Genomic DNA, 72,089 nt, shown 5'->3' on the forward strand with positions numbered 1-72,089 from the left:
ACAGATGTTGCACGAAACGATATAAAACGACAATGAATAATATTTATTCAAACACAACTTGAAACATTTTGACAGTTTGTGTGGCTAGTCTTCAAAGCAACTTGCTAAATGCCTAATTTTGTGTGTGGATGGTCTAGACATAGAATCCATCAAGTACTTGAGTGAAGCACAAATATAGGACTATACGACAGTCGCTAGTAAATGGTGCCAATGGTTCAAACTGAAAATAACTCAAGAAATCCATAGAGCTGAGCTAACAGTTTGTAAAAGGGAAGTAACTGATAATTTGTTTGTTTACTTGGATGATCTGTACCATTTTCATTGTTAAATATCTTACTCTCCAATAGTTTCTACAAATTGTAAAGACATTTATATCAACAAATTCAATGTTTAAGACACACTTAAAGTAAGCCTAAGGTAAAGGGGTGAGAGAATGTTTGAGACGTGTTCTAACAGATAAAATATTTAAAAAATAATGTATTTAGGTGCATGTGCAGTTTCTATGTAAATTCGTCAAAAATAATTTACTGTTGTTGCTTTATCTGCCTGTTGTTCTGTGTTATTCGTATTAAATACCACTTTTTGTTTTCCAGTGCAAGTGAAAACTAGAAAGTTGAACAAAATTTTTTATAATAAAACTTTCATCTATTCTCTTGGTAGTCAGACGATGTTTTGATATTATGAATTTCCTTATGTTTCAAAATGAATTACCACTCAGATAGGTATTGCAACTCACTCTGAGTAGGTTTAAGGTTATGTATTTAACTAAGTAACGTGTTGCTTATTCACTCTTGAACAAAATTTTCAAAGAAGCTAGTTTTGAATCTAGCTCACCAGAAAAAGGCATGTCACATAAATACACACAAAGTGCTTCTTTCAAAAAATGGTCTAGGTCTTCTTCTGCTGTAGCCTTTAATATGGGAGATATAATTTTACCAGAATAACAAAAGTGTACGTATACTGTAACACTTTAACTTATGTATGAGCACTTGGTCGCTGGACCACGATAACAGAAGTGTACGTATACTGTGACATTTTAACTTATGTATGAGCACTTGGTCGTTGGACCAGGATAACAGAAGTGTACGTATACTGTGACACTTTAACTTGTGTATGAGCACTTGGTCGCTGGACCAATAACAGAATGACACTGCATCTTAGTCTTATGTCATTATCATCATGGAAAATGTTATGTTCTTAAGAAAAATAAATAAATTGAATTTAAGAGAGTTGTAGCAAAGGTCAATGGATATCAGCATAAATAGAATACTCTGTAATAAGATATCCTGTTACGGTAGAAAACATTTGACCTTTCTATCTAACCTGTGACGTTCGCAGTTGAAACTGATTTCTACATAAAAAGTTAGGTTTGTAAAGAAAGTGAAAATTAAATCAAGATATTCCTAATTCACAAATTAATAAAATTTGAAAAAAATAAGTTGTCTCAACTGCACAAAGTATAATGAACGCGTTTGATTCAAAGACAATACAAAAATAACATGGGTTTCCATTTCACACATTTAACATAGAATTGTACTGGAGAGAAGTACCAGTAGTATGGATTGCATATTGGTTTTCCATTTATAGTCACCTTACCTGTTTTTTTTTGTTTATTTCAGCTTTTTAATACAACGAGTATGGTACATGATGTCACAATGTCGTTATGACGAGGTGAAAAACTAGATTCGATTTTTAGCTTTAGTTTTCTTACTTACAAAGCATTTCGTACAAACAACGCTTAAACTGCCAGTTATTTCCTTAAGAAAACTAACATTACATTAAATACAATTGGAGTTTTCTACTTTTGTAAGGTTCCTGGTTTCTAACTTTTCTTGTTATTCTTTGTTTTCAAATAAATCAGAATCGTCTTTCACACAAGGAATTTTGTAAATATTGTTTTACTCGTCACTTTTGAATAGTTCATGTGTATTAACTGCGATAAATGGTTTTGTGTTACGTTTTCTGAATATAATTCTCACTTTGTGTTGTTACCTCCGTCACCAAAGGTAGAGAAGCTACGTTTCCATCCATTAATGTGTGTTTGTTTGTTTTTTGTCAGCAAGGTTTCTCGAAAACGGCTGAACAAACTTGTACAAAAGTTGATATTTTTTTGGACTACGGCCCAACTTAAGGCCATGAAAATCCAAAACATTGCAATCTGTTAACGTAGGAACCAGCATTTCACATTATTTTCGCTTTATAACTCAATTTGAAACGATCGTATTTTGATGAAACTTAATTGACATGTGTAGAACATTTTTCTTCTTTGTTCTGCCAAAAATGGTTCGTGTTTATTGATGACAACATATGTATTTCAGTATGTTTTTGAGAGCCAAATATTATCAGTAGTTAGTACGGAGGTGTGCATGTTTTCAAAGAAATTTTTGATGTTGAGGAATGTGACTGGGTATCTGTATTTGTGTTCTTGTTTATTCTCATTGTATATATTAGTTTATTATTTATCAAGTGCTACAGGTATACTTGTTGACCAAGGTTTTACTGTACAATTTTCTTACACCTTCCGTTTTGTAATTTCTATTTTTTCTGGAAACTAGACAGTCCCCATGGCGTATATTTACACTATTTGGAAGAATGCATTTATATTCAAAGTTTCTGTGGGTTTCGTATAAATTCCCGTAGCAAAGGAGTTTTACGTCAAAGATTGGAAGTATTTAATTGTCTCTATTCTGCATTTTATCACGAAAAGTTTTCTGTTCAAGTGGTTAATAAAATTTGTATGCAGTTTATATACATATTAAAGGTATCGTCAAACTTTGGGAGAGGCACAGGGGAGCAGGTTACAGGAAGTTAACCTTGAAATATTCCAAGTAGAGATCACTGAGTACTGATTGTATGTGTGAATCAATGGCTAAATATTATGGTCAGGAGTAGAATATACTATTTTTTATCGAAGATTGTCAGTTGGGGTGTTCCATAAGAGTTTTATCACTGTCAGGCTGTTTACAGTGTACACACAGAATGTCAGAAATAGGTTAGTGAAAAATTTTTGTGATTGTGTTGTCTTTTTTCAAGTTTCTGAGGGTATTTTTTTCTGATAGATTCTTATTTTGGTAGAACACATATTTTATGACTTTCTTGACTGTTGACTTTATATTGAAACCTTCATTTTTCTCTTTTATTTTCCTCTTGGGCTACACGTGTGTATTCTCTGATTTTAGCTATAAGTTGTCGGTTATGAATTTTGTAAAATATAAGGACAAAATCGTTCTAACTTATTACACATTTTCCGCGGTTATTTACTTAACTATTATGCCATTTCTATATTGCTAAAATTCTAAATGCTTTGATAATCTGAGAATTAATTTTATATACTTATTTTATGTGGCTTGGTATAATATTTGAGTATGTGTGTGTATCTTGACGGAGCCTGTTGTTTTATGTATCTTCTGATATATGTTTTTTTTGTTTTAGTACGATAACGTAACACTAAAATGACGTGTTTTCTTTCAGTATTTAGTAACTATTTGATTAAAATTTACATTTTAATATGTACATTTATTCCAAGAGAAAACGAAACATTTTCGAAGTTGGACATTAATGTAATAACGTATATAAACAAATATATTAATTTTTATTATATATAGGATTATCAAGATATTGGGTAACATATCTTGACTCGTCTTACATTAATAAAGTCACACAAACAGAAACAACTTATAAAGCATCGTTTTATTTGATAACATCTAATTCTTATGGCAAAAAATTGTCTTAATTTTTAGGTAAATTATATCACAACAAATTGTACTTATCACAACGATTCCTTTGATGAAGTCACCCGGCATGACCAAGCGTGTTAAGGCGTGCGACTCGTAATCTGAGATTTTGCATCCCTTTCGCGCCAAACATGCTCGCTTTTTCAGCCGTGGGGGCGTTATATGTTACGGTCAATCCCACTATTCGTTGGTAAAAGAGTAGCCCAAGAGTTGGCGGTGGGTGGTGATGACTAGCTGCCTTCCCTCTAGTCTTACACTGCTAAATTAGGGACGGCTAGCACAGATAGCCCTCGAGTAGTTTTGTGCAAAATTCAAAACCAAACCAAACCTTTGATGAAATTCGTTAGTTGATAACACTGTTTATAACACTGTTTGTTTCTTTCAGTATAGAGCAACTATTTGATTAAAACTTACATTTCAATGGATTGTCACTTTAAACTCGTTTGCTTTCTTTGGCACTTCCTTTAAACAGCAAATTGGAACTGAATGTAAGGATTTTCTCTTTATAAGTTAATAATAGCGTTACTCGGTGTTACCCGGGTTTTCGAAAAAAACCTACTCACTCTGTTTCTCTGTTCTGTTAAGTAGTTTGGGAATTTATAATAAAAAATAAAAATATTTTCGAAAATAAACCATGAACATGCTTTAAATGGAAGTTTTCTTATATATCAATTCATACCTACGTTAGAGACCACAGTTAACAGCTGCTAGTCAGAGATGGGAACGAGAGTAGCGAGTGTTGCTGTCTCTCGAACGCACACAAAACTAAAGTGCAAAACGTGTCCACCGGCTCGGTCCTTGGACCTTTCGATAAACAGCTAGACACACTGATTACTAGGTCACTCCCAAGCGAGAATGAATAGAATCTAGACACAATGTTCATATGTAAGTTCTTTTTGTTACTTCGAGTCAGTGAAAAAGGGGAAAAAATATAAATCTTAAAAAAACTCACCTGACAAGAAGTACATGCATGACAATCATAGCTGAAATATTCACATAAACATATTCAGTAGATCCAATCAATATTTTGCTATCACCATAGAGAAAATAAAATGATAAAATGTTTCCTCATCATAAGGAGGCTATGAAAGTAATTGAGGACCTTCCGTGAAATAAGTTTTAGTAGAACTAAAATAATGCGCGAAAGCCAAGTTTTCTGTTAAAAGAAAAAAACAAAACAAAAATTAATTTCGATGCCCGATATGGCGTTGAGTCATATTTCAAACTTCGGCGCATCTCATATATCTTTTCAAAAAGACTGATGACGAAACTCGAACCAAAACAATTGCATTTTCAGTCATGCACGCCATACCATCTCATGCATCATCAAAATACGAATGTGATTTTGAAAAATACGTTTACCATATAGTCACGTATGTACACTTTTACAATATAGTCAAGTATGTACAAATGATGAGGTCTACAAACTTGGCAAAGAGGTGAACATCCAGTGACGTAACAGCGTCCGAAATCACAGCAAGCACATAAAAAAAAACAAGTAATGCACAAAAAGAAAACGACAAGATATTTATTATTTAAAAGCATGAACACTCCAACATAAAAACTATATATGAACATAATAGTTATGTCCCAACTGTCTAAATTCTTGTCTATGTATTGAAAAAAAAATAGTTATGTAACTATTCCTCAGGTGTCCATAACCCTCAAAAAGTTATTAAGACGTTAACCCATATTACTTAAGCAAATCTGCCAAACTTGGGCCGTTATCTTCGGAATAGGAGCAACACAGTTTCAATAATAGCTTCTTTGAATGCCAAGGGGACTTGAAGAACAATATTCAATGTCACCTTTAGGTTGAATAATCTTAGAAATCTACTCAGAGACTCTATAATGTCTGGGTAACTCTTTTGGCGTGTTTTAGATCCTCTTTGTAATAAGACCATCCCGTTGGACCACCTGGAGTTTCTTCTTACTAGCTAGAAAAACAAACTTTGTTAAGATTTTAATGAGAAACAAGCATGTTCACAGAACACAACTTTATTTTTGCTTTAAAATGTTTCAATTTTTGAACGAATAATTTTAAAAAAGAAAATTTTCGTTTAAACGTGGTCTTTCTCTATTTATGTAGAAATGTACACATCCAAAAAAAAAGGTTGGGTTTGATTTTCGCTCAAAGCTACACGAGGGCTATTTGGGCTAGCCTTACTTAATTTAGCAGTGTAAGACTAGAGGGAAGTCATCACCATCCACCGCCAACTCTTGATCTACTCATTTACCAACGGATACTGGTACTGACCGTCACATTATAATGCTCTTATGGCGTAAAGGACAAGCATATTTGTTGCGACGGGGATACGAACCCTCGACCCTCAGAATACGAGTCGACCGCCCTAACTACCTGGTCATGCCGGACCTCAAACCTATGAAAAGAAATATTTTATTTAATGGCAGATATGTAAAACCGGAAAGTGAATAAAATTCACGAACAATGTCACATATTCTGTTACACTATGATGTTACACATATTTTGTTACACTATGATGTTACACATATTTTGTTACACTGTGATGTTACACATATTTTGTTACACTGTGATGTTACACATATTTTGTTACACTATGATGTTTCATAGTATTGACTAAAACTTCTCTAATATTACTTCACAATTATTGTTATAGATAGTTGGTTACGACCCTCATACATGTTATGCACAAGTCTCATACAACCCACACGTTACACTAGAAAATAGTTCCAGCTCATCTTTGAAAAATTATGATTGATTAATGTTCAGGTGTGTCCACTAGCCTTTAGGTTATTCATCTATTTCTGTCGTTTCAATAGAACTGATGGCAGATATGACGGTCAAACTAACATATCTCAGTTATGTGATTATAAAAAAAAACAATTTTGATTTTATATTGTAATTGAGATTCTGATTTAGTGTTGTTATTGCTTTGTCTTAGTGTTAGTTCCAGATTTCATATTTAACCAAAGTTATACTAGTGGTTTTTATTGTTCTGATATTAAAGATACCCGTAAGTACGACATAAAACACGCTGTCATCATAATGCTTTCATACTTTCATGACATGTTAGGTTTGATTAAATAATTATTTGTTCCAAATTCTTTCCTCACCAGCATCTGTTAAGTTATTTAGATCGTCATGGTTGTATGACCAAACATTTGTGAGTCATATCTGCTGTAAGTGTGTGTTTCTGGTCTCTGATGTTAATGAACTTCGAGATCTGGATGATACCAAGCTAGGGTACAGGATAATCATAGGTTATTAAAGAGAACATACCTCAGTTCTGATGTCGTTGCTTACAATAGACCCTACTCTAGCAAGATCTGGTCATCTATACAAAAGTAAAAAACCTGATGTGTTTCACCTGCAAGTGATTTGTTAACAACATTACTTTCATTTTATTTCCCATATCTTATGAAGCTTGCTTGTCAAAGTTAGATTTGTTTGTTTGTTCCTAGCACAAAGATACACAATGAGCTATATTTTTTAGCGTAATAAGTCCGAGGACTCCCATACAAGTATATATTACAATTTCTATTACTACTGCTTGCAATGAAGCCACCAGATATTACATCATTATGTAATTATTGGAATTTTGAAACATAGCAGTAACTTTTGTTTTTTAATATACTTCCTTGATTATTTTAATACAGGTAATGTACTGTGCGCTTTATGATATATATATTTTGTTTCTTATCTGATCATAAAGCTAAACAATGCGGCGTCTGAGCTGAGCAACTAAGGTGAAAACAACCCTATTTTAGTGTTATAATCCCTCAGACTTTTGGACATTTTTAAAACAAATGTCATTTTTAAATAAGTATCTTTATAATTATATTAATGTATTCTTTTTTTTCTTTCACTCATAGATTTTTATTATTACTAACAGCGAATAAAATATTGATTTTTTAAATGTTTTCAAACAGTGGAATTAAAAAACGAAAACCTATTTGTTTTATTTAACTCTGCATTTTTCTGCAGACGACGAAGAAATTTTTTCACTCTTCCAAACTACCAGTAAAGTATTATATTAGAAACACTGGGCTGAGAAAAATGAATTCCTTTTCATGACTTAAACTAGTATAGCTTGTTACCGACTTGTATTAATTCATCATGACTCTGTATGGAGACAAAGGTAAAATACAGCACGCAGACAAACAAAGTAACAAATTTAAACAGACGAATACATTTCTTACTACTGTATACACGTAACAATTGATAAAACCATCTTATACAAGAAATAAATAATTAGGTGTACCAAGCTATAAAAGTTTCAAGAAATGGCAATTTTCTTATTCGCTCACTCTCGAAAAGACTATTTCCAAAATAAATAATTGATAATATAGTTAAATAACTATAAAGGTAAGGAAAAAATAACAATTATCATTTAGTGTTTTCCCAGGTGAAACGTTATGTACTTCATTAATGAATAGGAAGATGTGAAACACAAGTTCCTAGTTACAGGAAAAATACCACATGTTCCTAGTTACAGGTGAAATACCACACGTTCCTAGTTACAGGTGAAATACCACATGCTCCTAGTTACAAGTGAAATACCACATACTTCTAGTTACAAGTGAAACACCACAATTTCCTAATTACAGGTGAAATACCACATGTTCCTAATTACAGGTGAAATACCACATGTTCCTAGTTACAGGTGAAATACCACATGCTCCTAGTTACAAGTGAAACACCACAAGTTACTAATTACAGGTGAAATACCACATGCTTCTAGTTACAGGTGAAATACCACACGTTCCTAGTTACAGGTGAAATACCACATGCTCCTAGTTACAAGTGAAATACCACATACTTCTAGTTACAAGTGAAACACCACATGTTCCTAGTTACAGGTGAAATACCACATGCTCCTAGTTACAGGTGAAACACCTCATGTTCCCAGTTATTGATGAAGTACCACATGTTCCTAGTTACAGGTGAAATACCACATGTTCCTAGATATCGGTGAAATACCACATGCTCCTAGTTACAGGTAAAATACCACATGTTCCTAGTTACACGTGAAATACCACATGCTCCTAGTTACAGGTGAAATACCACATGTTCCTAGTTACAGGTGAAATACCACATGCTCCTAGTTACAGGTAAAATACATGTTCCTAGTTACAGGTGAAATACCACATGTTCCTAGTTACAGGTGAAATACCACATGTTCCTAGATATCGGTGAAATACCACATGCTCCTAGTTACAAATGAAATACCACATGTTCCTTGTTACACGTGATGTTCCTAGTTACATGAATACCACATGTACCATATGCTCCTAGTTACAGGTAAAATACCACATGTTCCTAGTTACAGGTGAAATAGTCAATTTTCTTCTCATCATTTGGTGTTTAATTAAAAATTGGATATCTGTGTGTAATAATTCATTAGATTATTAAATAAAGTTGTTTCAGAAAAAAATAATCTGGAAGATTCATATACATTTATGTTACTGAAATACAAATATATGTATGTCTTACATTAAGATTAAATATAAAAGGAAAAGGAAAAATGGAAGCATTAATTCTATAATAATACAATTTCTTGTAATAAATTCTGTCGTAGTGTACCTACTCCTCTATGTTGTCAAAACAAGATTAGTTCTCTTGTTCAGCCAACAACAAGCTTGTAGTCATTAACTGAAAAACCTACAGAAGTTTGTATTTTCTAAGTTTCAACCTGGAAACAAAAGAAAACAAGACATCCGAATGTAGATATAGTTTGTACTAAGTAGGGAGGAAGAGGTCAAGCCTGACCTTTACCCTTCTTTGTTCAAAGCATGGATTGTATCCAGAAGAAGAGCAGATAACGATTTCAGATTAGTGTGGAACCTAAAACCAAACCAACAAGGACAAAAGGTGCCATTTATATATATCATGGGTTTTTGATAAAACAAAAAAACTATTATCAAATATCGTTATTGATTTCTTCCAAATGTAAAACACGTGTTTAGAATTTCGAAGCAGCATTTGAATATGAAAATGTTCATAACCATCATGAATACCCTGAATAATGATCATGTTAATGATCAGATTGTTATGTAAAAAAATAATGAAAATGGAATTATATTAAATAGTTCCAACTTAATTTAAACTGTAATGTAAAACTAAAAGTGTGTTTAAAGTTTACTATTTGTATGACAAGGTCTGTTATTAAACAGCGTATGTTTTATAAATTTATTACATCTGTTATACAAGGTATTGTCAAGTTTAAATTCCTTGTAACTTTGTTGATCTTTTAGTTCTTCTCATATATCTAATGAAAACCGATATTATTTGATAGTTGTGCTTATAGCTGTTACTAATCTTAATAAAGCAGTTTTTTTAAATTTAAGGAATAGCAGTTGCTATACATTTGAGAATCACAAATCAGAAAATTTAAATTTAAAACATTATTTTATGTTGTTCGTATTTTGTTGAAATAGTCACGACAGTGGTACATTCACAAAATATTAGAGATAAAATTTTCACATGAAAAAATGTTCAGTTGAACATTAATTTTTTTTTTTTTTTTTCAAAATAAGACTAACTTCAGCACATCCAAAAAAAGTTCCTGGGATATTTACTGTGACAAGTTGATTAGTGACATCTTATAGTAGATATATCTATTTAATGTATAAAAAACATATGAGGGATACTTCTCACTATTAATATAGAGAAAACAAAATGTTGAATGGCCCCATATGGAAAGTGTATTTTAGAAGTGTACTAAAATACGCAGTTCTCTTGTTTAATATTGAATTGCTAGTACTATTATTTTTTAAAGTATTGTTTGCCATACTATACTTACCATATTTTTATGTATTTATTTCATATTTATCGGTGTAAGTTAACAATTCTAATGGTGATAATTGTTTACCAAAGTGCATGGTTTGGTCTCTCTTTGGTAACTGATATTTTCATTCTATCGATTGTTTGATAGTTATATCAAACATTTAGAATGTGTGCATGTTCCTATATTAAATCTGATTCAAGAATCTTGATGAATGATAAGATTTTCGTATCATTGTTTAGAAGCTTTAACTTCAAAGTTAATGTACATTTTATATCACAACAAGCGATACATCATTTAAACCACATTTTGTAGCTTGTTCGTACACTTTGGTCTGAATTCTAATATGAATTTGATATACAGTTTACCACAGCAAGCGAAGTAATATGTAAACCTGTTTTTGGTGCTTGTTTACATTACTTCATTGTTTCACATATGAATGATCCGTTTGTTTTCTTCTCGAGCGTCAGTTTCATCTGCCACTTCACATGACATCGTGCTGTTAAACACAGGGCTGGCATCGGAACTCGTGTGACATGGTGATGACTAAATAGCCGTCCTGCTAATGACTTGAGTAACAAAGCTACGTCTCGTCTGAAAAGTCAACAAGGCGGCATATAGGAAGGAAAATGACCGAGCTATTGATAAATAAAGAAAATTTCTACTGCTGAGCCAGAAAACTAAAACAGACAAGGTGGAACTACAAAGTTAACACATTTTCTAGATTGTATTCTTACGCAAAGACCATTTTCTGGCATACTAACTTATTAATATTTTTGTTTAGAGCCATAAAATAAAAAAATACTTGATATTAACGAGCAACGTAAAGAAATATTCATTTCGATATACGTCTGTCATCGTTGGATTATGCAAAAAATTGAATCACGTGGGTTTTCTTTACGATGGCAAACAAATTATAATGTTTCAAACTTGATATAACTTCTAAATGAGACTATGAACATTCATTCTACGACAGAAAAACAAATTAGAAGATGAAAATTAAGGTAATAACATATATATAGAAATATATTAATATTTTTATTCACATTACATGATTAAGCGTGGCTAAAAAATAGAACGTTGTTTTTTTAGGATTATCAAGATATTGGGTAACATATCTTGACTCGTCTTACATTAATAAAGTCACACAAACAGAAACAACTTATAAAGCATCGTTTTGTTTGATAACATCTAATTGTTATGGCAAAAAATTGTCTTAATGTTTAGATAAATTATATCACAACAAATTGTACTTAACACAACGATTCCTTTGATGAAATTCGTTAGTTAAAAACATGGCTTCATATGTTGAAAATGAAGAAAGTTGTTAAATCACAGCATGTCATAATGGAGCGTATTCAAGTAATAACATTACTTTTATAGTAAATTACTCCCCATAAACTTAGTAGTAAGAGTGTTCGGGTTATGATTCTAAGAATTCATAATTCGTGGCTTGTAACAGAAAAAAAACAAACATGTTTCGAGCAATGGGACGGTGGACGTTCTGTAAGTGAGTGTCTAATCCAACTTTTTGTTGAAATGAAAGTAACCCAAGATTTCTCGGTGGTCGTTCTGTAAGTAAGTGTCTAATCATACTATTTGTGGAAACAAGAGTAAACCAGAGATTCATGGTGGGTACTGTTCACTAACTGAATTCCTTTTAGTTTATCTGCTTAAATTTACGGATTCTATTTGCAGACAGCCCTTGGTTTGGGTTTGCGCAAAAATTGTGAAATATAAATGTATAATAAAATATTTCTTTGTAACATTTACAAAACGTGCTCCAAATATTTTATCTAAGGTGTGTTCAGAAAAAAAAAACACACACACAAACAAAACATGATATGTTTTTGAATGACTGATACTTGCACGCGTATAATACAGTATCCATCCACAGCTAACGACATCAAAATATGTATAAGGAACGTAGAACATAAACATAATACGTCCCTTACAATGGCATTGACTTTAAATTACATGCTGTAACCACTTTATAAGCAAGTATTGGATCTTGCGGCATTGTACCTGTTGGCTACCTATAACCTAATGCGGTGCCCTGGTATTATGTGGAAGATATTCTCCTTATGACAATGTTAAGTTTCATATTACACGCTATATAATAGCTACAAGTACAAAGTTAAATTAGATTTTCGTTTTATAACTCGCAAACATCAGTGGCCTAGTATCCTATGACTTTAACTGGTTCGATCTTTTCACGGACACTGGCATAGACATCACTTTAAGAGAACGACATTTTTAAAGAAATATGCAATTAGAATCGTAACACAACACCTATATTTATCCCAATAATGTAATTAAGTTCCCTAAATGACACAGTATATGCACTATACTTAATACAAATTACGTTTAAAATATATTCTGATTGCCATCATTGTTAACACCGTCATTTTGGATATTTGTTTGTTATACATTATGCTTAGCCAACAATAAATAAATATGCGTTTATTTCTAAACAATTTTCCTTACAAAGGTTTATTGTTAAACTGATTCATATTATCGAAATTGGAGTTTCAAACCTTGGATATATCTCTAATTTGTAACATTAGGTGAACGTGAGCAATAAGTATAAAATACGTGTTCATTTATGAAACAGGTCAAATAATAAAATAATGTTAACATTCTGTTACAGAGTAAAACAAAACTTTCGTAGAAATTTCAGTTTGTTGGGTTGTATGTCACAAATTCATACGGAAATAGAGCATAGTACATAATTTTTGTCACATTTAACGATCATGGTTTTTCCATTCGAAATGTGTCTCAAGTTTTGTCATAGTTTTTACTCAAAGTGATCCCTTACTGAGAATATTTATCTAAGACTTTCGAAGGTGTTTTTGTTTACCATATTACCGCAATACTTCTTAAGGTCTGTGTACACCAAGCCGCCTCAAGTTAGTAGACTGCATGGAAGGTAGCAGTCAACAGCACTTACCATCAATTCTAGGACCACTTTAATCGAACAGTTGATTCGAACATAACCTTTATAAGGGATCCAAGCCTTAAAGAATTGAGTGTGATTTTGAGAAAATATGCCACACCTGGATCTCAGGATTTATAGCATTTCATTAGCAACAGAGAATAAAGCTACATATAAAATACGTACAAAATACAACTGCAATCATATTACTATAAAAAAGTCGAAGCTGCACTTATTGATGAATAAACTTATATTAAGAATAAGATTTCAGTTAAATATATTTTCACAATTAAAAATACATGAGCACTCTCGAACACCAAATGTTTGAGTATTGGTTTTCGAATTTTTGAATGATTAATTTCAATATAATGAAAACATTACAAATTACACATTGGCCCGGCATGGCCAGGTGGTTAAGGCACTTGCCTCGTAATCTGAGGTTCGCGGGTTCGAATCCCTGTCACACCAAATATGTTCGCCCTTTCAGACATGGGGGTGTTATAATGTGACGGTCAATCCCACTACGCGTTGGTAAAAGAGTAGCTCAAAAGTTGGCGGTGGGTCGTGATGACTAGACTAGCTGCCTTCCCTCTAGTCTTACATTGCTAAGTTAGGGATGGCTAGCGCAGATAGCCTTCATGTAACTTTGTGTGAAATTCAAAAACAAACAAATTACATATAACAAGCATTTCTCTACTTTTTTTACGAGTTCATAAAGTTTGGAAGAATGCTTGGACTTATCTGCTACAATTACAAATCATTCATTGTTGTAGCATTTTCCACACTTAATAAAGTTAATGTAAATATTATATTTATACTCACTTTCCAATGCAAAGATTGGGCGTTGTATATGGAACTCCTGAGGTACATAGAAACGTTGTCCACTTAGACCTATAGTTCCTAATAAAGATGCACGTGAAAAGAAACTAGCTAGTTCTTTTGGTTGATTTTTTTAATATTAAATGTATAATAAACATACAGTTAAAATAAATTTTAAATGTTTAATGAAAGGAAAGATTAGAAGAAACTTTACAGTTTACAAGTAACAAACTGTGTCATGGTGAAGATTCTGTAAAATTCCAAAAAACATGGTTTCTAAACTTTATGAAAATTTCCTACCAAGTAATTTGATTTTTATTCAATAAATATATATATAATCAAATTGACAAAACGTTGGTTGGAACAATGTTATATCATGCGTTGCCAGTTGTTTCTTTGCCATTAATCACTCAGTAGCGTATTGGCATGGCTACAGACTTAAAATGCTAGAAACCCTGTTTCGATAGCATCGTGCTTAAGTACAAACAAAGGCCCAGCATGGCCAGGTGGTAATGACGCTCGACTTGTAATCTGAGGGTCCCGGGTTCGAAGCCCCGTTACATCAAACATACTCGCCCTTTCAGCCATGGGGGCGTTATAATGTTACGATTAATCCCACTATTCGTTAGTAAAAGAGTAGCCCAAGTGTTGGCGGTGGGTGGTGATGGCTAGCAGCCTTTTCTTTAGTCTTACGGCGCTAAATTAGAGATAGCTAGCGCAGATGGCTCTCGTGGAGCTGTGCCTGAAATAAAGAAAAGAAACAAAAGTAGTTGGAAAATATTATTAGAATTTTCAACCGATTATACAATTGAAAATATATTAACTATTCTTTTATTATTTTTGACAATTCAAAACACGTAAGTCAGTTTGTACATTACCTGTAAAATGAATAAAAATATAATATTTACTATATCAACAAAAAGAACATCAACTAGCTTGTTTTTTGTTTTTGGTCGTTGTGAATGTATAGTGTATCCAAAGAATGCATATTCTGATTTAAAGTTCTATATTTGTTTAAAGTAAATTTATTTAAGATATTAATTAATCGTTTTGTTTATAAATAGCAATATGACTTTTGACACAAAGATTTCAATATAATTAAAATGTGTCTAAATAAAGTGAATTTCACGTGAAATGTGATATATAACATCAAACACGAGTGTTCAGGTAAAAATTAATTGTATGTAACAAGAAGCATTTAACGTTCTAAAATATCTATATATTATTTTATGTATATGCCTAACGTCATATGTAAAAAATCAATTGCACCAGCTATTTCTTAGAACAGGTTCATAAGTTGGTTAAACTGAAATGTTTAAGTCTGAGAATACGAACTATGATTTTGATATTTTTCAGATATAAAATCAAAAACTCTTACTAGGAAAATCTAAAGTAATATATGGACATTAAAGTCCTTGACAAATTGTTTTGTGTAATTATTCGACCACAAAAAGTCAGAAATGTGCATAGAGGTAAATATAAATTTTGTGACAAATTATAAATTAAGTACACTTGATCACATACTGCACGTATATGATACTGTAATACATCACAGTATTTTGAACACTTTTGCTAGTAGATATGATATGTTTTTTTCTATGTGTGTTTGTGCTTTTAGTGCAATTTTTTGTGCAATTTATACTCCTGCGATAGTGGGCACTGTATGGAATCGAATCCTGAATTTTACTGTTGTATGTCTTTGAACTTATCGCTGACACAGCGGAGTGAGATAAAGTGAAAGAAAAGTTTATATTACACAAGTAAATTGTTCCGAACTAGATTGTTATTAATGGTGTAAGAGTTATGACTGAATGACACTATTAAATAATATATTAAAACGTGTGGCATGGACACGGACGAAAACACTAAAATAAAAAACAAACTGACTTAAGAAAGAACGAACTATAAGTCATATAGCGTTGATGCATGAAATCATAGATAAGTGTAAATTGCCACTTAGTGACAGCGGAATGTCTTCGGATTCACACCACTAGAACACGGGTTTATATATCCACAGATAACTCATTGTGTAGCTTCATGCTTATTTCCAAACAAACAAACAGATAATTGTAAATTAATATAGGATATAATATAAAAACTAGGATAAATGATTATTACAGTATAAAAAGATAGAAATCCTTCAAACAAACGTTTATATTTAAACATTTAATTAACTTAAAAATCGTTTTGTTGATGACAAGTTTAATAGAGTAAAACAATTATTTTATTAAAATAATGAACATCTTGTTATATATAAATATGGAAATAATTAAAGCATTATTTGATGAAATTAAATGCTTAGTTCAATTTTCTTTGAGTCAAGGATAGAATAATGATATGCGTGCCAAACTACGGATCGGAGGGTCCAAAGTTCATGTCACGTTATCAAAACAATAATGTTTTGTTGTTTGGGGTGATGAATGTAATGTTGGCTTCACGATTAAATATTCCCATGGTGTTAAAGAAACGTAGATCGTAAATATCAATTTAACACAAAAAATGTTTCTTATGTTTTCCTTTAAGAAGAAAAGTTCATCTTTCAAAAACACTTTGGTTATAAATTATTTTATTTTGGGGTAAAATATATTTATATTAGATTAAATTATTCTGAGAGCTGGTGGTGAGTTTTGATAATCTTTTTTTCTCTAAGCTCTCAGAAAGCTTTTGTTTTACTTTCTCTAAATGCCCGAAAGAAACAATCAAATAAAAACTTCCTGATAACGACTATTATTGTTTTGTCGTCTTATGCATGAACAATTTTCGTAAAACCAATTTAAAGCTTTTTTGGATTAGAAATTCAGAAAATTATTTAAAATCAATAACTTTAGTTGACTCTGATACTTGTAATAAGAAACATAAAAATTCGCTCAAAATACTACCGTTTCTAATCTTAACATATTACCATATAATATTTACTGAACTGAAGCTTTGAATATCATATAGTATGTATGATGTAATGTTATTTTCATTTAAGGAAATACTTGATGAACAGCTTCCACTCTTTCCACAAAAAACAACAACAAAAAACCACCTTAAAATAAGGATTAAGTTCTCAGTTATTTCCTTTTAAGGTTATAAGTTAATACTGACTTTAGATTTTCTCTATTGAATAAAAAACTTCTGTAAGTCTCTTATCAAATTACACTTTCTAATGGACTACAGCCTTGTTTTAATTTGTTAATCAAAATTCCTCTTACGTTTAGTTTCATGTGCAGAACAAAAATTGTCAACATACTCACACATATATTTATCTAGAAAATATCATAACTTCAAGTTTCAAGAAAAATGAATCTTTTTTTAATATTTATTCTTACAGATAAAAAATGTTATCCCAGGTTGTTACAGATAAATTATGTTACATTAGAAATTTTCCTTGTATACTATTCTATAGATTACTTTTAGATCAATGTCTGGGTAAAAACCAAAGTATACGAAGAATCATTTTATAAGAGCTGAATTAAAACAAGATAAGGATAAATAGTGCAAAACTGTAACTCAATTTGTATGATACACTACATGGTCAAATGTATCTGAACACCCCATTCTTATTAGTGGGTTCGGCTATTTCAGACACACCCATTGCTAATAGGTGCATAAAATCAAGCATGCAGCCATACAATTTCTACAGACAAACACTGACAGTAGAATGGATCGCACTGAAGAGCTCAGTGGCTTTCAACATGGCACTGTCATAGGATATACCTTTACAACAAGACTGTTTGTCAAATTTCTGCCTTACTAGAGCTATCCTTGTCAACTATAAGCGCTGCTATTGCGAAGTGGAAACGTTTAGGAACAACAGCAATTTAGACACGAAGCGGAAGGCCACACAAGCTCATAGAACTGGATCACTGAGTGCTGAAGCACGTAGCACGTAGAAATCATCTGTCCACAGCTGCAACACTCACTACCGAGTCTCAAACTGCGTCTGGAAGCAACGTCAGCACAAGAACTGTTCGTCAGGAGCTTAATGCAATGGGTTTTTATGGCCGAGCAGCAGCACACAAGTCTAAGATCACGATGCGCAATGCCAAGCGTAGGCTGGAGTAGTAGAAAACACACTGCCATTGGAGGAAGAATAATGGTCTGGGACTGTTTTTCATGGTTTAGGATAAGCTCTTTAGTTTCAATTAAGGGAAGTCTTACTGCTACATCATACAATAACATTATAGAGAATTGCGTGCTTCCAACTTAGTGGCAATAGTTTGGAAAATGCCCTTTTTTGTTTCAGCGTGACAATACTCTCGTGCACAAAGCGAGGCCCATAAAGACATGGTTTGCCGATATTGGTGTGGAAGAACTTGACTAGCCTGCACAGAGCCCCAGATCTCAACCCCATTGAACATTTTTGGGATCAATTGGAACGCCAACTGCGAGCCAGGTCTTCTCGCCCAACCTCACTAATGCTTTTGTGGCTCAATAGGAGCGAATCCCAGTAGCCATGTTCCAATACCATGTGAAAAGCCTTTCCAGAAACCTGTTATAGCAGCAAATAGGGGACCAACTCCATATTAGTGCCTATGGTTTGGAATGTGAGGTTCAACAAACACATATGGGTGTAATGGTCAGGCATCCACATACACTGCTGGCCAAAATCTTAAGGCCAATGAATATAAAGAAAAAAATATGCATTTTGCGTTGTTAGACTCAACCACTTATTTGAGTAGAATTTCAAAAGATGAAAATAAGAAAAGGCAAAATAAAAATAAAAAACCTTTTAAGCAATTAATATGAAAAATGTGAACACTATGAAATTATCCTAAATACTAGCTAGTGACCATACTGAAACGAAGCGTTAATCGGTAAACACGTAACGAAATTTAGTCATTTCTTCTCAAGCATTAGGGTTGTCAACATCTCCAAATGACATTTTCTGTGTTACCTTGAGTAAAAACATCGCAAAGGCTAAAAAGTTGACAGAGTTTGAATGTGGCAGAATTGTCGAGCTGCAAAAGCATGTTGAAAAGTACCTGCAAAAGCAAGGTGTTTCTCAACGTGCCATCGCTGGTGATATTGGGCGTAGTAAAACTGCTGTTGCAGATTTCTTAAAAGATCCTCAGGGATACAGAACGAGAAAATCAAGTGGTCGGCCCAGGAAATTTTCGCTAGCGTTGAGCAGGAGTATTCGACGGGTTGTCCGGCAAGACACCAGCCGATCGTCGAACCAGATTAAGGCCCTTACGTACGCAAAATGCAACTCAAGAACAATAAGATGGCATCTACGAGGGAAAGGCTTTAAAAACCGTAAACGTCTTCAAAGGCCACGCCTCCTTCCACACCACGAAACAGCTCAAATAAAACTTTGTTGAGAAGCACCAAACATGGGACATAGAAAAGTGGACGAAGGTTTTGTTCTCTGATGAGATGAAATTTAACCTGGATAGCCCAGATGGCTTCTAACGTTACTGGCACGATAAGGATATCTCACCAGAGACATTTTCTACACGACACAGTGGAGGAGGTTCCATCATGATAATTGGGTACTTTCTCCTTCCATAGAATAATGGAGCTTCAGGTTATACAGGGGCGTCAAACAGCAGCTACATTAGCATGTTGGAGAGAAAATCCTTATTGACTGAAGATCTTCGCTTGTGTGGAAATGACTGTATCTTTCAGCAAGACAACGCTGCAATCCACAATGCCTGTAGGACAAAGACGTTTTCATGGCGAAAACATGATTCTTTTGGAACATCCATGGTGTTCGCCTGAAAATATTTAGGGGTGGATGGCATGGGAAGTCTATAGAAATGCATGATATTCGTGAAGCCATCTTCACCACTTGGAATAACATTCCAGTCAGTCCTCTGCAAACACTTATATTGACATTGCTAAAGTGAATGTTTGCAGTTATTTACAATGACGGCCGTGCAACTCACTACTGAGACCTCTTGTTGGGCATTTCCTGCCCTGTTTAGAACTTTTTTTTTGGTATGGTTTTAAACTTTTGACCAGCTATTATTGAGGCTAATTTCATAGTGCTCACATTTTCCCTATTAAATGCTAAACGTTTTTAATTTTATTTTTCCTTTTCTTATTTTCTTCTTTCAAAGTTCTACTCAAATAAGTGGTTGAGTCTAATAACACAAAACGCATATTTGTTCTTAATGTTCACTGCTCTTAAGATTTTGGCCAGCAGTGTACCTTTGGCCATGTAGTGTATATGTTACATTCGAATAAGTTTTCTAAGCTTGCATCTCCATGGTATGAAGAACTGGAAAGGAAATTAAATGACCATCGATTGTGTTTGTAAAGGTTTAAAATACGAAGATAAGTAAAATAGGTAATGTTTACTGAGTATTCACAGTATACTCAGTATTTTAATACTGTCGGACTATTACTACACTTTTGTAATAATTGATTTCAACTAATGTGTTTCATGGAATTTTTGTCATGATTGGTTTTAAATGTTTGACTATTTATTAAGAGGTCATTGTCTAACATTTCAAAATAATCTCTTCACATGAAGGAAACTATATTCTAAGTGCTCCATTCTAAAACAATAAGACGTTGTATATTTCACAAAGAGCATGAGGTTCACTCACTTGTGGAGTGACCAGTATATTGTTTCAACAACTCACTGACTACAAACTCTATAAAGATTTCTAAAACAAATGTATACAATACACCCCAATAGATATCTATAATAATTTAGACGTGATGGCATTTCGTAAGTTAAGTCCCACATGCAATGTGCAAAATGTGCATTTGTAGAATTTTACATCCGTGTCAGCGATAATATTCATACTTAATAGACATGTCTGTTTTTCTACAAATTGCCTTGGCTTAGCATATTTATTGGGACATATTACTTGGTCAACAGATGATTACATTTTTTTGCAAATGCAAAAATATGTTATTCTTAAATGAACAGATCTGAAACTTATCATATTTTATAACCTGTCATATATCCGTCCGAGCGCGACTAGAATTGCAATAAATAACAGTTATTTTTATTATTCAGACTATAATATTACACTCTGACCACCCAGAACACGTATAAGAAAAATTAAAAACACACGACAAAACAACAAAATAAACTAAAATATTCCTTATTACAAAACACAAGTAGAATGAAATCTTGTATTTCTCGGAACAGGGCGTTCACGAACAAAGTATTAAACAAAATCTTAAATGGATGTTGCCGTGTTAGGCACCGCCCTTCAGAGAGCTTGGACGGAAATTCTCTTAGAGTGGGTTCCAGGTTACCAGTTTCCTTGAACAAGAACACCACATGCCAGCCCATCTATAAACGACCCAGGAGCGTATGCTGACAGAAACGAAGCTTTCAGAGTGCATACATAAAACATATTGTAAGAGCCAAAACCGGAAATTAAGGATATATTATGGAATAACCATACTCTTAGAATATTGTAAACGATTATGTATTTCCTTTTTACAGACTCGTATAAGATGTTATTTTCTGTTTCTCAAGCGTAAGAGTTGATGGTTTTACTTCCGCACTTGTCAGTCATTCTTGTTTAATAAAGTGCAATCAAATTGCATGTCATATGCTACTTACCTACTAGCTATATAATTGACTAATGAATATACTATGACTTATAAGAAACATTTTTTGTACATCAAATTCCGATCCAGCCTTCGAGAGTGCATATAATATTTCCATATGTTATTAAAGTAACCTAAAATTAATAATGGTCCACTAGCATATCTCAAAGACAAATTATAATAAAAATGTATCTCAGAACGGCTGGTATGGGTATTAATACTTTTATTGATAAGCAGAGAACGACGTTTCGACCTTCCTAGGTCATCTTCAAATTAACAGAGATGACCTAGGAATGTCGAAACGTCGTTCTCTGCTTATCAATAAAAGTGTCAATACCCATACCAGCCGTTCTGAGATACATTTTTATTTCAAGTGGATTTCTCGTAATCAAGAAATTCTAATAGAGAGTTGTGTGTGTTTTTCTCACAGGAAAGCTAAATTAGATTGATTTTAGCGTTGTAAATCCGATGACTTACCACTATCCCAGCGAGGGATTAATGGATGTACTATCATAATCATTATACAATATAGGCTTATCAAATATCGTATATAAAAATTATGAAATAATATTAATTTGTAGGCTTTCATATTTAGTTTTATATTTAGTTCATTACTATTGTGTTTACTGGATATGTTTTTCAAATGGTTTGAAGACAATCAACTGCAAAACTCTCCTAACACAGGCTATTATATTATAGATGTGATTACAATCATTATATATATGCCTATATACACCATATTATTATAGAGAATACCTATATACACAATATTATTATAACGAATACTTATATACACAATATTATTATAGAGAATACCCATATACATAATATTATTATATAGAATACCTATATATACAATATTATTCTAAAGAATACCTATATACACAATTTTATTATGTGTAATATTATATACTACACCTATATATGCAATATTATATATTTTATCTATATATACAATATCTGTATACACAATATCTATATTGTTTAGTAGATGTTATGGAAGATTTGTTATTGATCGAAAATAACCTATTTAGGTATTTAAGGAGATATTTTATTTCAGAATACATTGAATTTCAATATACAACAAAATCATAGAATATAGTTGCACGTATTACATGCATTTCACTGAAATACAGACACAAATTATATTTGTTGATAATATATAACACTATGTATTTTCAGAGTTATTTGCACAACTAGGTATGCATCCAAGGTCTAGGACTGTAAAGAAGTGAATAAAACCTACAAAACCATGTATTTTACTGGAGTTACTAAAACAGTATGTCGACTTCAAAGTTAGTTTATGTACGGGATAGAAGTCTGATAATTGTGATCAGGTATTATTATCACATGTACAAAATCTTTATGTTCAAATGCATCAATAGCACTAGAATCGCCAATATAGGCTACTTTTTGCAATAATACTGTACAACAGAGTTGACAAGGAATGCACAAATAACTTTAAATCAGGCGTTCAAACTTTTTCTTCAGGCTAGATGCGAAGTAATTCACGTGTGATAAAAGCTATGCCTAAATAGAACATACAAACATATATTTAAAGAGGACACTTGAATTAGTTTTATATTTTTTTTTCATAAATGCTGCCCAATAAATAATTGTTTGACAAACCTATACTAAGTTAAAGTTTAAAGAAATGGTTTTAAGCGAAAGAGATAACATATTTTTTTACTCTTTCATATCATTTTCTCTTGGTGCACAGGTATACATGGATTAATTTCAGCGTTTTAAGACATATTTACAAATATCTGAGATTACACATAAATAACAATATGCAGTTCAGTGATTCAAAGTGTAGAAAGTCACGTTTTTTTTATTCGATTTAAAGTCACTGATAACGTTAACAAAATACCTGAAGACAAACATTTTGTAATCTTTATTCTACTTTACAGTTTCCTTTTTGTATAGAAACGTAAATGTGTCCATATTCTGTGCAAAATTCATGTTGAAGGGAACCTGTAAGAAAATAAATAATATGCTAATTTATAACTAAATATGGCAATATATTTAATTACTGAAGCATAACTAAGTCAAATGTCTTTTAAAGATAATGCTATAATTTATTCAGGTATTTTGTTCAGTCCTGTCTTAGTAGTGTTTTTGAGTGAAGCCTTTCAGAGTAACAAGATAAAAATGAATTAATAAGTATTATGTACGCACAGTAACTTAAGTTTTTTTTATATTATATAAAAGCACTAGCTCTCTATCTTTCTACTAGGGATATATTTAATTGTAAAAATATTCAGGAAAATATAATATTTGGAATTTATTCAATAACTTTTATTCATCAAACGTTTAGAAAAATCATAATAAAATATTTGCTGATTTTTTATCAATTTAGAGATTTGTTTGTTTACAATTTTGCTCAGAACTCCTCGAAAACTACATATTTTATTAATCCCTAATTTAGCAGTGTAACACTAGAGGGAAGGACCACTTACTGCCAATTCTGAAGCTACTCTTTTATTAACGAGTAGCTGGGCCATATCTTAGACAAAAACGTTTTTTACAAACCAGATTGTGAGAGTATTAGATAACAATGTTATTTAATGCTTTCTATATGTCTACAACTCTTGTTAAAGAGGAAAAAAGAAAGGCCCGGTATGGCCAGGTTGTTAAGACGATCAACTCGTAATCTGCGAGTCGCGGGTTCGAATCTCCGTCATACCAAAGATGCGCGCCATTTTAGCCGTAAGGACATTATAATGTAACGGTCAATCCAACTACTCGTTAATAAAAGAGAATTGGTATTGGGTGATGATGACTAGTCTTACACTGCTAAATTAGGGACGGCTAACGCTGATAGCTCTCATGTAACTTTGCACGAATTTTAAAAAGAAATTAGAAAAAAAATCATTATTATTTGCACCGTAAGATAATAACAACATTAGTTTCCATGTTAAAGCACATTTTGTGTGGCATTGAATTATTTCTGTAAATGAAAACATAATAACTAATATTCTGTATACATTTTTTTAAAAACATTTTGACTAAACCCAGGTTAAACAACATTTCAACGCCTGTGCTATTAACTAGTGTAAACTGCTTCGTTTTCATTATTATTATTCGATATTTAAGTGTAAAGCTACACAATAGTCTAGCCAGCTGCTCCATACCTATGGCAGGTTTCGAACCCCAATTTTAGCGTCATAAGCTTTCAACCAGGTACGTTTTGAAATACTTCCCCACCACTGAGTAATACGAGTAAAATTAAATATTTCAGTTTTATTGTCCCTCTACGTGGTGTTACTTGCTAATATTCTGACACAGTTTTCGCTAAAGTAGACGAGAACAATTTCTGTCCATTTCTGAGTTCTGTTGCCTTGAGTATTTATTTCTGAAGTTTCACTTATTATAAAATAAGTGTATTTAATAGCGTATTTAATTTATTTTATATTTTTGTGTGCTTTTTAGGTAGTGCTTCTTTGAATAAATGCCACATTTTAATATTAATTTTAATCCTAAGCTGTGTGGGAACTGTTTTGACGACCTTATGTACATTTTGTATTAAGAAATTTCTAATAATTATGTGTGTTATTTATTAATACATTACATTAAACGACTAAATTCTGAATACTCTATTAAAAATATCGAAAGAAAATTACCGTATTTTTTGAAGTTGATGATTAATTTGAAATACAATTATAATGACTGCATAATTAAATAATACTGCAATACATATGTGTATAGATTAATTACAAAAGGACATTTTTGTTATTTCTAACGAAGACCGAATGATTGAATTATAAGTACTTTTCTTACCTTTAGTTGTCTTTACAAAGTACAGATATACATTTACATATCTAACTCACCTTAAGTCATTTTTTCATTGAAATCATGACCAAATTCATTTTGCAAGACACTATGGATCACGTTGGTCAATTTCTAACAGTTTTTATGGGCATGCAACATAGTAAAAACAAATATATTCTTGGTATCGAAAGTCAGTATTGGATTATTTTGGTTTATTTTAATTTAACTAAAGCGTAACACAGCACTACATGAATTCAAATTTCAGAGGAATGTTAAACGAGCCTTCCTAGGTATGAATCCTTCTCTATCTTCACCATCCATTCCTTCTCAGGGGTTCGCCCATGCCTCAAATTATCCTGGCCATATCTGGCATCAAAATGTGAGTCGGACAAGCTGTTGCTGCACTTAATCTTGAGATCGTTGACCACCTTCTGGCGGTACCATAGAAGTATCACAATAATTAAAATAATTACCAGACCAGCCACCACAAACGTCCATATTAAAATTTTTTGTGTTTTGGATGTGTAGCACCCTAATTCCTCTGGGGTCAAATCTTTCAGTAATAATTCACGTAAAAAAGTCGGAGTCTCGCAAGTAATGTGTGTAACCTCAGGATCAACGTGAATGGAGTAATTGAAGTTCTGCAGTAAACGTAATAACCACAAAAGACTACAATTGCACACAAATGGATTATCTAGTACGTTAAAACTTTCTAAGTTTTGCCAAGGAAGTAATTTCACGGGAAGAGTGTGAAAGTCATTACCTCGAAGACTAATGGAACGAAGGGAAGTGAGAGATGAAAATGTTTTATCTCCCAAATAGCGGAGTTGTTTGTTGTCGTTTATAACTATATTTTGTAACTGCTTGTTGCGTAAGAAAGCATAGTTTTCTATTCTCTCTAATAGCGGCGCACTAGTAATGATGACTGAACGGAGATTTTTCAAACCATAAAATGCATTGGCTTGGATTTTGCTGAAGTTATTTTGGCCAATTTGAAGACTTTGTAGAGTTTTTAAGTTGCTCAAAGCTTCAGTTGGGATGGAATTCAACATGTTGTCTTGAAGTAAAACATTAGTAAGACGCTTAAGTCCGTTGAATGTATATTTATGGACCTCACGAATTTTGCAACTGTCCAATTTCAACGTTTGTAATTCCATAAGATCGGAAAACACGTAATCTTTGACCGAAAGAAAAGTGTTAAGACCTAAATCCAAACTTATTAGATGAGGAATAAACTTGAAAGTTGCCTTGGGGATCTGCATTAGCTTGTTTTCTCGAAGTAACAAAATTTTTATTTTTTTTAACCCAGCAAAGGCATCTCTTGATATGGTGGCAATACTATTTTTAGATAAATCTAACACTTCAAGGCTCAGTAAATCTTTAAAGATACCACCTGGAACTTCATGGATTAAATTCCCTGGTAATTTTAAAATTTGCAAGGAATAAAGACCGAAGAATGCCATGTGCTCCAAAGATGAAATCGCGTTGTCTCCAAGAAGAATAATTTGAAGTCTATATTGACGTTCAAAGTTGCTTCTACCTAAAGTTACCAAATGGTTTCCGGTCATATCTAAATATTCAAGGTTATGGTAAACAGTAAAAGCTGACATGATGCTTTTAATATTATTCTTTCCCAGATGTAGTTCCCGTAGGTCTGGGTTCAGAGTGATGGGCACCACATCCAGTTTTGCCTCATGGCAAACAGCCACTAAGCTCTTCTCATTACACTGGCACCGATAAGGACACAACCCAAAAACAAAACTGAAGAAGAACAAAATAATGATGAAAACCACAAGTCTGAGTTGAGATTCCATCATGATGGTGTCGTACTAGCATCCTTTGTGTCGGGCCATTTTCTGAAAAACATAAAATAAATATGGTTGTCAATTTTTCTAGGATGAAATATAATAAAGAACAAGTTTTATAGGAAGATAAATCATCTGTGACACTTGTTGGTAATAATGCGATATATTAAATTTCTAACTGTTAGGTTTTATGTTTTTTGTCGTTCGTTTATTTGTTGTTGAGCACAGTGCTACGAAATGCGTTATCTGCGCGTTGCTGATGGTGGGTATCATTGAATCACCAGAGGTGCTTTTATAGTAAGTATCGAGAAAAGTTTCGTTGGACCAGGTTGAATAATATTCAGTTCCAAATACGTTTTGTACAAATAAAATTATAAAACTGCAGGAATATTACTGTGATATAAATCATTCGACAACTGTTACGGGAACAAAATACAAAGTGTAATTATAAACTATATAAATTTAATAATAATGCTAAATTAAAGAAAACTGAAGCATAACCACAACTTTTTGTTCTCATAAAAATTACTTAATTTATTGATTGATAAATGTTTAATATTGTATTTAAATTAACACAAACATTATTTTATTGTGATAACAGGAAAACGAATACCTAACGTTATAAGAGTTTCTGTTACTCGAACTAATAATGAATGTAATGATAAACCACATGATGGTAAATTGATTCTTCGCCTGAAACGATTTACCTTAATAGGTATTATTTTACTATAAACTTTTTCTTGTTTATTTTAAGAGAGTGGCATTAGCTCATTATGTGTATTGCATAAAAACACAAAACTTGTTCAAATACATTTATACATATGGCTTGGAACTACACTTGGGAAATTCTTGTTAGCACTAAAGCAAGCAAAAGCTATCAACAAACCATTTCTATGGTAACAGATGTAGTTGTTGACTGAAAGACGTCACTTTAACTCTGGAATTTTTAAACAAAAGGCAAATAATGCCTAAAGACTAATGGTCTAAAATGATCATGGTATGTATATATACATATCTTTTACACTTTATTAGATTTATTGAACTCGTTTGAGTTGTACAAAGTGAATTAGAAACACTTCAGGAAGAATATTTTACCCATTAAATCAATTCATTTCTTCAGAGTTTAAAATTTGACATTTCTTGTCTTTGAATACATGAGCCAGAAGACTGAAGCTTGTACTTATTTTTTTCTGTGTTTTTGTTTCCGACTTTTGTACAATGTAAAGATATATCTATAAGTTTCTGATCTTAGGTCAGAATTTCAACGTTTATATAGCTAGCTCTCTGAACTACAATTTACAAAGCTAAAATTTCATTAGTTGCTAGTATTTAAATTTGTAACTGGAATTATATAAGTTTTTATTCAATATTAAACACCTAAGACCAAACATACATCAACTTAGCCAATAAAAAGACTAAGGAGAATATCATTATACACTATATCCAATCCAAAGCAAATCATAAACTAATGTTTGATATCAATTCTCATACTGCAGTTAAAATACACAAATAAAACTGTCTTGAGTAACAATTGACCATTATTTACACATTAAATCATCTGTAATATAGAGTTTTAGTAACTCTATGAAGATAAATTTAATTAATGGAGTTCAATATATTACTTTCCTAAAGTATAATATTTATCAGAAGGTTTTTAATATTCCATTTTCTAGAATATATCAACAATGACCTATACATAATACTGTATGTGTTCTGCTTAATTTGTCATTTTACTGCTTTTTAAGTGGAATATAAATAAACACAATGGTACTTTTCTCCAACGATTACACTTCTGATGGTGATTTTCATTAAATGCAACTTTAGGCCTTCTTTCATGTGAATTATAGACAAGAAAGTATGTAATTCTAAAACCTCATTTGTTCTTCTCCCAAACGAGTAATTGGACATTATACTTAATACTGTTGCATGGATACAAGTATCGTAAAATAACCAGTAAAATATATTTAGTGTCTACTATTTGATGTCGACAAAAAAAATGGCCTCTAGAACATGGTAGCATTACATAGGATTAAGTAAAGTATGCCTATTACCATATCAGAGATACAATCAAAACGGGATAGTCTATTAAATGTACTTATTGTGTGCTCTTAAAGTGGAAACTACAAAAAAACGACCAAAAACATATATATTTACTAACTTATAGTGCAGTTTTAAACAATCAATAATACACTGATGTAATTTAGTTAACAACTTATTTCTACTTAGATTAATATCATAAAATTTCAGCTTTTCTAAAACTAATGACAACAAAATAACGTTATTATTCTTATATTTTGGAAAATAAATTATCCCTACTCAGACGCATTCTTAAATTACAGTCTATTTAAAAACAGTAAAATATCTAGACAGCTTTGAACTCTGGTTACTTCTTCGAAACTCAATAGCTATAACCTATTGGTAACAGTTTTATTTTAGTATTACATTTTTTAAAAATATATTGCACGTGACGTTACTCCTCGTCCTCAGGGGAAATGTTTCAGTTAATATCCTCCCAATTCATCAACAGTTGAATGACTAACCACGAACAATTCTTTAATATTATGAAAGTTTATTTTTTCTGTACTATAAATTTTTCACATTTACTCATGAACAGAAAATCACTAATGGTAATATTAAGAAAACCTCTGTCAATCAAGCTATGTTTGTTTTGTTTTGACTTCAGTAAATTCTAAGATTATCACTTTAACAACAATAACAATGCGTGAAAACTAATAAAGTGTTGCTTTATATTAAGGCCAGATTTTATTCGTTCTAAATAAAATACAACAGCATAGGTAATTTCGTGTAATTGGTTCTTTAACACAAAGTAGAAATCTTTTTTTTAAACATAAAGTTGAATATTAACGCCAAATTTCAGAGCATACGTGTCATTATTTATCAATAACTTCTCATCAAAAGCAAGTTAATTTTATAAGAACTAAAATACAGCCTCTACATTAATGAAGCTTAACTTATAGAACAAAGTAGATAGAAATATACAAAATGCAAGATATTAACGAGTTTCATAACTGCGAAAACAAAGTAATAAAAATTCACCAATTTTCTGTTTCCGTTTGTTGTTAATTACAAAGCTGCAAAATGGTTTACTTCCAACCCATATATGGATTAAACTCAGACTTTATCGTTATAACGCCTTAAGCATATTATCGGTACCATACTTCATTATTTTAATTTGTAGAATCCTTAATCTGTGTGGTATTTTAATATGAGGGTTTATCGTTTTGGTCTTGGTCAAGGCCATGGGTGTAATAGTGACAGTAAAATATGATAATTCAATCAAAGAAAAATAGCCAAAAGTCCAAAATTAGAGATGGCTGTATGCAGGTAGCTCACGTTTAGACTTGCGCTAAAACTTTAAAACAAACAAAGAAACAAAACCTTCTTCGTTTTGGTCTTTTTATGGCTGAAACGTGAGTACTGTGTAGTCCAGAATATTGTTTAAAGTAAGGTCTGATATTACTGATACATGTATTACGTTTATGTAACTGATACATCTAATGTATTTATGTATTAATATTCAATTCTTCTTCAGCACTGTTATTCTGCTATAACTCGGACTCACATAATGTTAAAATATTAACACGATCAGCAATCATAATTAAATATGGAATAATGTTTTTAGTTAAACTCTACAAAGTATGTATAGTTATTATAAACATTTTTTTATATTCAAATTAGCAAGATACCCGCCAACCACAGCTAAATAGTGTAGAGCTGGAAAAACATGTATCAAAATTACTCTTTATTATTGTTTGGCGTTACACAGGTAATATAATAGGTTTGGTTTTTGAATTTCGCACAAAGCTACTCGAGGGTTATCTGTGCTAGCCGTCCCTAATTTAGCAGTGTAAGACTAGAGGGAAGGTAGCTAGTCATCACCACCCATTGCCAACTCTTGGGCTACTCTTTTACCAACGAATAGTGGAACTGACATTTACATTATAATGCCCCACGGCTAAAAGGGAGAGCATGTTTGGTGCGAGGGGAATTTTTTTATGTTACGATTTCAAGTAATCGGAAATCTGAATTTGATTTTAAAAAGTTAATTAAATGTTAATATATATTAAATTGATGATGTTAGCAAACAAGATTAATACATATGAATTTCTTTTTTTAACATAAATTTATTTTAATATACAAAAATAAAGAAACCAATAGTTATTACAAATAATGATTTATATACAACAGTTCTACAAATTACAGACAATAGATTCTTATTTCCGGTTTAGAACTGAATATTTTATCGACGATTCAGGTCCACGACGAGCAAATTAATTCTAAGTTAATATTGTCATACATTGCTTAACCCTCTGTTGACGGGTCACAGGTCAAAGGCCATGCCATCGCGTTTGTTGACTTCCATTAAAATTTTATTGAACTACTATTTTATAAATTTATGGCAGTAAGTTTGGAATCAAATTGTAGATTATAATTCAGTCTTTAATATTATACATGAATTAATTTCTTAACTTAATGTCCTCGTAGAAATAATAACGTCCGAAGTAATTCACTGAAGTTTGTCGGTTTGTAACGTTCTAACTCTAAAAACGTTTGTGGTCAAATTCTATAGTTTACCGATAAATAAGCGTTAATCACCATTATAGCACACTGTCCGTTTGTTTAATTGTTTGCTTAGAATTAAGCAGAAAGCTACACAATGAGCTATCTGTGCTCTGCCCATAACGGGTATCGAAACCCGGTTTTTAGCGGTATGAGTCCGTAGACATTCCGTTGTGCGACTGGGAGCAGCACACTCCTGTTTCTCGCTAGCTGCTTTTGATACGAATCACGGGGGGCTCTAGAACATTCACCAAAGTTCGCTTGGCAACAATACTGCCATCACTATTATTACACACACACACACTTAGTATATTGTTGATTCTTACGCTCAAGAATCTTATAGAAATTTTGAGAACAGGCGGGACTCGCGAAATACACAGTCAAAAGTGTATGTCACATGAAAAAAGAAAACTATATAAAAAGAAGAGTAGACATGAAAATAAATGTACAAAAGTAAATCTGTTACATGCAAAACTTCCATATATTTTGATCATATAGATGTGGTTTGATCAGACTTTCCATTACGAGAATATCTCTCATATTTAATTGTGAATGAACATGGTAAACCAGTACCTGTTAGAAAGAGACCTCAACAGTTTGCACTGAGTTATGTTACATAAAGTATAAATCATTGTGAAAGGATAGAATTCTAAAAGGACAATGGTTAGTGATAAAAGTCGTCCACGTTTCTCGAACAACAGTACACAACATAATCAAGAAGGATTTCCATCTAAAAAAGCGACATAAGTCACGTGTACACGACATATTTGTTCAACTGTTGTGTACCTCACAAGGCTTAAGAATGAAATAAGATTTCGTGCTATTTCACATTCAAACATACCATCAAGTCGTCTATGGATTTCCGAGAAATAACAATGTTAAAATAGATGCTTCAAAATCATTTTATAGAAAGTGTTCAAGAAAGAGATGCATGCATTAGACAGGACAGTCTTATGATTGAGCCTTTAGTGATTGAAACTACACTGAAAGGTGATTTTCAAGACGTACTGTAGTCACATAAAGCAGGACTGGGCGAAATAAACTGTTGCGTTCTAGCGTAACGTACGTAACCTCTGTATTTTCAAAGTAATTTTAATTTCGATACATGAAATATTATTTCAAATGATCTATATAAACATGCCAGCTATAAGAAAATACCTATAATGCTTTATAAGCTTGGAAATAGGGATTTTTTTTGTTTCATAGATCGACAGTTATTTTTCATCTATTAAATTATTAAATTATCTGGTCGAAAAAAATTCTTGTGTAATGTTTTCACTGCATTTTCGTTGCTTCTAGAGCTTTGTCAGTGCAAACAAGTAAATTGAATAGTTTATCATAATTTTTGCCACTATTATTAATTTTTTTAGTCTAGAAGTAAGCGAAAGAACTATTGTTTGTAATTTGAAAATTAGCACAGATAAACCCATTAAATAGCAAACAAACAACATATACTTTGTACCATCATTTTAATAACATGTATGATTTCATAGAATATCAATGTTAAGTTTACTGCTACTTGTACACATACTTACGAAAACTCGCCCACTTTATATATATATATGTATATGAAGTATGGTATAAAGCTCACGCCAACATTCAAATGTCTGATAACTTTACGTCTAAGTAATACTCATAATTTGTCTCAATAAAATGGTGTAAAATGATTAAATGTGAAAAAAATATTTAAAACAAAATTTTACAACTAGCTATTTTGAATTCTTATAAAGGAATAGGGAGAATATTATTTTCAAAGGATTTATTTGCTGTAAAATAAATATACTTACACAAAAGTCTTCAGTTTTCTATTTCTCAACTAAGTGTATTCTGATCTGCACCGAATGAGATCTGGACCACTAGATGTAGAAGACACAATAAATGTACTTCATCAGTAAAACACTCTAGAGTTCTACATTTTTTAAATTATCTTTATTAAACTTAGAATGTTTCATATATATTACAAATATAAGTGTGGAAACTCTTATGATGTTTCTTATAGTGAGCCTTCCTTTCACTATATATTTTTGCGTTATAAACTTACAGGAAAAGGAGTTCTGCTGTGCTTACATTATACAATATAATTTATAATGTAATGGATTTAGTATTTTGTATTTATTTTAATATCCATGTTTGTTTTAGTTAAATATACATTTAAAATTCATGTAACTTATATTATTAAATGTGTATTGCGAAAGTCCCGCCTGTTATCTAAAGTTGTAGAATATTCTCGAATGTAAGAACCAACAATGCATATTTTAAATTGTTGCCAAATGAACTATCAAAAACCTTGTCTAAAGTTGATTACTAGATGTTCCAAGATACAGTTTAATGTTGTTGGTTTGCTACAGTTAGCATGCCATAATCCTCGGAAGCTGTAACTGTGAAGAAAACTTATTAGTAAAAAAACTATAGACAATTGACCACGACCATTTATATATTTCGACATTACAAACCGTTTAACTTTATAGAATTAACAACGGACGTTAGTATTTCTATGAGGACGTTAAATGTCTTCGTCGGAGAGAAGTCAGCTTGTGAACGGCGTAAGGCTAACCATTAATCGAAGTGTAACAACATGAACTAAGAATTACTTCCTGAATTGTCGATAAACTATTCAGTTTCAGATCAGATGGAAGATTCAGTATTTGTTTGCAAGCTTGCATAACTTTTCTGTACAAATCGTTAATGTAATAACCATTATAAATTGCATTGTTGTTTGCATATTAAAATGTATTTTGCCTTGAGAAGAAACATTGTGTGTATTAATCTTGTTGGCAAATGTAATTAATTCGACACATATCGACATTAAAGTAACTTTTAAATTAAGATTAAATTTTACGGCTATTTAAAATCGTCATATATAAGGTACGTAGCAAAATTACTTGGAAATTCGTCAGGGATAAATTATAATACATAGCTTAATAACATGGAGGCTCGTGTCTAAGATCTGAATCACAGACAAAATTAATTCTAAATTAAAATTCAAATGATAAAGCAATTTATATTTATCAAGATTTGATCATATTTGATTATCTAAGTTTTACTCTTCCTTAAACTATAACAAAAGTAAATTTCTCGAAATTGCCAAAATTTTGGATTTAGCATTTAAGAACTCAATGAGAAAAATAATTTAAAAAACGTATTATTGAAATACTAGTCCATGAGGATTTGTTGTCTAAGGAAGCATTATAAGAATACTCTATTGTCTCTATTAGCCAATCAGAATAAAGTGATAAAAATAAGTTAGAAGTACAACTAAAACTCAAACAAATCGAGAATTAAAAAAGCCTGTATCGAAACTTAGGAAGAACAAGCCGATATCATAGTCTAGGAAGAGCATGCCGATAGCATAGTCTTGGAAGAGCATGTCCCTTTTGAAGCCAAGAAAGTTCAAGCTCGTATCAAAGCTGTAAATAATATAAGTGTCTCGAGGTCTATCAAGTTCGTATCGTAGTTGAGAAAGAAATTAGACTGAAAACATTGAAATTATAGATTCAGTTCCAATCGACCACGGCGAAATGACAACACTGAACTCAATTAATATAGGTGTGGAACCTCTTATGAGATTTCTCATAACGAATATTCCTTTCACAATATATATTTTAACGACATAAGTCCACTGTGAAGCAATTTATGCTGTGCTTACATTATAAAATATATTTTATTAAAACTAATATTTTCGTCATTTTAACTTGAACTTTCGATGAAGGAAATGTGAAAAAGTGAAAGTTTGTTGTTTCACATCATATTCTTGAATGTAAGACTGACAGACCTACTAAGTTCACTTTAGATGTATGTAGATAGACATCGTATATTGCTGACAGATAACTCTTCCTACAAGGTGGACGTGACAAATCAACTAAGTGCGCAACGCTGAATTCTATCTTTACATTTACCTTTGGACCAACAAAATACTGTACGAAGGTGCTCATGTCTTCAGCCGTTAAAGGAAACCCCAAGGCTTTTTGTAGCGTTATTAAAAACAAAAACATGTGAAAGGGACTTTTTAATTAAACTTTTGATTGTATGAACACTGGCTATTCAACAAAGAAAATTGAATGCATTCGTTCGTTAATCACAAATTACTCTTCGAAATCTAATGTTGTCTTACAGGTTTGTGTAATAAACGTTGTGTTCTTCATCAAATATTTAGATATCACGTGTAGCTTCTACCTAATATTTACAGTCCGTGTTAATGTTTGATCTTAGAACTGCAATCTTAAAGCTCTTTAAGATTTACTTTCATATAAAATTTGTTCTTTTATTTTATAATTTGCTCAATATTTTGGTGCAAATGACAAACGTTGAAAGTAAGTGTCTAAAGAGGTCACTTCTGTTAAACATTTTGCGGTTTTAAAGGTTATATAAATGTCTTTATATATAAATTTCAGGTTTGCACCCGATATATATTTTAAGATATTTTAATTGAAATAATTGTTTACTAACAAAACAGATCTAAGTTCGTTTCGTAATAAACAAAGCTAGACCACAGTAGTGAATTATAGGAGCATCAGTGAGGACGCAAAGCTAAAGATTTGATTAAATAGTAACATTAACTTGTTTTGTTTTCTTAGTTGTGAAATTTCTTTCATAAATAAACTAATAATAGCTTTAAATCAGAAGTGTTAATGTTTACTAGTCACCTTAGCTATTAAGTTGTTTCCATGTTCAGTTGAGTTTCAATAATGATTATAAAACTTCATCATGACCGCTTATCGGTCGTATGTTTTAACAGAATACAGGTTGTTTGTCAACTAATATTTATCTTAACGGTGACGTTAGAAGGCTCAGAGTTTTCAAGTTAATTCTGAATCCAAGTAGATTGTATTCTGTCTGAAGTTTGCTAGGTCTAGTAAATGTCTAGCAAATTAACATCATTGTGTTGGTACTGTCAAGTTAAAGCTTATTTCAACTGGGCTCATCATGTATTTTTAGTCTGTGTGAAGACGTCAAATACTATAAACAGTAAACATGTAACTGTTGTAATAGCTTTTACCCTTCGTCCAAATCACGTTCGTAACACAAGTCATCATCCTAATATTGTTCCGAATCACCGTTTCATCAGTTTTTTTACCTGCCTATTATCTTCTAGAATCTCCTTATGTTTTGTGTTTTTCCATAACTAGCTAGACCTACACTCTATGCGTACAAAGTTTACACAATGACGCCAACTGTTTATTGGGAAGAACATTTTTTTTCCAAAGCTAAAGTATTCATAGAATCAAATTTATTGTGGTAACAAGCAGATAGTGGTAATTATTTGTTTCATGTTCATCAAACCTTATTCTTCATTTTAAATTAGTAATTTTAAATAATAGAAAAATAATAAGACACTCTTAAGAATGCTCAAGCAAAGAATATTCTTAATATTATATGCAGATATTATCCCTACCATAAGGCTAAATAGTAATATATAGTGCAATATTAATAATTCATATGATTTTACCATTAAACTGTTTTTCATTATAGGCTAGTAAACAACTTCAACTCTAATAATAAAACGTGTATCTTGAATATTATGAAATATTAGAAAAATCTATTTCTGATTAATTCGTGTTTTAGAATAAATACTTCTCAAAAATATTGAAACGTCTCTATTATCTAAATACTTTTACACACACATAGACACATATGTATTAATAAGCACAAACATTTTAGAATATTATGTCCAGTATTTGTTATTAGACGATGTTCTTGATACTTCAGGCAGTTTATCACTATACTGTGCAACAAATTGTATCTGTTTAACTCTAAAATAATCTGATAACTAAAATGTGATTCAGAATGTCACAGTTAGAAAGTTTATAACATTATTTACTTTATGTTGTATAAAAATAACTAGATTAGTTTAGTTTGAAGTTAAACATAAACATACACAAAGGGCTACACATGATACGCCCACCAAGAGTATAGAAACCCGGTTTATAGAGTTTTAAGTTCGAAGTAACAGATAAATAAGCCTACTTTAGCATGACGTGAAGCTGGAGTACGTTAAAAACGTAAAATAACGACTACCACAGATACCTTGATTAAAATGATTTAAATTTTGATTTGGAAGAATTAAAACTCTAAAATTACAGTAGCTTTAATAGAAATCATTATTTTCGCCTGCATATAAATTAAACGTTTTCTTAGGAACATCTCATTCTGTTGTTGTTGTTTCTTATTTAGGAAAATGTTACACAAAGGGCTATCTGTGCTCTTACGGTTATCAAAACCCGGTTTTTAGCAGCAGACGTCTACAGATATCGCTGTGCCACTGGAGAGACCTTTTTATTAAGTCAATATGTTGAAAACTCTGTGTGGAATATCATGAGTAAACAGTAACCAGATTACGTATTTAAGAATAAAGAGTAATCAGACTAACTGTTAAACAATAAACAGTAACCAGACTAACTGTTAAACAACAAACAGTAACCAGACTAACTGTTAAACAATAAACAGTAACCAGACTAACTGTTCAAGAATAAACAGTAACCACATTATCTGTTTAAGAATAAGCAGTGACTATATTATCTATTCAAGAACAAACGTTAACCAAACTAACTGTCCAATAATAAACAGTAACCAACATTATTTGCTCAAGAATAAGCTCTAACTTACATTATGCATTCAAGAATAAACAGTAACTTATATTATTTGTTTAAGAATAAACAGTAACCAACATTATCAATTTAAGAATAAACATTAGCCTGAATTATCAATTCAAAAATGAACAGTAGCCCACGTTATGCATTCAAAAATAAACAGTAACTTATATTATCAATTTAAGAATGAACAGTAACCTATATTAACAATTTAAGAATAAACTTTAGCCTGCATTATCAAGTCAAGAATAAACAGTAGCCCACATTATCTGTTCAAGAATAAACAGTAATCCACATTATGTATTTAAAAATAAACATTAACCAGATTAACTGTTCAAGAATAAACAGTAATCAGATTATCTATTTAAGAATAAACAGTAACTATATTATCTATTCAAGAATAAACATTAACCAGACTAACTGTTCAATAAACAGTAATCTACATTATGTATTTAAGAATAAACAGTAAACTACATTATGTATTTACATTTTCACTCAGTAAAATTTTATCGCTTGTATTATTTTATTTGATAGTTATATACTAAGTATAATCTTTTCATTATGTGGGATTTAAGCATTTTTTATTTGAAATCCTGATAAAACATAACAACTTGTATGATATTTTAAAAGTTTTAGTTGTAACTTGCACTGTTATCTTAATTTAATTCAACTGGAAATTAATTTTCAGAATAATATAATTTATCATGCCCCTTATGTCATGTTTAATAAAGGACCAGATTAAAGGTACCTACGACATAAATACATCTGTTTCTAATTTGACCTACTAAACAAGACGATTAATTTTCGATTTTTTGTTTTTTTCATCTTATTTTTATAGGTTTATTTAAAATGTTGATTTGTTCAAAAGCTTTGTTTAACTTCTGGTGAAAGAATCGCTTCTACGTTTAACATTTTCTATGTCCTACCAAGACCAGCTGTTTAGGAGCGCTCAACTCGTAATCTTGTGGTCGTGGATTTAAATCTCGGTCACAAAAACATGCTCGACCTTTCAGTCATGGGTATACGACCCCCATACGGTTAATACCACTCTTCATTGGTAAAAAAGTAACCCAAGAGTTGGCGGTGGGTGGTGATAACTAGCTTCATTTCTTCTAGTCTTACACTGCTAAATTAGAGACGGCTAGCGTAGATAACCCTCTGGTAGCCTTGTGGATAATTCAGCAATGTACTAATATATATATATATATATACACTCGTGAAAAATCTCTAGCAACACCCTATTTCCCATTGTTTGCAGTGATAGGTTCAATAGGATATCATCTCTAGGTAATGCTTAAAATCTCTAATCAATATTTCTTACTTACCAGTCATGTCGAAACGTTCACAGGAATTATTAATAAAACTATCCTAAACTAAAACCCTGGATCTAATTTGTATATGAAGAAATAACTTTTGCAAATTATCAGTTCATCCTTACCTGATGCCAGATGATTCAAAAACTAAACTATTACTGCTGTGTGTCACTCTTCTGTACGTGTTTGCTTCCTCACATGTTACGTCACATGTCATTTGACCTGAAAGAAAAGCTTTCTTGCCATTATTATCATTAAAACTTAGCTGTGAGATTGGATACACCACCTGTGAGTCAGAAAGTTTTCACAGACAAAAAAGAATCCCTCGTCCTGCAGGTTCCCTTCCACAACTCTGACTGTTCCAAACTGTCTTTACTCGCGAATAAAAGGAAATACTGTTCAGCTGAGGAACTACGACGTTTGCGCAGCTCAGTCTAAGTTTGAAGCTGCACACAGGTGCCCGTTGTCTCGTTGTGTTAGGGTCTCGCCTGAACTGTAACTCTGATACGTATAAACTTACAGTTCCCACCCTTTATCCTCATCTTTGCTCTTTTGTCTTTTATATTTTACGTGTGACTAGATAGTGTAGTGATAGTAAAGTCAATGTGCGATATCTGTGTCAATAACTTTAATTAGGTTCCAACACAAATCGCGCTACTTATTTAGCTGAAGCCCAGTTCCTGTGTTTAAAGAAATGCACCATTATTGTTAGGTTCTTAAAAACAGACTTTTAATAGACGCGCTTGTTTAAAACAGCTGCTTTGGAATCTAAAATAAAATAAGAAGAAAACGTTTTTCAATCGATCAACCTTTCAAACACTGGAAATGATCAGAAACTTCAATTTGTGAATTTCCTTTTTACTTAACCCCAGAAAAAAAATTCTGATTTATTATTTTCACTTTATCCAATGTAACACGCATTACTAATATGATATTATTGTTTCAGTCAAAACATGTACACCTACAAGAATTCAATCATTACTTTCATCAAAGTATACACATTTATAACTTGACCTTGAAATGTACATAAGTCATATCTATAAGTTGATATTATTACAACATGACTTGTAGTTTCATTGTGTTCACAATATTAAACAATTTTCACTAGTGTCACTCGTTATGTTTTAGAATAAATTCTACAAATAGTATAGCCATGCTATATTTGTTAGAAGTTTTAACATAGAATAGTCTTAACAGTATAATAGCTAAGAATAAACCTGAGTAGTACATTATAATAAATAAACTTAATATCCCGAAAACTGTTTAATCACAAAACCTAAGTTAAAGGGAGGTCCAGTTCAATTTATACTTTAATTAACATGTGTTATTGGGTTGTATTAGTTTAGGGTGATTCCACTCCTCATCAATAAACCTAAATACATGTTAACCAAAGTAAGATGAATTGTTCTTATATCATAGTGAAAAGTATCAAAAATAATGTTGGTGTGGACATGTTTTATAGTCACTACGAGACAAAACCGATACACTACATTACTAAAGTTGTTTATTAAAACTTGTGTTGTGCGGTCGTACGATGTGAAGAACTGAAAAATGACCTTTAACACATTTTCTTCACTTCACCTATACGGGTGTGTCGCTTTCTCTCAATGTGACTACAAAACGTGTTAACATCAACAGGGTATCTGAGTAATGTATGTATGAATTCCAGAAAATTAACATACGTTAATTTGTATTTCAGAAGGATAACATATATTTCTTGCCTCTAGTTATAAATTGTCATAATTTTCACTTCCTTTGTAATATTATGATTTTTACAGTTTTATTTTTATGAAATTACATATGTTCAGAAAGCGCTACGCCTTCAAACTCTAAATCAAAAAGGAAACAGCATGCAGGTTGTTTACCATCCGAGAAAGTTTCCTGCACAAAAGTTTACGACGCGTCACTGCTTATTGACAAGCAACAATTCACGTCAAGCAATTAGTATTCACCATTGTTCTTTACGTAAGAACAGATTCAATAACACAACATAAATGTTCAATTTTAAAATCATGCCCCTTAAGTCATGTTTAATAAAGGACCAGATTAAAGGTACCTACGACATAAATATAGCTGTTTCTAATTTGACCAACTAATCAGAAGGAAGCTAGCCATTCAGCAGTCCCTACCGCTACAAAGGCTTTTCGGCTATTTAAACTGAAAAAAACATAATTGATTGTCACTTTTTAATGTGCCTGAAACTGAAATTCCGGAAAGTATTCAACAGCATAAGTCTCGAACCCTGGATCCTTCAGTGTGAAGTTCGACGTGTTAGCCATTAAGATGCGTTGCCCACATTAAATAATATTTATGAGCCCAAAATTGTTTCTCCTCTTTGCACAGAAATAATTTTTAATTTCTGAACTTTAGAAATTCTACTGTTAACTACAGTTTAATCTGAATTAAACTTTCTGTTAAAAGCATTGAAACTCATATGTTAAAATAACTAAATTGGAAAACATCTGCACACGTGTATGATTTTTTTAAATTTATCACTGAATTACTTTATTGTACCCTTCGCTCGAACAATGAAGTGCCTGAACTCCAGCTAAGTTAAATTAAGAAATTATGAAAATTAATTCAGAGCTGTAAAAGGATAAGATATTTTATTAAAGTTTCCATTGATTATTTCAATATTTATTTTTAAACAATAATTAGTAACAATATTTGAAACTTTTTTATAACAACATTTTATAGAAAATTTTAATATTAATGTAACTATTACAGCGTGTCACCATTATTTTTTTCTTTTTCTATGTTCAATAATTGTATTCATTCTATTTAAGTATGCAAGTGCACAGTTAGAGCTCCACATATGCAAACTAGACATTTGGATGTAATCCGAGGCCCGGCATGGCCAGGTGGGTTAAGGCGTCCTACGTAATCTAAAGGTCGCGGGTTCGAATCCCCGTCACACCAAACTTACTCGCCCTTTCATTCATGCGGGCGTTATAATGTGACGGTCAATGCTACTATTCGTTAGTAAAAGAGTAGCCCAAGAGTTGTCGGTGGGTGGTGATGACTAGCTGTCTTCTCTACACTCTTCCACTGCAAAATTAAGGACGGCTAGCACAGATAGTCCTCGTGTAGCTTTGCGCGAAATTCAAACTAAACCGTATATGTAATCCAATTTTACATTTATTATTAAACATTAAAAAACTGTAGACTGAAAATGAAAGATAATAAACAACAACAAAAAAGATATTACCTTTAATTCAGCCTCATCGAAATATATAATAAGCAGTAATGTGTATGCAAAAGGTTTATCTCACGAGGGTAGACGAAGCGAGTGTTAATGAAATAGATAATTCAGTTTAAATACATTATTTCCATACTTCAAATATTTAAGCCTACAAGTGTTTCAAAAGTGTTACAATTTGAAACTCTTATTGAAAACAACGACACGCGGTTTCCTTACAATTCTAAAATTATACACAAATTTGTGTCAGAATTTATTTTACTTTGTATATCAAATAACTAAAATATTGTAAGAAATTACCTATTGAAATGTTTTGCTAGTAATTTTTGATTGTTTCATATTTTCATTACACAGTTTTTTCATAACCATTTGGTTTTGTACGTAACTTTTAACCTTGAGGAAGTTCATGATGTAGTTTTAACATATTGTTTGTTTGACTTTTGAATTTCTCGCAAAGCTACACGAGGTCTATCCATGCTAGACATCCCAAATTCAACAGTGAAAGACTAGAGAGAATGCAACTAGTCATCACCACCTACCACCAACTCTTAAACTACTCTTTTACAAAATAATGGTGGGATTGACGATAACATTATAACACCTTCATGGCTGAATGGGCAAGCATGTTTGGTTTGACGGGGATTCTAAGTCGCGACCCTCAGATTACGAGCCGATCGCACTAACCACCTGGTCATGGCGGGCCTTTAATACGCTGCAGAGCAAATTCCAACCTTTCTTATAAAGGTTTTATTTTTGTTATATTTGCTATATATTTTGTTAGTTATCTCTTAAGAAATGTCTTACCAATAAAAAAAAAACTTTTTGAGTCACATGAGAATTTAGGCGTAAAAAAAGAAAGAAAAATACCTCGAAAATATAAATCTTTGTAACATTTTATCCCCGACAAGTTATGCCACACTTTTCATATCACACGACGTATTTATTATACTCTATCTGAAGGGTGAGATTGATAACATTAAAAAAACTCTTGAATGCAGAGTAATTAATTAATAAAGTTATTTCAACAATTAATTGAAGAGAAAGAATCATAGAAGATGAATAAGTAAAAAATTAATTTTAATTGTTTGTCTGTTCTATAACGTCAATACTATAGATAGATGTTTAAAACATTCATAAAATATGTTATTAAGTATTATGTACTTTTGTGACTCGTACTGAAAATATTTAATAAATGATATTTTAATTTATCATTAACCTTTGATTTCTTCAGTTAATATATTTAGCAGATTAATTAAATTATACGAAGCCAAAATTTAAATACAGATCCATTTTTCAGCCCCTCATGGTGAGGGCGCTCGACTCGTAGTATGAAGGTTGTGGGTTCGAATCCCAGTTACATCAAACATACTTGCTATTTTAGCCGTGAGGGCGTTATAAGTGACGATTAATGCCACTATTTGTTGTCAAAAGAGTAAAAGAATAGCCCTAAAGTTGGGGGTTGGTGGTGAAGACTAGCTCCTTTCCCTTTAGTCTTACACTGTTAATTTAATAACGGCTAGCGCAGATAACCTTCGTGTAGCTTTGCGTGAAATTCAAAAACAAAGATGGATTTTTTGTTGTTCAGAACAGTCGACGTGATTTCGTCATGTGGTTGGTATTAAATGGTAGCTCTCTCTTTCTGCTTGAAAAAATGTTAATGTCTCTTCTCTGTTTATTATATTGTATTTATAGGGTGAATTCATGACATACAATATCTGAGTACGTTATCTTTTTATCAACATATTTGAGTGTTTGTATTAGTTATTCCGGTTATCTGTTGTTTATATCTAACGACTTACGGGGTAAACCATACCATGTCTTCAAAATCATTAACGTGATTTGTTTCCAGATGCTTTCACCATTCTCGAGGTCATTAGATCCCCCAAACTTTTACTTTTTAATACAATACTTACTTTTATGAAATACTCTTACTAACATGTAAAAAGTATTTTCATTCAGACACATATAACAACTTTGTCGACATATAGCTATAAGATAAACAAACGTATACAACTATACAAAACACTTATATTTCATTTTGTATATTAGTTGAATAGACATTTAAATGTTCTGCTAATAATTTTCTTCAGTTTCTTGTTCTATATTTTTACACATTTGGTTTTCTTTTTTAAATTACTTTCGTCAGTTTGTTAATTGTTTGTGTGTGTTTTATCGAATTTTAATTCGCAGATGTCTTTTGGAAACTTACTTTACCGCTATGAGCAGCTCAGAGCTACCGTTGTGAACTATCTGAAATGTCACCTGCTTAGCTTGACAGGCGATTTCGTATTTCACGAAATAAAAGTTTAATTTATGGAAAACAAGAATTCTGTATAACGTGTATTTTGTTAATTTACCCATTTCTAATTTATTTAGGTTTTAAATTGTGTCATCACTTCCAACTAGCTCGTGTTTCACTTTATCTGACTCCTGTTTCCACACGTACAGCATAATCCTGTTGTGAACAATGAAGAGTTTCTACTAAGTTTGATGTACTATACAGAAAAGTAATGTTTGTAAATCTCTTAAAATATCAGTTTTCATTTACTGATGGTGTATAACGTAGGATAATCGTTAAAAGTAAAACACAAAACCAATTAAATTTTAATTCTAAAATATGTTTCATTAAATAAATCAATTTCCGAAACCTATCAACCTAGTACCTTAGTTCGCACTGTCATTGTTTACTAAAGATAACATTGAATAGAAATAACAGCATTGTTTTATGAAAGTTATTTTAGCCCATAAGCTTGCAGAAACCCTTGCTAACGCCACTCAATTCGCTTTCCGTATAATCTTTAGATAGAACGAAAATGTTCGAAGCATATTTTTTTGTTGTATAAATTGACATAGTTCAGTAGAAAGAAAATTTTAACGTTTGAAGATAACATTACCTTCTAGACCAGGTAATATGGAAGAATGTTCGTTGAGAACTTTGTAACAATATTGAACTATTGTTGGTTTTAATACAGGAAGAAACTAAATAAAGCTGATTTTCACTTATAAGTGAGATGAACTAACAGAACGTTCTGTCACATGTTGTTATATGAAAGCATGGTAACTGCAAATGCTCTATGAAAAAATGCATTTACATAATCAAATACGTATAAACAAAATTCAATGTTTAATAAGTGTACATTGCTAAACTTAAATGGATAGTATTCCTTACCTAATTCAGTATGTATTACAAAACATTAATTCTTGAAGATTAAAATTTTCAGCCAGCATCAATAGAAATAATGTTTAATACTCTTTATATGCTTTCTCAGGAAAGTATTTTATGAGAAATACCTTTCTAAAGTATCTATATATTACTCGGAGTACACTAATTTATGTTTTCTCGGACAGGAACAGAAATGATTACATAATATTGTAAAAACATTATGTATAACTGCACGGAACCAGATAGTTTGTACATATAGAACGTACGAATCAATTTCAACATCCCAGTGAGTTGACTATTTTACTAATATACTGTTCATTACAGTTTACATATAATATAGTTGAATTATTTTTACAATTCTAAATAACTAAAGAGAAATGTAATAACAAATTATTCACCATCAAAACACAAAAGAATGGTATTATTATTCACTTGCTGTCTGGTATCGTCATTAATGCTTAATCTGATGGTCACTGGCAGATGTTATTGCTTAGTAGGAATTTTCCACTATAACATACTTCTACCGTGCATGGACATTAGCTTTGAAAAGAACATTTAAATAGACAAAATTATAGTAAAAGCTTAAAAGATAATTTTGGATTTATGAGGTCAAAAGATACTGCTGTAATTCCACATCTTTCTTATGACATTTATTGATACAAGTAGTTCTTCGTAAACTATAATTTCATATTCATTACTTTGTTAAGGATCTATCTATCTACCTTACTTCATGGATGGGGGTTTTGATTCGAATTGGTAGAAAGTATAGTTTCGGAGCTCTTTACTGTCCTAAAGCCAATGCTCTGTACCTCTCTACATCTAAAATGTTAAATATATGGTTATAAAACAAAATACGATAAGTCTGAGCTGTCAACAATTTAATAAACAAGGATTTGGAAATACACGAAACGTGAAGGCGAGAGCTCACAAGTGTTGTTTAATGCTAGTTTCGCCATCTATTGCAAATATTTGTCACAACTGTAAATATAGTTCATGTAATTTTGCGTAACCATGATCATCAGACTGAGTACAATCTACGAATTAGGAAGTAGTAAATATAATATGATTCTTATAATTGTATATTAGCCAATATTGCGTATTGTAGCAAATTTTGAGTTTTTGAATTACTGAATATTTAGATTTGATAGTATCGTTGCTAAACAAGTAGTGTTATTATTAAGATTTTGTCAACAAAAAATTAATTTTTTTTTGTTTAAAAAAGGTCAAACCATAAAATTTAGTACATTGCGTTTTATAGAAATAGAGCGTAAAGACTTAGTGTATATCACGGTAAAAGTATCCTAGATAAAATCTTTTATCATGGTAAGAGTGAACGTGTTTTAGCTCAATACTTAAAAAACAATTACTGAGAGACCATAATCACTTCTTTATTTTTAAACGTTATTAATTATAATGGTGTTTGTATGTAGTGTAATTTTGCATTCTTATTTTATTCGTAATATTATTTGTAAATAATTGTAACAATATTTTCAATACTGAATTTCGATCTCCTGGTATGCTCAGTTATCACGCATCAAACAACAAAAGTATGTAAATATGTACAATGTATATTCTATGTTTATCAAGGCTCGAGTCTTGTTGCTATTCAGTAGATTCCTTACGATAAATACAAAATGAAGTTCATGAGAGAAAAGCAAAATTAATACAACGTGTTTCGTGCTGGCTTTACTATTGAAATTGTACGTGGAATAACCGAAAACGCTTAAATGCAAACAATGAAAACACTATTATGAAAGGCCATGAAAATACAGATAAGTCACGTTTGTTCTCATTATACTTTCGGAAAATAACAGCAAATTTCAGTAAACATGAAGTGTAATATTTTAGGCTGCTCAAACGTTTTCATGTTCATAAAAACAAGAGTTCTGAAAATGCCTACGAAAGAGCTAATAGCAAGTATCAGTTTCATTTCAATGCAAGTTTTTAACACAATGTGTGACAAAGTGCCAACGACGAACGGTTACGTTTTGAAGAACCTAACGCTTACATGGACATGAAGTTGTAAACATATTCGTTATTCTGTTTGAAAGTAAACTATACATGTTATATATAACCATTAAAGTGCGGGCAGCAATATGTTGTTACCTTTAAAATGTATTCCTTCCAATTGTAGTCGGCCTAGTATGGCCAGGTGGTTAAGGCACTCGACTCATAGTCCGAGGGTCGCGGGGACGAATCCCCGTCACACCAAACATGCTCGCCCTTTCAGCCGTGGGGAGTTAAAATATAACAGCCAGTCACACTATTCGTGAGAGTAGCCCAAGAGTTGGCTGTGGGTGGTGATAACTAGCTGCCTTCCCTCTAGCTTTACACTTCTAAATTTGGGACGGTAGGTGGAGGTAGCCCTCGAGTAGCTTTGCGCGAAATTCAAAACAAAGAAACCAGTTGTGGCGCTGTGAGAAGCTACATTCTAGTTGAAATCTTTCAGATGGTCTAAAATGTATATAGTAATGACTGAAAAACATTTATAATGGAGGCATTATGAAGAAATCAATAACAAATATTGAGTGCTTATTTTCTGAGTTTGAAATTTTCAACTTTAACAACAATTTAAGCGACACATGTGATGTACAAGTCGAACACCCCTACCGACCATAGTCTCTTCTCAGTTTGTTTATATTAACACTACTAACCCTCATTATGGTATCCTTAATTCCCACATGTTGAACACAATATCCACTAAAAACATTATTAAAGCATTTCACACAATAACTAGTGGGATATACAGCTTGTTAACGATTTTAGTTGACCGAAGAGAACATTAGCTTTGAAAGTTACGTTTAGTATTTTGAGATTTTCTTTGTTGTTGTTTTTTAAGTAAAGCTATATAATGGGTTATCTACGCTATGTTTAACGTTATAATACATGAAGCTTACTGCTGAAACGCGGGTAGGTTGGGGTGAAATTTGTTTGTCGTTAAGCGAAAAGCGAAACAGAGGACTGTCTGTTATTTGCCCACCACAAAAATCGAAACCCAAGTTTTATTCAAAATAACGGTATATAGGGCAATCATTTTATAAGCCGAGCAAGATCAGCTGATTAAAGCACTCGACTTGCAATTTCAGGGTCGCGGGTTCGAATTCCCGTGGCACCAAACATGCTTGCCTTTTCAGCCGTGGGGCGGTCAATACTACTATTCGTTGGTAAAAGAGTAACACAAGAGTTGGTGGTGGGTGGTGATGACTCGCTACTCGTATTAATTGTATTAAATATAATTAATTAAATGTAATTATATTAACAGTACTAATTAAATCAGGGCAAACTAAAAATTCATGTTCTTTATAATGATATTAAGAACCTTAATACAAACTTCCTAAATATATTGAAACAGAAGACATGTCTGTATTAGTACTAGTTTTTTTGTGATCACTCATGCTAAATAAATGAATCGGTTCATTGAATTCTGATAAAATGTTTATCAGTATTTTATTTTTGAGAAATTGCCATACCATTTTGTTACTTGAATGAAATACGATATAATATTAATATAACAATAATAAAACAACACTTTATTTAAAATATTAAAGTTTTAATACAGCAAAAGAACGTGATAAAAGATGACTGCACAAAAATTCTGAGTTATTAGTGTGTGAAAATATTTATTAATTTCAATATTCCTTTCGTTCCTGGGTATTTGTTAATACAACTAAGTAACCTGTTACATTTTAAGCAATATTTTTACATACTTATGAGTTTAATTTACTCTCGTATTTTCAAATAAGCAGAGAAATGAATGAATTAACACCTGTTTGATTAATACCTCTTTTTTATGTTTTACATTTCGTAGAATGAAATGTATTTAAAACTAGAGATTATGTTTATATTTTGAGCTTTACTGGGTTCATTTACAATACCATAAATATGTTGGGTACAAAAGAAAAATCAATGCCAATGCTAAGTTTAAGATGAAGATGTTGTGAAAAATCAGTCACAAGTATGGAAGTTCCAATAAGTTAAGCTTAGCATACTGACTTTAGTCGATACAACGCTATCGTTATTCTTACCTGTATTTGATTATCTTATCATATTGGATGGTTAATAATTCAAAACTGAAACCAATTGTTTCATTCCTATTACATAACTTTATTATTTGTGATATATTTTCGCTGATATCTGGAAACAAACATTCAATGAAAGAACAATTCGTATATTCTGTAATGTCCATAATAAACCTTATAAAACAAGCTTCTAAGGTAAGTCGATTCTCTAGCATATTTAACTCTGAAAAATGATGACTAATAATGATTATAGACAGTTGTACGAAACAGGCAAAATAAAATCAATAATCAGCAACTTTGAAAGCCAATTTACTCCATTATTTTCAAAGAATAATTTTAACAAATCACATGTTACAAAATCAAATTATTAAAAAGGTATTTGATATTTAGTTATAATAGATTAACAAATTTTAATTCAGATTTCTATTAGATAAAAATGCTTATATTATTGGTAAGAACGATAAAATTTTGTTTTATATAAAAACTGAGAAACTCTTGTTTTTTTGGGTTTTTTTCGGTATACTCAGTGAGTTGTCCACCAGGCTCGGCATGGCCAAGGGTGTTAAGGCTTGCGACTCGTAATCCGAGGGTCGCGGTTTCGCACCCCCGTCGCGCCAAACATGCTCACCCTTTCAGCCGTGGGGGCGTTATAATGTTACAGTCAATCCCACTATTCGTTGGTAAAAGAGTAGCCCAAGAGTTGGCGGTGGGTGGTGATGACTAGCTGCCTTCCTTCTAGTCTTACACTGCTAAATTAGGGACGGCTAGCACAGATAGCCCTCGAGTAGCTTTGCGCGAAATTCAAAAACAAAACAAACAGAGTTGTCTTTATTAGGCTTCCGCAAAAGATATGTAAACAATCCGCATTTTTCTTAACTTCAACGATAAATACTTATTAATTTAGTGGATAATTCGCTTTTTTTTAAATTTAAAAACATTCTACAAAAGAGATATAATAATATTTAAACACATCTTTCTTAAAATTATCCATACTTCATAAGAAAGCTTATAATTCGTGATGACGAGAAACCCACTTGAAGTAAAAATGTATCTCAAGACTGCTGGTATGAGTGTTAAAACTTTTATTAAAACAAAGTGGAGAACAACGTTTCGACTTTCGTAGGTCATCTTCAGGGTAACTTTTAACTCCCTATTTGTTAACTTGAAGATAACCTAAGAAGGTCGAAACGTTGTTCTCCATTTTACTTTGATAAACGTTTTAGTACCCATACCAGCCGTCTTGTGATACAAAAAAGTGAAAGGCATAAAATTAAACTTAGTGTGAAAACACTTCGCCCATGCCATAATTTATGTTCTGGAGATGCCATAAAAAGTGTATAAATGTGTTAAAAATAATTTTGTTTTCTATAAAGAGTCACGTAGCACTGTTAAAATTTAGACCAACGCTGTTCTATAAAATCGTTCTTTTAAAATCCATTCAAGTTGAACCGAACCTAGAGTTATCGTGAAAGGAATGTTCATGCACACCACTGACAAGTTTACTTTACTTTAAAGACACATACATGCTTTTAGCGTCTTCTAAGTTAAATTTTACTCTCGTTGAAAAAGAACAATTAGATTTGGAACAAGCGTATATCAGCAGTTTACTATATAATTAGACCCGGTATGGCCAGGTAGGTTAAGTCGTTTGACTCGTAATCTGAGGGTTGCGGGTTCGAATCCCCGTCACACCAAACATGCTCGCCTTTCCAGCCGTGAGGGCGTTATAATGTTACGATCAGTTAGGGACAGCTAGCGGAGATAGCCCTCGTGTAACTTTGCGCGAAATTAGAAAACAAACAACAATTGTATAAGTAAAGCATGTGAAAGAAGTAATACGATTATCGAATGTAACAAAGGTATTGCTTCGAAATTTATTTATACAAACCTTTGTTAAATCACTTTGTTGGTCTTGTATCGTAATGAGTAATAAAGTAGAGAAACTTAATCATATGAATAGCTTTATACGAAAATACATTATTACTGTCAAAATAACGCTAAATTTCTCATGAGTCCTAACTCTACTGAGGCATGTATGCGACATAATGTTATTAACAGAAATAAAAACATTGCGGTTATAGCTAAGAAGGACAATGAAGACTGAAAGGCTTGTTTATTTATTATCTAATAAGATAAAATTAAATTAATAACAGTGATAAGGTTTCACTTTAATTTTGTTTGATTTGTACACTAGAATAGTTGAAGTATACGAAAGATATTTATTCAACCCATACGACATGAGTTTTGTAACCAACCATTACGATGAGTCTTTTGGACATATGTCTGAAATCTACATCAGACTTATTCTGTTGCTTTATTACATAACTGTAGTTAGTATTATTGTAATACGTAGGGAAAAGTGAGCAACAATACGGTGTTAAATAGCGTCTTGAAAATAATGTAAAAATTATACGTCTACACACGAAAAGAACCCTAGAAAATGTTCGAGATATGAAAGAAACGAATGACTAGATAAAAATTTGAAATAATTTATACCTTTAGACTAAGTGTAAGACAGTAGAGATACTTATAATATATTAAGGATTTTCCCGCCAAATAATGATTTGATAATCAAGAAACTAATCAGTAAAGCTAGTAAAAAAATCCAATCAAAGTGGTAACATCCATAAAATGTACAGTTGCATGCAGTAATAAGATTAATTCTCACTTATTTGGTTCATGTACCTTATTAAAACATATGTAAATAATTTGTTGGTATTAAAAATATATTGAAACGGGATAAAACTAACTACCACATAGTTTCACCACAAGAAGATTACTGTATACCATGATAAAACTAACTACCACATAGTTTCAGCACAAGAAGATTACTGTATACCACAATCGGGTGCATGCCATCCGACATTTACTAAAATATTTATATCTCAGAACGGCTTTTACTCATAAAATGCCCCCCGCCAGTACAGCGGTAAACCTACGGATTTACAACGCTAAAATCAGAGGTTCGATTCCCTTCGGTGGGCTCAGCAGATAGCTTGGTGTGGCTTTGCTATAAGAAAACACACACACTGATAAAGCAGAAAACAACGTTTCGATCCTCGCATGACCAGGTGGTTAATGCACTCGATTCGTAATCCGAGGGTCGCAGGTTCAAATCCCCGCCACACCAAACATGCTCGTTTTATCAGTCGTGGGGGCGTTATAAAGCTACAGTCAATCCCACTATTCGTTGGTAAAAGAATAGCCCAAGAGTTGGCGGTGGGTAGTGATGATTGGCTGTCTTCTCTCTAGTCTTACACTGCTAAATAAGGAACGTCTAGCGCAGATAGCCCTCGCGTAGCTTTGCGCGAAATTAAAAACAAACCAATCGACCTTCTTCGGTAATCTTCAGGAAGGTCGAAATGTTGATTTCTGCTTTATTAGTAAAAGTGTTAATACCCATACCAATCGTCCTGAGATACATTTTTACTTCAAGTTGGTTTCTCGTCATCAAGAATTCCTAAAATATTATTCTATGAAATGTTTAAGTAACAGGAGCAAGTATCTGCAAAATATTTCATTGATTTTCTTTAATATTTGTATAATATATCCAGTTTTTCCCACTCTAGCTGTGAATATAAATACCGTTAAGACCATGGGTATTTCTGAAGAGCTTACTTTGAGAACCACATCTCCCACTATTATTACTGTGTAAACAAGCATAAAAGCCGGTGAGTTTAAATATTTCCATACACATAACTTTTACATAGATACCGACAATATTATCAGTATTAAAGTACAGTGTTTGAAAGTGTTGTTTTTTAAGAATTATAAAGTTTCTTCAGATGTAAAATAGATATCCATGAAAAGTAGATATAAGTGTAAAAACAGATATAGATGTTTGTTTTGGAATTTCGCACAAAGCTATTCGAGAGCTATCTGTGCTAGCCGTCCCTAATTTAGCAGTGTAAGACTAGAAGGAAGGCAGCTAGTCATCACCACCCACCACCAACTCTTGGGCTACTCTTGTACCAACGAATAGTGGGATTGACCGTCACATTATAACGCCTCTACGGATGAAAGGGCGAGCATACTTCGACGGGGATTCGAACCCAAGACCGTCAGATTAAGAGTCGCACACTTTAACTCACCTGGCTGTGCCAGGAAAGATATAGATGTGAAGACGAAGTAGATGCAAAACAGATATTGATGTAAAATAGATATAAATGCAAAATAGACACGATGTAAAATAGATATAGATGCAAACTAGACACGGTGAAAAATAGATTTAAATGTAAACTGGATATACATATAAATATAGACGTAATCTAGACATAGATGTAAAATAGAAATGATAGAAAATATATATATAGATAATAATTTGTTATAGCAGCCCCAAACTGAAAGGACTGAGGTGATTATGGATCTTATGTTATGCTGAAATAGCAGTAAGAGCAAAATCTATTAATAATGAAATAAAACAATAAATATAGTGTTTTAATAATAGGTAAATCTATCGCATGGGAACTTTGTAACAAGCATGTTTTGTTATAGGCCTTTTTGTGTGTATTGATTTATGCTGAAATAAGAGAAAAAGGTTCGACACCGACAGAAGTCACTTGTCTTGCAGACCACATTTCATCATCACAACTTACTAAGTTATTAGAGAAATGGAAAAAGAAAACAGTATTCTAAAGTATGAGAACCCAAATGAGAGAGTCTGACAGTGAGAATTCAAATTGGACTCTATCTGGAACATTTTGAAATAAACATTATTTCCTATTTGTTTTTCACTGGTTTAAGTCTGTTTTATGAAGTAAACCAAAATTAATTCCCTAAATGTTTCACCATATAAGGGCTTGACAACGAAGATATCACTGGTTTCCTAGGGGCATCAGCAATCCGAACTAATTCCAACATGTTTAAGTATTGTAAAGACTATAACATGACAAAGGTATACACAAACAATCTAATCTCTAGACTTCAAAACAAAACTTTTATTTTATCTATGCCATCTCGTATTTTTATTACACTGGATAAATTCCAGCAAATTTACAAATGAAAATCAGACATACTAGATCTATAAAAATGTGAAACCATTACAATAAAACCAGCAAACAATAATAGTACCATTGTAGTTTGTCTTACAAGCTGTTATTTATTCGGGAAATGAATTAAAACCATTGTATCTTTCACATAACTCAGCGAAAAACCAAAACCAAAGAAACAGTCAATAGACCGATTATTGCAGAAACCAAACACGCCATGCTGAAATTTTCTATAAATTTTAAATGTACTTCTGAGGGTTATGCACATGATATCTGAGTAATTATATTACGTAAAGGATGGAGACACTGAATGTTTTATTATAACATCTTGAAAGGTTTCAAAAAGCTGCTTCGTATTGTGTACTCTCATCTATAATTATTTGTTTGTTTGCTTTAAATTTTGAACGATGTTACACGAGGACTATATACGCGATCCCTCATGCAATTTAGCAGTGTAAGGCTAGAGGTAAGATGTTGTTGTTGTTTTTGAATTAAGCACAAAGCTACACAATGGGCTATCTGTGCTCTGCCCACCACGGATATCGAAACCCGGATTTTAGCGTTGTAAGTCCGCAGACATACCGATGAGCCACTGGGGGGGGCTAGAAGGAAGAAAGCTAATCTTCACCACTCAAAGCCAACTCTTGGGCTACTCTTTTACCAACAAATAGTGGGATTTACCGTGACATTATTGCGCCCCCACAGCGTCTGAAAGAGTGAGCGTTTTGGTGTGTAGGGAGTTAAATCCTCGACTCTCAGATTATGAGTAAAGCGCCATAACCACCGTGCTATGTCGGGCCACCATTGGCCCGGCATAGCCAAGCGTGTTAAGACGTGCGACTCGTAATCCGAGGGTCGCAGTTCGCATTCCCATCGCGTCAAACATGCCCGCCCTTTCAGCCGTGGGGGCGTTATAATGTGACGATCAATGCTACTATTTGTTAGTAAATGAGTAGCCCCAGAGTTAGCGGTGGGTGGTGATGACTAGCTGCCTTCCCTCTAGTCTTACACTATTAACTTAGGGACGGCTAGCACAGATAGCTCTCGAGTAACTTTGTGCAAAATTAAACAAAAAAAAAAAAACGGGCCACTATTAATTAAAGTGTTTAAGTTTGTTTGTTTGTTTGTAGTTAAGCACAAAGCTACATAACGGGCTATCAGGTGTTTCTCACATCACGGTTATCGAAACCCTGTTTATAGCATTGTAAATCCGGAAACACACAGTTTTACCAATAGACAGCAAATAGTTTAAGAGATCACAGAAGCTAACTATTACTGATGTATACCGTTAACAAGCTAGCTGACTTTACTTTAGTAAACCAGCTCAAAACTTGGGATGGTTATAAACAGACATTTCTCGTCTAGCTTACTAAAAATATCTGAAACATCTCTGTACATGTTATGTTTTATACCTTATTTGTTTAGTGATTCAGCTATAACATCTGATTTTAAATTCAATTAAAATAATATTAATATCATTTTCTGTATCTCAATTTTTATTGAAATAAAGTAGAGAACAACGTTTTGACCTCCTTTAATCATCTTCAAGTTAACAAAGAGTTAACAGACTGTCTTTGTTAAATTGAAGATGACCTAAGAAGGTCACAACGTTCTCTATTTTATTTTAATAAAAATGTTAATATCTATACTAGCCATCTAGAGATACATTTTTGGTGCAAGTGGGTTTCTCTTCATCAGGAATTAATAGAATTAATAGAATTTCCGATTTCGTAGAATATGATTTTGGTACCTTGAATAATTTTTCATCTCTATGTTTTCAAATCAGTTTCTAACTTAATTCCAAAACCACATGTCACATTTTTTTAATAAAAAATAATATATCAATTTTTAATTTGTATTTTACGGTTGTTTCTTCTCTTTCTATTCTACTATTTTTCTATCCTACAACAACTGATGTGATGTATTTTGTTCTTACAGTGTTTCTAGATATTTTGATCACGCACAACTCGTATCATATGTTTCCTTCGAGCTTTTTGATTAATATAACATTGTATTTCTTGGAACAGTGCATTAATCGAGCCTCGCCAGTGGCTCTAATCCTTGGTAAAAGTGTTACATCAAAACGTCAAGCAATAAATAGAACAAAATTTTTCTCTTAGTCTATACTTACGTCTGAAACACAAAAATCAGAAAAAAACAACAACTCTTCAATCCGATGAAGATTAATTGTCAAAAACTTCGTGACATCTTGCGAGATCTTCTGCATATACAGTTGAAAACAATATTCAGTTTGATTAGTTTTAATATTTTGTTTTGATCATACGCTATAACTGGTAATTTTTAAATATTTGTTAAATGTTTTCTGAATTCGAGGCTTAGCGTTAAACAGTTAAATTTATCTCTTAGCCACTCTAAACTGGTAAAGTCTAAATGCAACATTGTGCTTTCAAAATAATATTAATAAAATAGCTTGAATATTTAGGGTTGTACAAAAGGATGACTCATCAGTGGGGGCGTCGTCAGGCAATAAAAATTTGGGGAAGAGTGATGTCATCAGAGAGTGTGTATTGCTGGAAACACGTCAGCTAGACCGCCATGAAAGCAAACATAATGTTATAATTCCAAAACGTGTCTCAACATGACTAAATTTAGTACAATCAGTATAAAACACTATTTGATTAGTTCTGTATCTAGTAACGTTTCCTTTCTCTTCATGTGCAAATCGTCCTGAAAAAGATTCATATTTTTATATGACGCAGTAATTTAAAATTTACTCTTTTTTAACTTTAAGCTACCCATATAACTTGATAAAATATTTCTTATTATACTTTGTAGTTTTATTTCACATATGTTTTACAAGTGTGGACACTTCCACATATGATTATGTTATCAATGTTTGATATAATAATGTTAAAACCAGTATTTTAACAACTATCTTACTGTCCTGTAGGATTTTACCAAATCTACCGTTATTCATCATTTGTATAAGATCACAACTTATGTTTTTTATTTCAATTATTTATATTTATTTCTATTACATGTATTTTACAAAGGTATACAATGTTACTGTGAATTGTACACGGATTTCGATCTACATTTAAGTGCTTACGTTTGACAAACATGCCATTGTATTTCAGTAAGGCCACCCAGGGTTACAGTGTATGTTTACGTACTCACAATGCTAGAAACTGAGTTACCATCTTCTGTCCACATCAAGGATTGATTGCCACTCTTATAACGTACCAACAGACTTTTGTTTTAGGATTATTTTGTACCATTTCATGAACTCGAACTCAGCTCCAAACTCCAGGGTTCTATCATAGTACCAGCTGACGCTATAACACTCTTGATATTATTTAATAGAGTGTGTGTGTTTTCGTATAGCAAAGCCACATCGGGCTATCTGCTTAGCCCAGCCAGGGTAATCGAACCCCTGATTTTAGCGTTGTAAATCCGTGTATATACCACTGTACTAACGGGGTGCTATTTAATAGATATGCTTCTAATTATTGATAAAATTAAGATTTTCTGATTTTCTAATAGGGGTATTATGCAGGCATATCAAGTATTTGCTTTGTTTTAGAATGCTTAAAATTATTTTTGTTTCATTTATTGAAGTATATGTGCAACCGCAGTTTGGTCCTGTTCTTTAAGCTCTGGGTGAATTATATAAGTAACAGTCAATCTCGTAATCTGTGATGACAAGAAAACCCACTTGTAGGGAAAAATATGTGTGAAAACGGCTGGTATAGGTAGAGAAAGCTCCATGTAGAGAAACGAACAACGCTGTTCGCTCCTTTCTCTACTCATACCAGCTGTTTTTACATATATGTTATTCAATCTCTTGGCATAAATGGTTAATGGTTCATTACTGATGATGGTCAGTAGTTCAGAACCAGTGATAGAGACGAATTGCCTTAATAGCTTTGTTTATAAACAAAGTAATACCAAAACTGGTTACATAAAGTTATTTATTTTGCAATATTTAATACAATTATTTTCCTCACATTTGAATAGGATTTGTTAATAACAATGTTTTCTGCAAATCAATCAAAATCATATATTTCACTTTTCATATATGCATGAAAATTTCTAACTTTTCGTTGTTATTTATAATATTGTATTAATGTTATTTTTATATAAAGTATTTTAGAGAAAATGTTTTTGTTGCTCAAATGTAAAGTAACAAATTCATGTTAAATACTTCATTCAGCTTGAGCTTAAAGATGTTAAATGAAACACATTTAAATCACGACAGAGTAGCTTTGCAGTGAAGCAATGAGATATGAATGGTAAAGAGAAGCAGTGAATGGAGGACAGTAAATAATGTGGATGTCAACGTCTTGATGTCACTTTTGTTAATTATGGCCGCTGGTCCTCATTTTTAATCAGTTGTTCACGGGAAAATTTAGCCTCGAGAGAATAGTTACAGCTTCCCAGACATCTGTATCTGAATGTTCCTAGTTCGATAACACTGTGGCATGTGAAGCCTACATTTTCTTGACTCTGTCTATATATAGAGGTGTAGGGACATGGAAGATTATCACTCAAATTTATCGATAAATGTGATTGAAAAAAATAAGATTTCATTTGTTTTATTTTCCACTTCCCCTATCTTTTCTTGATTACTGCTTTGTTCTTTTTATCGCTTAGCAACCACGTGCTCAGTCCTAAATATTGTTCTGTCATCGTAAACAAATTCGAGAAAAATTAAGGTTCGTAAAGCATGGAAAAGCTACAACGTAAAATATTTGTTTCTTTTACTTTGTTATACACACTTTATATGATATTTCAAAAATATCATATTAATCGGAGACAAACTAATTATAGAAGTGTAACACTGGTATTTAAAATTATATAAAAAGTGAAGAAGAAAATACTATTTTTGGTTAATTATTCAATGTTTGTGTATTTACGTATTTTAATAAGTTAGTATATACATACACATAATAGTCTTTCATGAAACGTGTGTACATCTAAGTACATCTTCTGCAAAAGACCGTGGAAATATTTTCGTATTCTACAGTTTCTTGACTTATTTCATGAGTCGCCAGACCATGTTTATAAGATTCCAAAATGTTATAAACGTTTAGATGTGGTGAAAGTATAAATATATATCACCATGGTATGTTACTATGCTATGAAAGGTCACTTACTGAATAAATACCATTAAAGTAATCGAACGCTCTTTCTCAAGCATACTTCTTGCCGTTTGTTTTCTTTACACTATGACCCTCAGTATTAATCAGGTATTAATAAACAATACGATTAAATTTATTATTCCTCGTTTGTTTGTTTTGGAATTTCGCACAAAGCTACTCGAGGGCTATCTGTGCTAGCCGTCCCTAATTTAGCAGTGTAAGACTAGAGGAAAGGCAGCTAGTCATCACCACCCACCGCCAACTCTTGGGCTACTCTTTTACCAACGAATAATGGGATTGAACGTCACATTATACACCCCCACGGTTGGGAGGGCGAGCATGTTTAGCGCGACGCGGGCGCGAACCCTCGACCCTCGGATTACGAGTCGCACGCCTTACGCGCTTGGCCATGCCAGGCCTATTATTCCTCTAAACCTTACAATTATATATGTATATATTTGTGAACTTTTGTTAACGTCAATAATTTCAGTATTACATAAAAAGTGAGTTGTTTTGTAAAAATAATTTGACGGAAATGTTTGAGAATCTCGAATTTCAAAATTCAACTAAAAACATTATGTTATAAATGTAGCCAGGTTTCTAACTTTTGTTAACGTCGATAAATACACCAATATAAGGAACTTATTTTTGTAATGGAAATGGAAGTACGTTTCACGTTTCTTCAGATTTCTATAGTTCCTAATTATCTAAGTTGCGTTTGAAAAGCTCAATGCGGGAGAACATTATTACATTCCGAGTCATCGATACCCGTGATGTTGCTCCGAAACGTAGTTCTTTGTTGTCGGTTAGTTTACAGCTCTATCATTCTGATTGTTTGCCTAAAGCTAACATGATTACTATTATTTTCGTACATTGGCTGATATTAGGTCTAAATCACTTAAATAGGGCTACTTATAAATAAAATGTACCTCTTTTGTTATTTCAAGTCACTTAAGAAATTGCTTACTATTTGCGTACCATTTATGTAGTTATTTATATATTATCATTTTTATCGCTCGCTGTTGAAAGTATAAAATAGCGTTCTTCATTCGCGCATTAGTTAATGTGATTTACCACACAAGTGGTATTGATATAATATATTGTCCTAGTTACTATCTCAATCAATTTTATCTATTTCCGCGACGTTCTATAACTTTAACTTCTATAGTTCCTCTCAAAAAACCCTTTTATAACGTGTTAAGGTCTCAGGCTGAAAACTTATTTTGATTCGCTTTACGGACGTCTTTGACAAATCTTTGAAAAATGGTTAAGTGTCTTACACTTTTTTGAAGCACCTTTCAATTTCAACAACTTATCTGACCTAAATTATGTTTAAAATATGTTTATGAAGTTTTAACATAATTCTAATGAAATTATGAATACGATATTTTGAAAATGTATGCTTCTATTTTTTAAAAGTTTATAATGAAATATATCTTAGAGTTTCACATTTCCAATAGTTTAGAACAGATATTTCCCATCAAAGGAGATTTCGAAAACCTTTTGGGTTTATTTTCAGCAACTACTATCTAAATTAAGACTATAGTTTAAGTCCCTTGCTGGTACAGCGATAAGTCTAATGATTTATAACGCTAAAATCAGCGGGTTTGATTCACCTAGGTGGACTTAGCGGATAGCCCGATGTGACTTTGCTATAAGAAAAAAACACACACAAACTATAGTTTTAAACTAACAATCACCCTCTCCTGTCTCTGTGAACAATTAATAAATACAGTTTTCATCGTGACCCTTTTTTTTTTTTGTAAACATACGGACGTAACGCAATAGGGTTTTAAAGTGGTTGACAGCAAACGACTAGTCACTCATCCAGATATGTAGTTGTTATAAGCAACCTAAATATGTTCCAAGATGTTATTTGATCATACTACAATTGTCTATTAAACGATAAAAAAATGCATGAATGATAGCTAAAACCCTTAAAGTAACGACTTGTATGACGGTAGTTTTAAAGTGCCTCTACTAAGTGACAGAATATTTCCAAATCAGTAACAACTCAATACTTCATTTCAATAAATTGATAAAATAGAATAAAATTTAAATTTTCTGTAGTCTTTATAGTTATAGCTACTTAAGAAGATGCGTAAAATTATTGTTTTAATAGCTATATACAGTACTGTGTAAAAAGTGTTAGGACAAGAGAATATCTGTCATTCTTTCCATTTTATTGAGCTAATTCTTCTATGTCATTATAGAATGTAAATTTTAACACTATGATAATGCTTCACTAATTCCTGTTGACAGTTGAATGAGCCACGGTGAGAATACTTATAATTCTTAAGAATTAATTAATATGTCATAAGGGTTCTGCTTAAATGAATATACTGATCAAATTTAGGGTTTAAAATGGAGTCATTGTACCCCATTCAATGTCTTACCTACACAGAAAGAAGCTAGCAAGGGCCTACTATATGGTACCGGAAGAAATCAATTTAATAACATTCCACAAATTAACCTTCATAAAAACAATGTTTAACACTATATATTACGTTTTCTTGCCATGTCACTGCCCCAAAAGCGTAGAGAATTGATCATTATGCAGATAATTTGCTGTAGACTTGAAATGCTCCTCCAGACACTGTCAGATACACCTAGATTGTGAGACTAAGACAGGTAAACTTGGAAATATAAAAGAAAGACGCAGACAGGTAAGCTCAATGATACTGATGTTGAGTATCTCAGTGTATGCAGCCTTTGTAACAAAAGGAAGACTGCTACTGATCTCAAACATGAGATAAGTATCATGTATTAAATGACAGAAAAGTGTCCAGATCTACAGTATTAAGAAGACTTAACAAGAATGGAATGTTTGGTTGTGTAGCAGTTAAAAAAAAAACATTTACTTTGATCTTCAAATATTGTGAAGAGACTGAAATTTGCTGAAAAGTACAAAAACTGGATTGTTGATGATTTGAAAAGGATGTTATAAACGGATGAGTCGAAGTTTGAAATGTTTGGTTTAAAGCGTAGGTTGTACATCTGGCGGAATAATGGTGACAGATATTTACTTCAATATGTAGAACGTACCACGAAGCATGTGCGAGGCATTCTGATGGTTTGGAGGTGCTGAAGTAACAGATAGGATATTGCAAAATTGATCGAATAAAGGAACAACGCAAGTACCACCAGATACTGATATACTGCGATTTAACAATGGTTTACGTGTTATTGGTAAAGGATTTTATACCTGTAAGAAGCTATAACTATAATAAACGTGTACTAATCAGAATATTACAAATACTTGACAAGGAACGCTTATAGATTTCTGTTTATTATTTCCAAAACAACGGAGTGTTATATAGAGAGGATACTTTCATTAGTACCCAGTTAGGAGAAAACCATTGCAGGAAAGATGGATATTTTGATTAATAAAATTGGTGTTTGTTAAAAATACGGCATTTTAACACTTATATATACAATCTATTTCTATGAAGTCATTATTTAATTTAAACTGTGAAAAACTCAAATGTGGTCAGCAAAGAGGAGGCTAGTTCTCTGTTGAATGAAGTGTATCTGTATCAACTCAGAATTAATTCTTTATCGTAAACGGCCGATAAAATACTCAGTTCCTGAGGAGATAGAAGACTCAGTATTGTTTGTAAAATTGTAACGCTTTATTTATATAAATTATTAATGTTTTTTTTTTATTTCGCACAGAGCTACACGGGGAATGTCTGCGCTAGCCGTCCCTAATTTAGCAGTGTTAGACTAAAGGGAAGGCAGCTAGTCATCACCATCCATCGCCAACTCTTGGGATACATTTTTACCAATGAATAATGGGATTGGCCGTCACATTATAACGACCCTACGGCTGAAAGAGCGAGCATGTTTGGTGCGACGAGGATTGGAACCTGCGACCCTCAGGTTACGAGTGGAACGCTTTAACCTACCTGGTCATGCCGGGCCTAACTTATCAATAATTTGTAATAACGTTATTATAAATTGTATTATTATCTATGTATTTAAATATATTTATGTTAAGGAAGAAGACTGTGTATATTACTCTTGCGGCAAACATAATAAATTCGATACATCTCTACATGCAATTAACTTCTACATCCAAATTACGATTTTGCTCATTTTCATGCTATTAGAAATCGTAATACGTGACGTAATAAAAAAGAGACTCGTGCTAGATAAATTGTGATACGCAACAAAACGTAATAATATTTATTTGAAATAAATGTACGTTATTTCATCATCGGATTTGTTAATGTGAAATAATGGTCTCTACACGTCTTTGATGCTGATATTATAAAATGTATTAAAACACTCAAACAACCAAAAGCAATCGACTCACGTCATCGTCAAGTTGAAACATGATCTTTTTTGGACATTGATCAGATTTTGAACAAAGATTTTAATCGTGTGTACAACGTTGTTTGTTTGAGCATTTTAAAATATTTTAACATTTCCATGTTGAATTGTTATCTTTTCAAATGAAACCTGTTGTAGTATTCTATCACTGGCTTTGTTAGTATACGACAATGGCATTTACGCGTCTTTAAGACTGACATTCTGCCTTTTTTTAAAAAAATAAAGCCGTAAGTGGTCTATAAGGTTTAAAGTTTAACATTTACAGCTATGAGGGAGTTATAAGAGTGACAACCAATCTCACTATTTGCTTAAGAAGCTGAGAAAACGACAAGTTAGGCTATACCTGAACCTTGCAGCAGATAGCCCAATGTGGCTTTGCTATGAGAAAAAACACACCCTGAACCTTGAGATATTTGACCCATCCATGTAAAAGTAAGTTATTGAAAAATAAAAAATTCATAATTTCCATCATCATTGTAACTCTTGTAATATTTCGTACAAATACAAATATGTGCAATACAAATAGTTTTATTTACTCTACATAAACTTAAATATTTACAGCCTGCACTATCTCGTTATATTAGTAAGGGTTCAAACCATAAGTTTTGACATCATTAAATGATGAGAACAAAGGGCCTTACTAGTAATAATACGAATATAGAATCCTCCCAGGTGGCGCAGGGTTTAGTATGTCAGCGTATGAACGTAAAAATCCGGGCTTTAATATTAGTTGTGGGGACAACGTAGAGAGCTAATTTAGTTTCGTGTTTAATATCAAATAAGAATTAAAAGGGATGAAACATTACTTTAGAAACAGTACATGGCTGGTTATATACTCAAGAGATGACATGTTTTACCAAATAGAAAGACTCTGATAGAAAATATCACAAATAATCAACAAGTTCCTTATTTACAAGAGAGGTTCCTCGAATCAAATTACACGAAATAAACTTTGGAAATAACCAAATTTTGATTCAAACATATTTTGTGTTAAACACTTTTGAAATAGATATAGATTTATAATTTATATCTAAACATTGATATTTGGCATCCAGATGTGAACTAGACATATGGGTATGAGCTAATAATAAACATAAGGAACACAATGATTTCGCTTGTTTTAAAGCGTACGGTATTAACAATTTTTTGTTTTTTTTATGCAGTGTATACCATCTAATTCTGTCTTGCTAGTTTTGTTTGTTTTTGAATTTTGCGCAAAGCTACACCAGAGCTATCTGCACTAGCCGTCCCTAACTTAGCAGTTTGGGGCTAGAGGGAAGGCAGATAGTCATCACCATCAACCACCAACTCATGGGCTACTTTTTTAACCAACGAATAGTGGGTTTGACTGTCACATATAACGCCCCCATGGCTGAAAGAGCGAGCACGTTTGGTGTGACAGGGACTATATTGCAACTGAAAAATGTACGAGTCAACGAATATCTACATTTCAAAAATTAATAACATTTTTGTAAGGCCTAATATAGATACAACTTAACTACATACCTTCTTTTAATTTTTTCATATTCTAAACTCTATTCGTCTATTCTCTTTTCGTATAACTCCAATTCATAAGCGTCAAATAATTCACACCTCAATTTTTTCGCATATTCTTATATGCAGTGTTAGATGAGTCATAAATTTTATTTATATCGAACTATATTTTTGGTCAGATATCAGAAAGTTTGACAAACAACCATTTGTTCATTATTTTGAAAGCATCATAAACAAACTGTTATCCCATTTTCTTCAGAGTTCACAAACTTTACTTACTTTGTGTATGTTTATTTTTCTAAGGGTTATAAATACTGTAGAGTGGTATTACTATCTCACAATGCCTCCGTATAAATGCTGTCTTATACAGAAGTAAAATCATTTCTACATATAAGTACATGAGCAAGGAACACATTTATGTCTTACATGTCTTTTATCATTCAAATTCTGTGTACCTACTTTCCAAAACCTCAGAAGACTAGTAGTTTCATCAGTTATTCAGTATTATGGTTTTTGTAGCTTTTAACTCTAGCAAAGCGCACTTTTGTCATTTTAACTGTTCGTGCAAATATTTTCGCTTGTATTTATTCACATTTCTTTCCTCTGCCAGACTCATCACATTGTACACTAAGTAACACTGAAGTTTCAGCTGCTCCCTTCGAAGTTACTGATGTTTTATTTGTTGAATCATCCAATAATAAAATATTTATCCATCTATGGTCTGTTATAACTACTGCTGCAATATTTTTAACAGACGCACAATGTTACGAAATATTTTGGAATAGAAATTGTGCTGCTTGGGTATTGTTAAAATGCACAGCCATCAAATAAATTATGACAAATATAAGGACATGAACTGTGACTCAAGCACTGTATATAATGTACCTGCTCTGATAACACTAATCCAATTACACTAATTGTTAGTGTACTGAATTGTATCAGGTAAGTTTACAAGAGAGGCTCACGTACAATATATTTCAGTAACTGAAATATATGGTTATAGGTTTCATTACATCTAAAGTGCATTTTAGTTTCAGTCAGAGTAAATGCCAGTGCAGATGGCTTGAAACGTTTACAGTGAAACATCAACTATATTATGCAAAACCTTAAAGGTTTTGATATTTTTCGTTTTAGGTTGGGAATAATACTTGAGCATTTTAATCTTTTTATAACTGGTACAGAAACTTCACCTTATCGTAAATAAAGTTGGTATATCTGGACACATTATTGGTTTCAGTTTCGATTCTTTTTTTCCACTCATTAAAATAATTTATACATTCAAGCTACAAATGCCATTATAATCTAGTAACTGAATAAGTCCTTGGTCTGCTTTAATCATCAAGCCCAATTTTTCAGTATCCAAATCCCAAATCCAATGTACTAAATTAATGACGCATCAAGTATTTGTCTGATCCAACTGACAGAAGATATTTTTATGTATTTTATTGAATTCTTCTGTTTAATGTCCACAAATTTAACTTGACAGCTAAACCAAATTGTACTTCCCTTTAAATTCATATGCCTATCTGAAGTGATAGAAACAGACTAGCGCATATGGCTTCATGTCCTCACAAAACGTCCACAGAAATTTACTTTCTGGTAATCACTACTGAAAATTATTAAGTGTTTCCTGAATGGTGAAGTGTTCCATTTTTCAAAACCTACTAAATGTCAGTGCTAACCGTAACTATGGTTTTCTAAGAATGCTTATAATGTGTTTGTTTAATAGGGCACACGTCACTTGTGCATATATAATGGTATGTGACTGTTGTTTAAAGCAACAAACTGTCTGATCTTACAAATACAAACATTGGCTTATTCAACCAACAACGTTTTGATTTTATGACATTCTGCTTTCCAAATTACTTGAACAATTCTCAAGTAGAAACCTTAATTTTTAAGGAAACCATGGCTTTGCTCTCAGGCATGTTGCAGCTGAAGCATACCATGCTGTATATTTAGTTCTAGTTACTTCTACTTCTTAACTGTGTTAACGATCATTCCAGTGGAGTATTAAATGGTCAAATGTTTAATATTTTACATAGATGACACGACAATATCAGCATCAAGATTGTTAATAGCTTCAAACAAGTTCAACTTGATTTCTGCATAACAAATAGTTATATGAGAATAATTCACTAGATTGCATCAGTAATTCAGCACAGTATGTTTTAGGTACTGCAGGTTTTCTCCAGCAAGAACTTTTGAAATATACAGTTCTTTAGATTAACTTGGTTGGGCCTGCAAGAATTGGTTGCAGACCTATGTTTTAAACGTTGCAGAAATGAAACTTGTTCATAACGTATTGGTATAGATGAGGCTTATCACTATTAGTTAGAATGAAGCTTGAATAGAGACCCCGGTTTACTAGTATTCTGGCAGATCCTGTGTCAACCAAGAAGTTGATATCACTTCTGTGCTATTTCATTTCACCATACCAAGCATCACGAGACCTGTTGAGAAAATAGTTTAGCACCAAAAATTTGGAAACGAGCTGTGCTCCATTATTTTAGTCTTTTCTGGAAAAAAAGCGTCATTGGTATTACTTGAATCACATGAAATGTAGTATAAATAATATGTAGTACATGCAAAAAATTCATACAATTTGATTAAGTGCTTCTATAACTTCTTCAGGTTATGAAGTTTTTATTATTTAGTTGACAGACACTGTTTTGAAATAAAACATAAGCAATCAAATGTTTTAATTGCACTAGAATTTCAATTTTTATCTATTATAAATCAAATGTTTCATTTAACTTGTCCGGAAAGTTTCAACTTGTTTGGTATTAACTGAGAAATTTGTTTTGAATATTTGTTTTATCATCTGATTGAACAATCTATTAGCTTTGTAAGACTACGTATCGAGATTTTTATCAACAGTATACTTGATATAGATCTATTAACATATATGAAATACTGTGTTTTTTCAATAGAAAATTATCTATTCTATTTCACTGTATTTCTGTGTGTTTTTTGTGAAAGGATAAATGTATAAATGATATTCTATAAAATAAGTTTGAGATCTAGAAATAGTTTGTTGTTGGTTATTGTATCTGCTAAACGTAATTAAATTTACGTGCTTTTTTATAAAGAAAAAATCCCTGTATCATTTAAACCACTGTCACATCAAACATGCTCGCCCTTTCAGCCGTAGGAGAGCTATAATGTCGGTTGGTTGGTTGGTTGATTTATTGTTTTATGGCACAAAGCAGCTAGGCCATCTGTGTCAAACATCCGGTAAAAAGTTAAAAGTAATATTAGTGAAATTCATAAAAGGAAATTAAGGTAAAACAAAATAAAGTTTAAAAAAAAAACATAAATAGCATAAAACCAATGTTTACATCTAGTCTACAACGTTAAAAGAAAAACTACAGTAATAGAAGTTGTAGAATACTTTCTGTAGCATTGCAGTAACATAACCCGCCAGGAAGACTAACAGGTAAGTACAAAAACCACCGTCAGTCACCTGAAGTTGGTCTTCCCAGTCCTGGTTCCGAGTTATTTGAAGTTATGGCCATTTTCAAAAAGGAAAGTAATAAAAAGGTTTTAAAAGACATGAAGCAAAATTATAATAATAACTCACCAAAATGACTAATGGGTAGTTCAAACAGCAGCGTTATTCACCTGAAGTTGGCCTTTCCAGTCCTGGTTTTGAGATATTTAATGTTACGGGCAGTTTCTAATATCAAATCAAACTAGATGAGCTGTGATTTTTAAAAGGGAGCTACATTAAAAAGCTCTGATGTATACATTAAAAAAACTTATATGGTATTAAAATGCTTAATGGCCTTTAAAAACTAAAAACATTACCAAGGTGGACAGTGTCACTATCACCAATAACACTGTCTAATGTTATGGACAAACCTTGAGACAAAACATGTTTAAAATGGTGCCGTCGTTGAGAGTCGTAACGACGACAAGAAAGTAAAATGTGGTTTATTGTGATCTGAGTGTTACATTAATTACACACTGGTGCATCAGTTCCAGATAGAAGAAAACGAATTGCTAAAAAACTGTGACCAATGTGTATTCTGATTAGAACAACTTCCTCTTTCCGATCCTTACGGAAGCAAGACAGCCAAATTACAATATAAGGTTTCATTCGGAAAAGCTTGTTTTTATGTTGCTCATTCCAAGTCAAATGCAAATTGGCATGGAGACGAACTTTGAACACAATACCATAGTCCATATATAGAACAGTCACAGCAGTGACAGTGCCAGAGTAGACAGATTTAGCTGCGGTGTCAGCGAGCTTGTTACAGCAAATACCAACGTGGCCCAGTATCCAGAAATACTGGGTAGAAGATGTTAAAGAAATAGGTAGTCGGTTTTGGATATCGGCGAGAACAGGGTGTGAACTAACATGAAGCAATTCCAGGGTCAGTAGAGAGCTAAGCAAATCAATATAAATAGTGCAATTTGAGTACTGGTTGTGAAAACACAACCACAGATGGAATGCTTTGGTATGGAAGGAAGGTTTGAAGCATATAGTAAAGACATTTGCAAACAGCGGAGGTGCAAAGAAGGTTCATGAGCCTCTATGTATAAGTTCTGAAATGGGGAAGTGCGGAAAGCCCCAGTGCAGAGCCAAAGTCCTAAATGATGAATAGGGTCTAGCATCTTTAAGACCGATGATCTGGCAGAGCCGCCCTCCAGTGGCTCAGCGGTGTGTCTGCGGACTTACAACGCTAAAAACCGGGTTTCGATACCCGTGGTGGGCAGAGCACAGATAGCCCATTGTGTAGCTTTGTGCTTAATTCAAAAACAAAACAACAAAACATCTGGCAGAGCCATAGACCAGTGGTCCATAGTCGAGTTTTGATCGAATAAGAGCACGATATATCTTTCACATAGAACATCGATCCGCTCCCCAAGTGGTGGAAGAGAGGACACGGAGGATGTCCAGTGCTCTTGTACATTTGACCCGTAGCTGCTTGATGTATGGTATAAAGGTCAGCTTCTGGTCAAAGATAAGCTTCAAGAACTTTGTCTCAGGGACCACAGGCACAACAACTTCACCAATACGGAGTTCAGAATCAGGGTGAATACTCCGTTGGTGGCAAAATTGCATGCAAACGGTTTTAGAGAGAGAGAAGTTAAAGCCGTTTGCTGTGGTCCACTTCAGTAAACGATTGAGGGCAAACTGTAGCTGCCGTTCAATATACCTCATGTTGGACGACTGGCATGAGAATGTGAGATGTGAAAGTCGTCGACAGAGAGCCTGTTTACAACACTGAGAGGGAGTTGTTCAGTGATGGCATTAACTTTATACTGAAAAGTGTGACACTCAGAACACAGCCCTGAGGGACTCCAAGTTCCTGTAGAAGAGAACGGGAAAGTGTCGAACCCACACGAACTGTGAATCTTCTGTTCATTATAGTTTTTTAATAAAAATGGGCAAATAGCCACGTAATCTCTATATATGGAGGTCTCGCAAAACGCAATACCTCCATGTTGTATCATAAGCCTTCTCAATGTTAAAGAATATTGATACAAGATGTTTTCGTTTGAGAAAGGCTTCTCTGATTGACGTTTAAAGTTGAATCAGGTGGTCCATGGTGGAGCGCTGTCGTCGGAACCTACACTGGGTTGGCGAGAGGAGGTTGTTTGATTCGAGGAACCATACAAGACGAGCATTAACCATCCTCTCTAAGGTCTTACAGAGACAGCTCGTCAAAGCAATTGGGCGGTAATTTGAAGGAATCTTTCCCAGGTTTAGAGAAAGGTAGGACAATAGCCTGGCGCCAGGCATGAGGAAAAATTATCCTGCCAGATCCGGTTAAAAACAATTAGAGGAATAGCAAGAGAAGCAGGAAATAGATGGCGCAGAATGTCATAGTATAGTGTATATCATCAGGTCCAACCGATGTACTGCCAGACTAATGAAGGGCCAGTTTGAGATCCACCAGTGTAAAGGGACGATTATAGTCATCGAGACACTCAGCTCGAAAGGAAAGAGGTGATTGCTCTG

General features: G+C 32.5%; 1 protein-coding gene across 2 annotated transcripts; it reads right to left on the minus strand.

Annotated features, from left to right (window-relative positions):
* Positions 1-22,803: 22,803 nt before the first annotated feature.
* On the minus strand, positions 22,804-40,339 carry LOC143243920 (uncharacterized). 2 transcript variants are annotated; one of them, XM_076487715.1, is made up of 4 exons: positions 40,105-40,339; positions 33,706-33,774; positions 25,592-27,388; positions 22,804-23,735 (listed from the first exon to the last, which is right to left on the minus strand). In XM_076487715.1, exon 3 carries the CDS (start codon positions 27,347-27,349, stop codon positions 25,805-25,807), a length of 1,545 nt encoding a protein of 514 aa, XP_076343830.1. In that variant the 5' UTR covers positions 27,350-27,388; positions 33,706-33,774; positions 40,105-40,339; the 3' UTR covers positions 22,804-23,735; positions 25,592-25,804. The 2 variants fall into 2 exon arrangements, with proteins under 2 accessions (XP_076343830.1, XP_076343829.1); XM_076487714.1 differs by having other exon boundaries at positions 39,944-40,339.
* Between the last annotated feature and the right edge of the window lie 31,750 nt (positions 40,340-72,089).

This window comes from Tachypleus tridentatus, chromosome 2, assembly GCF_004210375.1.
Source record: "Tachypleus tridentatus isolate NWPU-2018 chromosome 2, ASM421037v1, whole genome shotgun sequence".
NCBI lineage: Eukaryota > Metazoa > Arthropoda > Merostomata > Xiphosura > Limulidae > Tachypleus > Tachypleus tridentatus.

Excerpts from the sequence above, each read along its gene's own strand:
- LOC143243920 (XM_076487715.1), bottom strand. The coding sequence starts at position 27,349 with ATGATGGAATCTCAACTCAGACTTGTGGTTTTCATCATTATTTTGTTC.